Here is a 72,089-nt window from a genome sequence, read left to right on the forward strand (position 1 = left end):
TGTTCTCTCATGTTGCCAAACATTTGTACAGACTGTTCTCATGGCCTAAGATGCAATGTCTTGTATATTCAGTATTCCTTATGTGTCTGATTGCAAAAATGTCCTCTTCCTTCAAGTTCAAATACTATTAAGCCTTCCCTGACTTCCCCAGGCAGATGGTATATTCTTTTCCTTTTGATTCTTCTGCATTTTGCAAATACTATCATTTTCATAATTGCCTTGTTTCCTTTTTATCTCTTTGTTTATCTGTGTCTTCCACTAGACTGGGAAATCTATATCAGCAGAACTTTACCTTCTTTTTTCCCCCTTTTTTACCATGGTATCCTTGGAAACTAGGACATGCCCGAACTATTAGAGTTCAATTAACATTTAGAAAAATTAATAAAGAAATGGACACTGGGAATGTAAGTTGAAGTCATGTGCATAAAAATTCTTACACAGAGTGGGATCTCAATTTTTTTTCATTTCCCTGCATTATATTATCCTGAGCTTTAGGACCATATGTGATGTCTTATTTATTTATCGTCACAGAATGTAGAAGAGGCTCAAAAAGTGCTGTATGAGTGAACAAACAAATAAATCTTGAGCCTTAGTTGCTTTATCTGTTACATAAAATGGTTGGACGAGAGCATAGTCATTGAACCAGTGTTTTCTGTTTGTCTACCATGTACCAGGCACAGAGACTGTATCCTTCATGGTCAGTGCTCTTAAGAAGCCTACAGACAAATAGAATTGAGCCAGAGACTATAATTCAAAGTAGAAAATAACAGGCCACGTCTCAGAATGTAGCTGAGACCAATAGGGAGTGAATGAGACTTCAACCTGGACCTGTCCTGTAGGATAGGGCAGGTTCTCATGGGTGGACTGGGCCATGGGGCTCCCTGACATTTGGTCAGACATTATTCTGAGTATGCGTGTAGGGGGGTTTCTGGAATGAGGTTCATATTTTTGAATAGGTAGGCTGAGTAAAGCAGATGGCCCTCCTTAATGTGGGTAGGTCTCATCCAGCCAACTGAACAAAAAGTCTGAGTAGGAGGGAACTCCTCCTGCCTGACTGCTGAGCTGAGGCATAAGTCTTTACCTGCCTTCAGACACAAACTGAAAAATCAATTCTTCTTGGGTCTGGAGCCTCCTGGCTTTTGGACTGGACCCAAGCCATCAGCTCTCCTGGTTGTCAGGTCTTCAACTTGGACTGGAAACACACAGTGGGGCTCTTCCAGGTTTCCAGCTGACCAACTGCAGATCTTGAGACTTCTCAGACTCTGTAATTGCCTGAGTCAGTTCCTTGTCATCAATCCCTTTATCTATCATCTCCTATTGGTTCTGTTTTTCTGAAGAACTTTGAGTAGTGCAGAGTGTTAGAAGAAAACTACTCTTTCCTGAGCCTGTAGATAACAGGAACTGGGCTGGATGCTCTATATTCATTACTCATCCATCTCACGTAACTGCCCTCTGAGGGGGGGTGTAATTTCCAGTTTGCAGATGAGAACACCGAAGGTGAGAGAGCTGAAGCAACAGAACCAGGTCACCTGACTAGCAAACAGCAAAACTGGGCTAAAATCTCAGTCCCTTTAGCTCCACAGCCCACGCTATTTCTCTTCTAGTCAGCCACATATTTCTCTGCATGTTTTTTCTCTCTTAGATAGTAAGTTCTTCACGAGCAGAAATCAGGTGCAATTATTTTCTGCTACTTGTTCACCTTGAAATCTTATACCTGATGCAATATCAGGTACATGCATGGTGGTGAGGGTGGAGGGTGGCCTTCAGTCACCTGGGTCATGGGACATCTCTGCAGGAAAGAACTTTGAGACCACTTAGCCTTACCTGTGTCTTCTTCTACCCCTGTTTCTAGTCCAATTCGCTTCTACATGCTGTTGTTAATGACTATATGCTATACATTCCTCATGGGAATTCTAGGGTGTCCTGAATTTTCACCTAAAGCCGAGGAGCACAGCTCATAGGGAAAAGCTCCCCCCAAGCCCCTTTCTGCACTCTGACTCAGTTGTGCCACCTGGGCCTGGAGCCAGGTCTGCAGCTGGGTGGGGGCAGGGAGGGGAGAATGTGAGCTCCAGAGGACCCTGACAGGCCTGTGGGGCCCCTACTGGTTGAACTCTGACTATAAATAGAAGGAATACTAAGCAGAATGTCTTTTTAATATGCACATGGAATTCATTTATTTTAATGAAGAATTTTCCTGGAAGAAAGCTGAGCTGTCAGAGCTGAGCTATTTTTAAGTAGGATGTGAAAGAAAAACTCGAGAGAATGATTTGCTTTGGGGATATATGTTTTTAAAAGAGGTCACAATAAAAAGCAGCACTATAGGTTCAGAAATAGGATGAGTATTTGTAGGGGCTGGACGTAGGGACAAGTGGTTGTCTGGAAAGGGGCATGATGGAACTTTTAGGGGTGGTGGCTCCATTCTATACCTCATTGTGGTAATAGTTACATGGCAACATATGTTGTCAAACTCACAGAAGTCTTCACCTCAAATGTATAACTTTTACTTGACTTGTAAACATGTCACAATGTTCCTTTTGAGGGAGAAAGGGAAACAGTGGGGAATGAACATTTTCAAACATCTACTTTGGGTGGGGTTCTCTGTAGTTTCTTTAAATAATTTACCTAATTTAATTCTTGGAAAAACACAGTGAGTTAGAGGTATTGTCCACATTTCACACCCAAGGTTGAAATGCCCAAGGTTGAGAGAGTTGACATTGGTTACTCAAAGTCACATTAAACTCGTCTTGGGCTTCATGAGGATGTTTCAGAATTCCAAAGTGTCCTCTCTCCACCTACCTGGGTGTGCAGAAAGATGAAGACTCAAGTCCTTGGGAAAGGCAGAACTCAGCTTTTCTCCTTGTGTGAAATGCATCAGATTCATGCATTCATGCTTTCTCTCCAAGCCGTTTCTCCATTCTGTATTCTTTGGCTGTTTCTGGCTGCATCTGGGAAAAGGTCTTAATAAGGTGCTAATGGTCTCTAAGAGCTTTATTTAGTACCTTTAGACCTCCCTTTTTATCAAGTGTGTTTGACTTTGGGCAGACTTTGAGATCTGAAAGGGGGTGAGGTACAGTCTGTAGGGCCGGCCATCATTCCTGGATCCCATTCCCATGGTTGATGTCATTAATCAATCATGATTTTCTATGAGCCCTGATTTGCTCTTGCATTCCTTCAGAACAGGGTCCTCTGGACAGGGCTAATTACTAACTCCTGTCAATCAACACTCAAGATCAGAAACTTGTCATTCTACCTGTGTTGTTAGGTCTAATTTGTTGTTTAGTTGCTAAGTCATGTCTGACCCTTTTGCAACCCTATAGAATCCATCAGGCTCCTCTGTCCATGGCCTTCTCCAAGCAAGAATATGTGGAGTGGGTTGCCATTTCCTCCCCCAGGGGATCTTCCTGACCCAGGGACCAAACCTGCATCTCCTACCTGGCAGGTGGATTCTTTAACACTGAGCCACAAGGGAAGCCAGTCTATATGTTACTTTTGTTCAAATTAAGGAAAAGTGCCCACTCTGGGCAGATGAATCACAAAAGTCACTTCCTTTGGAAAGACACAGCTGTACAGGATGCAAAGCTGAGAGTGATTGGATGAAAAAAAAATTGAGTTCCTTCCTTTGGACAGAGGAATTAATATAGGGGTAGAGTCTCAGCAAATGTTCTATCACTTGACTGGTATCTTTGTGTAGTACATAACCTGTGCAACAATATAAAGTGGTCTGTATCTTGACAAATGGGAGAGGCATAGTCTCGGGGGACTTGGGAACAGGTGAAAGATGAATGTCAGATAAATAATTTTGTCAGGCAGTTCATATCATTGGCCTGAGTGAGCACTGGGATCCAGATCTGAATGATTCCAAAGCCAGTGTCACTTAGGGTGTGAGTTAGGAGTCAATTCTTGATAAAAGGCAGATTACTAGGCCTTTCCTCTGATCACTCCAACTCAATAAATCTAGAGTGGATAATTCTTGTGATTAGAAAAATTGAGGAAATAGTGCTTTTTCTCCTGCTCATCACACTGTATTGCAGTTGTCTCTATTAGCAGCCATGGGGACCACCTGGCCTTGAGGATGGGGGGCATGTCTGATTCAAGTTTATATCCAACATAGCATATAGAGTAAGGTGTGGCACATAAATGAATTAAAAAGTAAGAACCAACAGAGAAACAGTCCATCAAGTGAATGACTTCATTGCCCATCAAAGAATTCAGGCTTACTTAGCACGCTATTACTCTCTCTGCCAAGGTAACTGATGTGTTCCTTTCCTGCTTCTTCACTCCATCCTGACCCCCTGCCACCACCTGTTCCTCAACCTCCCCCACAGGAGACGCCACCATCCTGGGAGCTCCCTTAAGACTCATCTAGAGTGTGACGTGTCTCCTGATATATCTATGTCTACTTTGGGCCTGGGCTGTGCTTCCAACTCATTGCCTGTGATTGGGCATGTTTAGGCTTTGTTTCCTTCTCTATCCAATGCAATGGTTTTATAATATTAATAAGACTTCTGAGGTCTCTTGCAGCTCAAACATGCTAAAATTCTCCAACTGGAATCTACAATTTCTGGTAAATTCTATAAGATGAGCTGGCCTTTCTTGTTGGCCTTCATGTTGGCGTCATATAGCCTGTTGATTGGAGCATGGGTGATGAGCAGCTGTAGTCAGGGATTTTCCTGAGGTCTGCTTTGCTGGTGGAAGCCTTTTTTAAATGGGCATGCTCTAGCAGGTGCTGGCTACTTCCATGGGTAACTCGATAAATTCTGGCTGCTTGATGGATGTACTGGATGGGAAGCCAATTGGAGGAGGGATATGTGAGGAGCCCAGGAAAACATTGCAGTTCAAAGGCAGAGGGCTGTGCTGAGTAGGCTTCCAAACACATTCACCCTCCTAGGCTTCAAATGCAAGCTCCATCGGAAAAACATGAGTGTCTGATTCCAAGGGAATGGCTTCTAGTAAAAATAATAATAAAAAGGGGCTTTGAAGGTTTCTTGGAAATCAGCTTCTATAAAATAGTGTTTGAGAAATTGAATGCAAGTCAAGCAGAAACATGGACTGAAATACTCCCTTTGCATACTCACTTTTTAAAAATATTTTATTTTAAAATATGAAAATAATATGTGCATATGGTTAAAGAATCCAAACAGTACAGAAAATTACAAAATACAAAGCAAAAATCTCCCATCTTCCCTCTCCTGATCTTCTAATCTCCTGTTCCATGAGGTAACAATTTATTTCTTTTTCTGGTCTGTGATTACTATGTGAGTTTATAAAAGATAAAAAAAAAATACTGTGGTAAAATATGCATAACAAAATTTACCATTTTAACCATTTTAAAGTGTATAGTTCAGTGGCATAAAGCATATTCACATTGTTATGCAGCCATCACCACCTTCTATTTTTTTTAAAAATTGAAGTATTGTTCATTTACAATATTATATTAGTTTCAGGTGTGCAGTATTACTGATTCAGTATTTTTATAGATTATACTCCTTTTAAAATTATTACAAAACAATGGCTATATCCTATTTCCCTGTGCTTTACAATATATTCTTGTTGCTTATTTATTTTATAATAGTAGCTTATGTCTTTTAATCACATATCCCTATTTCACCCCTCCCCCATTCCCTCTCCTTGCTGGAAACCACTAGTTTGTTCTCTGTATCTATCTGTTCTGTTATATACATTCATTCGTTTTAGTTTTTAGAGTACACATGTGATAAAAGAGTATTTGTCTTTCTCTGATTTATTTCACTAAGTTTAATACTTTCCAGGTCTATCCACACTGTTGCAAATGGCAGAATTCCATTCTTTTTTATGGCTGAATAGTATTCCACACCTTCATTATACATTCATCTATTGATGGGTGCTTAGGTTGCTTCTGTATCTTGGCTATCATATATAATGCTACTATGAGCATTGAAGTGCATGTATCTTTTCAAATTAGTATTTTCATTTTCTTTGGATTATATTCCCAAGAGTAGAATATATATATGTGTACTAGGGTTCCCTTCAGAGAAGGCAATGGCACCCCACTCCAGTACTCTTGCCTGTAAAATCCCATGGACGGAGGAACCTGGTAGGCTGCAGTCCATGGGGTCATGAAGAGTCAGACACAACTGAGCAACTTCACATTCACCTTTCACTTTCATGCATTGGAGAAGGAAATGGCAACCCACTCCAGTGTTCTTGCCTGGAGAATCCCAGGGATGGGGGAGCTTGGTGGGCTGCCATCCCCGGGGTCACACAGAGTCGGACACGACTGAAGTGACTTAGCAGCAGCAGCAGCAGCAGCAGGGTGCCCTTTTCTCCACATCTTCACCAAAGTTTGTCATTTGTAGACTTCTTGATGACAGCCATTTTGACAGCCATCTTACAGTGGTTTTGATTTGTGTTTCTCTGATGATTAGCTATGCGGAGCATTTTTTCATGTGTCTGTTGGCCATCTGTATACCTTCTTTGGAAAAAATGTCTACTTAGGTCTTCTGCACATTTTTAAATTGGGTTCTTTATTTTTTGGATACAGTTGTATAAACTGTTTATATATTTTGGAAATTAACCCCTGTCACCTTCTATCTTCACAACTTTTTTCATCTTCCCAGAAAAAAAACTCTGTACCCACTAAACAGTAAGTCCTCATCCTCACTCCATCATCATCCAAATCCTATAAATTTGACTACCTTAGGTTCCTCATGTAAGTGGAATCATACAATCTTTGTTCTTTTGTGACTGGCTTATTTCACTTAGTATAAACATTTTTTTCTTTCTTTTTTTTTTTACTATTTTTAATCTTAGGTTACTACCATAATTCTAATTTATATATGTATATGATATTACTTAATCTCTCAAATTTAAACAGTATTTATTGATTCCTTGCAATGAAAGATTTAACATCATTGCTCCACTTCCAAAATTCCTTCATGCAATCCATCTCTCATGTCACTATTTTTATTTCTTCAAGCTATTTTTAGTTCTTTAAGTAGGTGGTTTTCTTTACCAAACTCTAGACTCATACTCAAGTGCCTACTTGATCTCTCCACTTGGGTGTTGAAAAAACATCTCAAATGTAAAACCTCCTTGGCCCTATCCCACTCTGCCTTCTCAAATCTGCCCCCATTGCCCATGGTCTTCCTTACTCAGTAAAGGCCAACTTTTTCTTTGCAGTTGTTTGGATCACATATCTTGTAATCATACCCCATTACTTTTTGTCCCCATCATGCCTCACTGCAATGCAAACTGAGAGAAAATCTTGCTGACTTTACACAAAATATATTCAGATTCTGACCACTTTGCATTACTTTCCCTTGTCCCAACCATTGTCATTGCTTACTTAAATTATTAAAATATTGTAACTTGTCTCCCTGCTTCCTTCTTTGTGCTCCTATGGTCTAATTACAAAATAGTAGGTAAGAGGTGGTTCTCTTTTCTGAAGTATAGTTGATTTACAATATTGTGTTAGTTTCAGCCAAGTTTCTTTTTTTTTTTTTTGTAATGAAGGTCAGATCACGTCACTCCTCTGCTCAAAATTAGCCAATGGCTTTCTCTCTCATTCTGAATAAAAGCCAAAGTCTTTGTGATGGCCCAGGAGGATTCTCACCAGTGCTTTACAAAGCACTGGGGTTTGTTAACCTGGCACCTTGTTAAAGTGCAGATTATGATCATAGATGATTTGATGCTGTTGATTCATGAACCACACCTCTATGACCAGACTTCATGATCTCTACAACCTGCATACATATCCTTCCTTGACTCTTGGGCTGGTCTCTTACTACCCTCCTACTCCAGCCTCATGTACACTCCCACCTCAGTCTTTGCTCTTGCTGTTCTCTCTGCCTAGGATAGCCTTCTCCCAGATATTTGTAAGGCTCATTCTCGCCCCTTCCTGCAGATTGTTTCCCAAATAACAGTTTCTGAAGCCTTCTCTCATCTCCTTATCACAAATGGCAACCCTTCTCTCTGTGGTTCTTCCTAGCCACTGTCCCTGCTCCAGTTTTCTTTAGAGCAAGGGTGTGCAAACTATGTCCTGTGGGTTCAAATCTGGCTGTCTGCTTGTTTTGTCAATAAAGTTTTATTAGAACAAAGCTGCATGCATGTGTTTATGTTTTGTTCATGGCTGATTTCCTTCTATAATGTTAAGGTTAAGATGTTAGGCTCTGCAAAGTCTAAGATACTTACTCTCTATCTGACTTTCTACAGAAAAAGTTTGCTGACCTCTGCTTTGTATCATTGATCACCATCTGACTTGATAAGTCACTCATTTATTTGCTTATGATCCATCTTGTCTCACTAGAATGTAAACTCTGTGACGAAAAGTGCTCTGTCTGTTTTGTCCATTGTTACATTCCTAATACCTAGAAATGTTCCTACCATAGGGAGTCATTCAGTAAATATCTGTGAAATGAACAATTGATTACTGATGTTGGGAGGGATTGGGGGCAGGAGGAGACGGGGATGACAGAGGATGAGATGGCTGGAATGGCATCACTGGCTGGATGGCATCACGGACTCAATGGATGAGAGTCTGAGTGAACTCCAGGAGTTAGTGATGGACAGGGAGGCCTGGCGTGCTGCAGTTCATGGGGTAGCAAAGAGTCAGACATGACTGAGTGACTGAACTGAACTGAACTGAAGTTAAAGTATATTGTGAAGTAATGTTGGTTGCTCAGTCATGTCTGACTCTTTGTGACCCCATGGACTGTAGCCCAACCAGGTTCCTCTGTCCATGGAATTCTCCAGGCAAAAATGCTGGAGTGTGTAGCCATTCTCTTCTCCAGGGGATCTTCCTGACCCAAGGATCAAACCTTATTTAATTTTTTACTTTGTCTGCCATTTTAGACAGCCTCTACTGACTCATTGGAAATAGATGGGGAAACAGTGGAAACAGTGTCAGACTTTATTTTTCTGGGCTCCAAAATCACTGCAGATGGTGACTGCAGCCACGAAATTAAAAGATGCTTACTCCTTGGAAGGAAAGTTATGACCAACCTAGATAGCATATTGAAAAGCAGAGACATTACTTTGCCAACAAAGGTCCATCTAGTCAAGGCTATGGTTTTTCCCATGGTCATGTATGGATGTGACAGTTGGACTGTGAAGAAGGCTGAGCACTGAAGAATTGATGCTTTTGAACTGTGGTGTTGGAGAAGACTCTTGAGAGTCCCTTGGACTGCAAGGAGATCCAACCAGTCCATTCTGAAGGAGATCAGCTCTGGGATTTCTTTGGAAGGAATGATGCTAAAGCTGAAACTCCAGTACTTTGGCCACCTCATGCAAAGAGTTGACTCATTGGAAAAGACTCTGACGCTGGGAAGGATTGGGGGCAGGAGGAGAAGGGGATAACAAAGGATGAGATGGCTGGATGGCATCACTGACTCGATGGACGTGAGTCTGAGTGAACTCTGGGAGTTGGTTATGGACAGGGAGGCCTGGTGTGCTGCGATTCATGGGGTCGCAAAGAGTTGGACACGACTGAGCGACTGAATTGAACTGAACTGAACTGACTTCTCATCAGGTGAAATGATGACACTGTTTGACCTTACCCTTGATGGCTAACATTTTTTTCATATTAGATTTTGTACCATAATTACAACTAGACCTTACTTGCTTTAGCTGTAGGTTGATTCTCAAAACACTTGACCAAAAAATGGCATTTCAAATACATATTATAAATGGGTAAACTACAGAATCTAGAATTATTATTGAACCCACAAAGAAATGATAATTCTAAGTTATTTGTGCCTGAAGAGAAATGTTTGTGCTATCAAGGGTTACTGGATGATCTTATTAAACTCTCTGTGAATTGTTTAAAATCAGGTATATTGACAGAGAAGGTGATGGCACCCCACTCCAGTACTCTTACCTGGAAATCCCATGGATGGAGGAGCCTGGTAGGCTGCAGTCCATGGGGTCGCTAAGAGTTGGACACGACTGAGTGACTTCACTATCACTCTTCACTTTCATGCACTGGAGAAGGAAATGACAACCCACTCCACTGTTCTTGCCTGGAGAATCCCAGGGACGGGGGAGCCTGTTGGGCTGCTGTCTATGGGGTTGCACAGAGTTGGACATGACTGAAGTGACTTAGCAGCAGCAGCAGCAGCAACAGGTATATTTGAAGCATGACTTTCATATACAACTTTTGACTTTTCCACAAAAATTCATAAAATATACAAACATTTTCATCATATATTTAAGGCCATTGGGCTTCTTTGTCTTATAATTTTGCAATGGAAGTCACTTTTTCTTTTAAGATGTTTTTTCCCCATAAAACCTTCTGGCTTTCTATTTTAATTTTTCTAGAATGGTTGCTGGATTTCCTGTACAGCTCTAAATCTGGTCTTTACATTTTGCTTCTGAATTAGTTCCATTGTTTCTTGCATCACATATATTTCTCTTACTTAGCTTCTTCTTCTTTTTTTTTTTTTCTGCTAGAGTACACCCTCAAGTAATTTTCAGAAGAGAAAAGTGAAAGGTAACTGTAAAGTTTCCAGTTGTTACTATAACATATCACCACAAACTTAGTGGCTTAAAATAATACAAATGTGTTACTGCAACAGTCTCATAGGTTATATGTGTAAAATCAGAACGTCAGCAGGGTTGGATTCCTATCTGCAGACACTCAGACACTGTTTGTCTTTTCCAGCTTCCAGTGGTCACTTGCATCCTTTGGCTCATGGTTTCTGTTCCTCCCTTTTCAAAGCCAGCCATGTGACATCTCTCTGACCATTATTCTGTGGCCACATTTCCCACTGACCAAGAAGAAAAGGTTTCCCACTTTTAATGACCCATGTCAAGGTCCTTAATTTGATCACATTTCCAAGACTCTCTTGGCATGTAAGGTAATGTATTCACAAGTTTCTGGATATAGGACATGGACAGTTTTGTGGGAGAGGTCATTCTTCTGCTTATCACATGAACTTTTGGTGTCCTCCCAAGTCTTAAAATTTCTTACATTAGCCTCAGACTGCTTATAGAGTTATAGGTTCAAAAATATGTGTCTTTATAACTTTGGAGACATTATTCCACATCATCTGGGGTCAATGATTATTGACACAAGATCTGAGCACAGTCTGATTCATTTTTTATAAGGCACATTACTGCCACATCCTCTGGCATCTTTTAGGATTCTCTCTTTAAAACTTCACCAGATAATGACTGGGGATGGGTTTTTGTTTTCTGCATTTGCTTTGTTTACATCCATCAGATTTTACACTGAAAAGATTCTTTCTTCCTAAGAACTTGAATCTCTATTTCAGGACAAGAATATATATATATTTTAACTTCAATATATGCACCCTCCTCCTCCCCATGGCCATCACTAATATTGACATCTATTCTCTCCAAGTCTGAATTCCCACAGGACTGGAAAAGGTCAGTTTTCATTCCAATCCCAAAGAAAGGCAATGCCAAAGAATGCTTAAACTACTGCACAATTGCACTCATCTCACATGCTAGTAAAGTAATGCTCAAAATTCTCCAAGCCAGGCTGCAGCAATACGTGAACCATGAACTTCCTGATGTTCAAGCTGGATTTAGAAAAGGCAGAGGAACCAGAGATCAAATTGCCAACATCTGCTGGATCATGGAAAAAGCAAGAGAGTTCCAGAAAAACATCTATTTCTGCTTTATTGACTATGCCGAAACCTTTGACTGTGTGGATCACAATAAACTGTGGAAAATTCTTCAAGAGATGGGAATGGCAGGCCAACTGATCTGACTCTTGAGAAACCTATATGCAGGTCAGGAAGCAACAGTTAGAACTGGACATGGAACAACAGACTGGTTCCAAATAGGAAAAGGAGTACGTCAAGGCTGTATATTGTCACCCTGCTTATTTAACTTATATGCAGAGTACATTATGAGAAACGCTGGACTGGAAGAAACACAAGCTGGAATCAAGATTGCTGGGAGAAATATCAATAACCTCAGATATGCAGATGACACCACCCTTATGGCAGAAAGTGAAGAGGAACTCTAAAGCCTCTTGATGAAAGTGAAAGAGGAGAGTGAAAAAGTTGGCTTAAAGCTCAACATTCAGAAAACTAAGATCATGGCATCTGGTCCCATCACTTCATGGGAAATAGATGGGGAAACAGTGGAAACAGTGTCAGACTTTATTTTTCTGGGCTCCAAAATCACTGCAGATGGTGACTGCAGCCACGAAATTAAAAGATGCTTACTCCTTGGAAGGAAAGTTATGACCAACCTAGATAGCATATTGAAAAGCAGAGACATTACTTTGCCAACAAAGGTCCGTCTAGTCAAGGCTATGGTTTTTCCAGTGGTCATGTATGGATGTGAGAGTTGGACTGTGAAGAAGGCTGAGCACCGAAGAATTGATGCTTTTGAACTGTGGTGTTGGAGAAGACTCTTGAGAGTCCCTTGGACTGCAAGGAGATCCAACCAGTCCATTCTGAAGGAGATCAGCCCTGGGATTTCTTTGGAAGGAATGATGCTAAAGCTGAAACTCCAGTACTTTGGCCACCTCATGCGAAGAGTTGACTCATTGGAAAAGACTCTGATGCTGGGAGGGATTAGGGGCAGGAGGAGAAGGGGACGACAGAGGATGAGATGGCTGGATGGCATCACTGACTCGATGGATGTGAGTCTGTGTGAACTCCGGGAGTTGGTGATGGACAGGGAGGCCTGGTGTGCTGCAATTCATGGGGTCGCACAGAGTCAGACACGACTGAGTGACTGAACTGAACTGAACTGAGCCTTCTGGATCTATTCTCTGTTTACTTTAACTTTTAGTTTTCTTTGCAAAATCTCATATTTTCCTTCTCCTCACTTTTGTTACATGTTCCATGAGATTTCCTTGACTTCATCTTCCAGATTACTAATGTGGTCTTTAACCATGACAAATCCATAACATTTAAAAAATATGGACAAAATAGTGCACACTTCCAAGAACGCTTGGCTGCCTGTCTCTCATAGTAACAATAACTTTTCAAGTTTCTCTGAGATTCCTTATTAAATTTATTTCAAAAATCTTCTTCTAGTTCTTGCTTATTTCTATTTCCTTCAGGGTCTGCTATTTGCATTTTTTAATCTTGGGCTTTGTCTTTCTCATCAGTTTTCCTCAAATGTTGATCAAAATTGATTTACTTTTATTTACAAATCTCTTATTTGGCAGCATAGTAGCTGGCATTGTTTCTCTCAGTAATCCAGTGGGTCCATTTGCACCAAAGACCTTTTTCTCCACACTGGAAGGCAGATGGAGAACTCTGTGTGGATGAGCAGCTTTTGATGAATAGCAGACTTGTCTTTATTGTCCATAAAGACTGGTTATGCTTGAACATCTACAGTTCCTACAATGAAAGAGTTCACTGCAGTACTTTCATTTTTTCCCTCTGAGTAGAAGCATTTTTCCTCCTTTTCTTCTGGTCAAGGTGGAAGTATGAATTTACTTTGAACTCTTCTTTGCCTCCATCCCCTGCCACCATCCAGATTATAGGCCCTCCCCAGGCTAGTCTTGATTGCCTCATTATGGTTATCCCATAGCCCTCTCTTTTGTCCCCAAACCTGCTCCATCAGGTTATATCAGGTCACACACTCACTGTAGTCTTCTCTCTGGGTTTTGGACTGACCCTTTATGCTTCAATTCATGCTTCGGTGACCCCATTTGCTTTCCATCTTTCAGAAATTGGTGTGTCAATCGCACTGTCTCTTTTTTTAAAAAAATGTGAGCCATCAAAATATGTATTCCACCTTGTATTTATTTTATCTGTTTGATGGGGTCTTATCTAGGATCAAATTGCCAACATCCGCTGGATCATCAAAAAAGCAAGAGAGTTCCAGAAAAACATATACTTCTGCTTTATTGACTATGCCGAAGCCTTTGACTATGTGGATCACAATAAACTGTGGAAAATTTTGAAAGAGATGGGAATACCAGAACCCCTGACCTAGCTCTTGAGAAATCTGTATGCAGGTCAGGAAGCAACAGTTAGAACTGGACATGGAACAACAGACTGGTTCCAAATAGGAAAAGGAGTATGTCAAGGTTGTATATTGTCACCCTGCTTATTTAACTTATATACAGAGTACATCATGAGAAACACTGGGCTGGATGAAACACAAGCTGGAATCAAGATTGCTGGGAGAAATATCAGTAACCTCAGATATGCAGATGACACCACCCTTATGGCAGAAAGTGAAGAGGAACTCAAAAGCCTCTTGATGAAAGTGAAAGTGGAGAGTGAAAAAGTTGGCTTAAAGCCCAACATTCAGAAAATGAAGATCATGGCATCTGGTCCCATCACTTCATGGCAAATAGATGGGGAAACAGTGGAAACAGTGTCAGACTTTATTTTTCTGGGCTCCAAAATCAATGCAGATAGTGACTGCAGCCATGAAATTAAAAGATGCTTACTCCTTGGAAGGAAAGTTATGACCAACCTAGATAGCATATTGAAAAGCAGAGACATTACTTTGCCAACAAAGGTCCGTCTAGTCAAGGCTATGGTTTTTCCAGTGGTCATGTATGGATGTGAGAGTCGGACTGTGAAGAAGGCTGAGCACTGAAGAATTGATGCTTTTGAACTGTGGTGTTGGAGAAGACTCTTGAGAGTCCCTTGGACTGCAAGGAGATCCAACCAGTCCATTCTGAAGGAGATCAGCCCTGGGTTTTCTTTGGAAGAAATGATGCTAAAGCTGAAACTCCAGGACTTTGGCCACCTCATGCGAAGAGTTGACTCATTGGAAAAGACTCTGATGCTTGGAGGGATTGAGGGCAGGAGGAGAAGGGGACAACAGAGGATGAGATAGCTGGAGGGCATCACTGACTTGATGGACGTGAGTCTGGGTGAACTCCAGGAGTTGGTGATGGACAGGGAGGCCTGGCGTGTTTTGATTCATGGGGTGGCAAAGAGTCGGACATGACTCAGCGACTGAACTGAACTGAACTGAACTGGACTGCAAGGAGATCCAATCAGTCAATCCTAAAGGAAATCAGTTCTGAGTATTCATTGGAAAAACTGAGGTTGAAGCTCAAACTCCAATATTTTGGCCACCTGATGCGAAGAACTGACTCATTTGCAAAGACCCTGATGCTGGGAAAGATTGAGGGTGGGAGGAGAAGGGGATGACAGAGGATGAAATGGTTGGATGGCATCACTGACTCAATGGCTGTGAGTTTGAGTAAACTCCAGGAGGTGGTGATGGACAGGGAGGCCTGGTCATGAAGAATTGGACATGACTGAGCAGCTGAACTGAACTGAACTGAACTGATTTAGGAGGGATGCCCAGTCTGCCATTTTTTTTTTTTTTAAACTGCAGTTCTGGAAGTCTAAACACAGTTCAGATTTAAAGGAAGTAACTTGTATCATCTCCTTTCAGAAGCATTTTTCTCCTTTCTCATCCCTCTCCATCCACCGATTGTTCAGTGCCCTCCTTTGGACTCCTATAAATGTATCTTGTGCTTCATTCTACTGTGTCACACCGTATTATTATTTGTCTCTGTGTATTGGCTATGTCTTCATAGATATGTATGTATTTATGTGTTGGCTATGCCTTCAGGCTGTAGTGTCTCTGAGTGTAGGACTCATGTTCATCTCTGGGTTCACAGTGATATACACATAGTGGATGTTCATGTGGCATTAATACTTTCCAGAAACAAAAGATAAGTTCAAAGTCACTCATGGCTGGGTTAAAGTATAAAGAGGGTAGTGGCAGAAGAAGGCATCTGAGCAGATAGACAGCCGCCAGATTGTGCCGAGTGTCAATGACCAAACCAGCATTTTGCACTGAGCCACTGGAGGATTTTAAGCAAGCAGTAGTATGAGCCTGTTGACATATTAAAGATTTTGACCCCAATATGGAGGATAAACTGGCAGAGTCCTGATGATTTGGGACATCATTGCAATAGTCTAGGTGAGAAGTGACGAGGGCTCAACTGAGGGAATAAAAGCTGGGATCAAATTAAAGAGATACGTTTGGGAAATGGCAAGAGGATAGAACTGGTGGGATTTGATGACTGTTGTATGTGCTGATGGAGACAGAAGATGCAAGCTTTTTGAAGGCTGCTCTAGTGCTGGGTTTCCAAGATCTAATTATTATAGGAAAATACATGAGCTCTTTCATATTTTTGGTAAATCTCAAGGGTAAGGCAAAAAGGCTGTGACAGGAGTAATTTATGAGACAACTGGGCTGTTTAAATCCTTTCTGAAATTGCCCATTCCAGCTGAAATGAGGAAAAGGCGTGTCTTCAGTTCTGTTTCGGACAATCAAGCTACCCATTTCCTTCCCAAGAAATCAGCTGGGGGTGGGATGTTCTGGTAAGATACATGAGATCAGCTTCTTGTCAAGTTTGGATTAATTTTTTAAAATTGGATTAGCATCCAACTGAAATAGATGTCAACTGCTTGGAATGCATCTTTGGATCTGAGTGATTTTGATATGAACCAAATGTGATCGCCTAGTAAAGTTTTTATTTATGGAAAACCATCTTGATGTCTCAACTACTTACTTACATCCAAGTTTAACTCCTAAGAGTTAAAGGAACCCGTCAAAGGAAGGAATACATTTCATCTGTTTTGCAGTTGTGCATTTTTACTTTTCTTTTTTTAACATCAGGCTCCTTACCTCTTCTTAATCACGATAGCACAACTCAGAAACATTCAGTAAAAGGGAAGGAGTAGGTTTTATCACATAGCAAGAACCTTCTCTGGGGTATGTGGTACCTTCTCTTCCACTAATGGTATTACTAGACCTTAACACCCACACCGAGCATAAGAATTGCTATCCCCATTTGATAGATGTGGAAGTTAGACCTTAAAGAGATATCTTAAGTTAGTAAAAAGGAGAAGGGATTCAAATACTGACCCATCTGATGCAGCAAGTCCCTATCATAGCCTGACATACTTGCCTTACTCCATTTAACCCTCACAGCAATGTAAAAGTATGGACCTATGCGCTTGCGTGCTCAGGCGTGTCTGACTCTTGCTGACACCATGTACTATAGCCTGCCAGACTCCCCTGACCACGGAATTTTCCAGGCAAGAATACTGGAGTGGGTGGCCATTTCCTTCTCCAGGGGATCTTCCCGATTCAGGGATTGAACCCGTGTCTCTTGCGTCTCCTGCACTGGCAGGCAGCTTTACAGCTGAGCCACTGGGAAAGCCCTATAGAGACTTAGAGAGGCTTAATAAAAAGAGGCTTAGCAAGACTAAATAACCCCTCCACGGTCACTCATACACATTATATGCCTAAGAGTGTAAAAAAGTATATGGATAGTTTTATATACCATTGCTAGGAAAACACCCCACAGTGCTATTCAGACAGTGAGACATCTGTTTGGGAAGTTCTGTTTGCTTGATGGCCATTCTCACAGCCTTTAGAGATGGGAAACAGGGAGGAGAGTGACTGATTTCTGATCCTGCATTGGAGTGCTCCCCATACCACGCCCGATTCTAATACTCCAAATAATCCTTGGGGGTGGCATCATAGTTCCTCTTCCCCAGATGAAGAAACTTAAGCTCAGAAAGGTTAAGTAAAGGTTAAATAACTTGCCCAAGTTCACACTCATGTCCGGCTGACCCCAAACCACAGGTGTTCATGATAGTGCTAACCCAATTTGAGGTCAGATATTTAGAGAAATATGGAAGAAGGAAGAGGGCCATCAAAATGTGAGCTCTGCCTTTGGTATTTCACTTGGCCCACGAAGTTTCCCTGGGTAGGTGGTGGGTGAATAAACACCCTTTGATGAAATTTGCAGATGATTCTAAATCGGGCCCTCTGTAAACAGGAGCAATACAAAAAAGCGATATAAGTGATCCCAAATGAGGGAGGTTAGAAGTGCAGGCAGGAAATAACAAGATAAGACTGATTACCACATGGTAAATTCTGAATTAAAACATCTGGGCAGGCCCATGTAAGTAACATAAGCACCTTTCAGTAGCTCAGAACTCTGCAACTGGAAGGGCATGAGTGGTCACCATATCCAGTCTCTTCATCTACAGATGAGGAAGCTCAGACTCAGACAGGGGAAGGAAATTATCCAAGGCTTCGGTCAAATTAATGGCAAAGCTGGAATAAACCCCAGGTCTCCTGTCTCAAAATGAACTTTGCCCTCCATTATCACCATGGGTTTTGAAATCAAAGGTACTTAAGTGTAATGCTACCATGTACATGTTATGTGTCTTCAGGCATGTTACTTAACCTGCTTGAAACTGAGTTTTCTTATCTGGAAAAGTGGTAAAGTAATAGATATTCCTTAGGGTTATTTTGGAAAATAAGCGAAATAAGGACTGGTATTTGACATACAGGGGTTCCAGAAAGATTAATTTTCTCTATTATTTATAGCAGGGAAATGCCTTAAGGGCAATAGCTATGGTGCAGGGTATGTAACATCCATGGCACCATGCTTGAACGCATGCTGAAGGCACTTTTAGGAAGACTGGCAATGGAAATGCTGGGAGTAAGTAATATGATACAGCTGCAGCCCATGGTCTCTTCAGATCAATCATAGAGGGCCCTTGACAAGCTAGATAGACTTTGTGCCACCTCGTGGCTCAGACAGTGAGGGATGCAGTGACGTCACTGTCCACTGAGGCCATCAGTGAAGACAGCTTGAGGGAGGTGGGACTAGAGCTGATAGGAACGGTTTTCAGAGGGAAGGTTCCATGCAAGGGGTGATTTGGGAATGAGTTCTACATTGTATACTGGCTAACACGGTAAGTGGGGCACACTGAAAGTGTGTGTGATAGGCAGTTTGGGGGGAAGTTGGCCATGGCACCACAAGATACCTTAGAAGCTGCATTCACCAGGAGTGGAATTTACAAAGGAGAGAGCCCCAAATCCAGTCTGTGGCTCAGAATCCTTGGATTCTGTATCCACATTAAGGGCATAAAATACTGGCGTAAGTGAAGAAATTGAGAATTAATAGAGGATTTGAGAGGAAAATGTCTTTGACATGAGTTGTGCTTTGAATTCCACACTCCCAGGGAAAGGATGAGGTAAGAGCTCATCCCTCTTTCTTCAAAACAAGAGTGTGGGCCTCCTCAGGGCCACTTGGGGAAGCTGGTGAAGGTCCTCAGCAGCGAGGGTGACTCAGTGGGCTGGCTCTGCCTGCTGCCAGGAGAGCTGGCCCAGAGGCAGCCTGGAGAGCTGCCGATGGCTGGAAGGATGGAGAGGTGGAGGCACTGGATTAGCCAGCCTCCCAGAGTCTGTCAGGTCAAAGATTTGTGGATTTCCTGAAGAACAGATATGGACCATGTGGGAGAGAGCAGGCCTGGAGCCACTGAAATTCTACCCAAGCCACTTACTGGGGAAAGAAAGTGCAAGTGTTTGTTGCTCAGTCATGTCTGACTCTTTGCAACGCTATGGACTATAGCCCACTAGGCTCTTCTATCCAAGGAACTCCCCAGGCAAGAATACTGGAGTGGGTTGCCATTTCCCTCTCCAGGGTATCTTCCCAACCCAGAGATCGAACCCTGGTCTCCAGTATTACAGGTTGATTCTTTACTGTCTGCGCCACCAGGGAAGCCAAACTACTGGGGAGGGATAACTAAATAGAGAGGCTATGTGAGCCAAACTGCTGGGAAAGGGGTCTGGGCCTGGGGAGGGGAGAGCCAGCTTAAGCCAGCCCCATTTAATGACACACCCATCACTTATTCCCTATAGTGTAATTAAATGCTTTCAGTAAGGATCCTTGTAAAGGCCATAAATCCTGTCCCCTCTTCCAGCTTTAATTATCTTTTTTAAAAATTGGAGTATAGTTGATGTACAATACTATGTATGTTACAGATGCAGTACTTACAATTGTTAAAGCTTATACCCCAATATTATAAAATATCGACGATGAACATCAGGGTGCATGTATCTTTTCAAGCTAATCATCTTTTATCAGGCACCAGGACTGATAGTTGATGACAATTCATGTGAAGTAAAAGTTCTCCCACTCTGTCTGTTACCATTTTATCTTCTCTCTTTGTCCCTCTACCAATCCAGCTCCAGAATGTGCTCACAGACCAGAGTAAGCAAGTTGTGAGAGGAAGAGCTGGGGCACTAAATTAAGAAGACATTGTCTGTAATCCTCCCCTGGCCTGCAATAAGCCAGAGATGGAGGAGGAATAATTACTCATCTTAAATGAACTTGGAGACTTTTACATTGACTCTACTGAACTGAGACTATACTTAAGCATTTTAAATGACTACCAAACTTAACGATTATCTAAGACTAAATAAGGAACTCAGAGGGCCTACCTCAACTTTCATCCAGGAATATAGGAAGGACTACCCCCATTGAGAGGATAGGAGGACAGTGCTGCTGCTGCTGCTGCGTCACTTCAGTCGTGTCCGACTCTGTGTGACCCCATAGAAGGCAGGCCACCAGGCTCCCCCGTCCCTGGGATTCTCCAGGCAAGAACACTGGAGTGGGTTGCCATTTCCTTCTCCAATGCATGAAAGTGAAAAGTGAAAGTAAAGTCACTCAGTCGTGTCTGACTCTTAGCAACCCCATGGACTGCAGCCTACCAGGCTCCTCCATCCCTGGGATTCTCCAGGCAAGAGGACTGCAGTGGGGTGCCGTTGCCTTCTCCAGGAGGGCAGTGAGAGACATATAAAGTTGCTTTTTCAATCGCAGCCCATGCGGCCCACATGAGTACTGGTCTAATTTGCATATTTGATTTATTGGAATGTACTCTTTGTGTTGGCTTGTTTGGATTCTTACTTTATGCTGAGTTTTTGATGCAATCAGATTTATGGTTGTAAAGCTTGTGCCAAGCACACAGTAGGTCCTCAATACATGTTGTGGACTGAGATGTGTAGAGGAAAAAGAACACATGTGGTTAGTAGAGCAAAGACTACCCTCCAGATGCTGGCCTTTCCAAGTGGTCATCCAGATTTCATACCTTTAATCTGTTTACTTATTAAGTGTGTTTTATGTCATTCCCCAAATTGTCTTTTCTCTTGTGTCACAGTGAGTGAGTATGACACCATCCTAACCAACTCAGCTTCAGGACTTATGATGAATGCATTTTTCTCTTCTCATCTTCTACCATTATTTATCTTTGTATAGTTCTCTCTGAGGGCCAGGACAGGATTGTACATATCTCTGAACCGCCCCCACCCCAACACAGCGTCCAGCACATAGAAACTGTTTAATCAACACAGAAAAAAGGACTGAACACAGCAAATCTGAAATCCCTATGAAACTGGACATCAGGCCCACAGAACCAGAAAAAAGATAACTCCAATACTGCCCTGATATTTTTTGAATGTAGTTTATGCAATGGTTAAGATTAGGAGCTGCAATTTGGAGGGTTGACTGAATCCCAGATCCACCAGCTATTTGGAAAATGTATGCTGTTTTGTAAGACTTAGTTTTGGCCATAATAACAAGAGCGATAATGCTCATTGCAAATGAGACATGAAAGTCTAGTAAAAGTGTCTCTAATTTGGTATCTGATAAATGACAGGTTTTCTCTCTGTCTCTCTGTTTGGCTCTGTCTCTATGTCTGTCTATCTGTCGGTCTCTCTCTCTCTCTCTATATATATATATATATATTATATATATGTTATAATTATAATGATAAATATATTATATATATATATGTTAGGCTGGGCAAAGTTTGTTTGTGTTTTTTCCATAATATTTAACAGAAAAACCCAGATGAACTTTTTGGCCAACCTAATAAATAAATGGGCTTCCCTGGTAGCTCAGCTGGTAAAGAATCTGCCTGCAATGTGGGAGATCCGGGTTTGATTCCTCGATTGGGAAGATTCCCTGGAGAAGGGAAGGGAATGGCTACCTGCTCCAGTATTCTGGCTTGGAGAAGTCCATGGACAGAGGAGCCTGGAGGGCTACAGTCCATGGGGTCGAAAAGAGTCGAACGTGACTTTCATTTTCTTTCTTTCAATAAACAAATATAGAAATATATGTGTATGTGTATATATATATATATACACACACACACAAATTTTTAACACCTTCTTCCTCCTTATCCCCTGTACTTGAAACCCAAGCTGTATCTGGTGGTAGGAATCATAGGAAAAGGTGATAGTAATGGTCAAGATCAAAGATATGATCATGCTGGAGGACAGTAGATTAAAAGCATTATCTGATGACTTGGTATAAAGAACACAGGAATTAGAGGGAGAAGATTTGGGTTTGGGTTTGAGCCTTGATCCTGTCACATATCAACTGATGACCTTGGCAAGTCAATGAATTTTCTGGGCCTCTTTTCATTCACTATTAAATAAGGTCAGGAAGATTCCTCTGTGCTTCTTGAGGGCAGAATTTGTGTCTTATTGATCTCTGTGTCCTTAGCACCTATCAAAGCATCTGGGTTACTATGATAATTGTAACAACATAAATCATAATAAATTACTCTTTTCTAAATATTTGAATATGTTCATTCTTAGAGCAGCACAATGAGGTCACTGCTCTTAAATTTTAATGAATACTCGAGGAATGAAATTTTACCAATATATCAGTAAATTTAAAAAAAAGCAACAATGTCAAACAAAAGTACTGTGTCGGTCTCGAGTGCTACAAAAATAGGACAACATTTTCATTCTTCTATTTCTCTTTGATTCAGAAGACTTGCTTCCAGGATTATCATAAAAAGAAGGAGGGAAGTCATTTATAGAGATTTTACAAACAGTGCCTGCCCTTTATATATGCTATTCCATTTAATCTTTGCTACAGCTCTTTGAGGAAGATATAATTAGAGATTTGGAAACTGAAGCTAAAGTAAATTAAGTAACTTAGAGAATTGCTCAACCAACTGTTCATTGGCAGAGTTATGATCCAAATCGAAGTTGGCTATCTCCAGAACCCAGGCACTTCTAGTGAGGGCTAGGGAAAGGAATGGAGGGGAAAGGAAGCTGCGGATGAGTTTGCAGTGGGTTTAAACAGTGCTTTAAAACATCAAAGGGAGAGCTGAAGCCTTGCAACCCCCCTGCCTCCAGCCCCACTTCAAATGTTTTCCTTATTCTGACAGTGAGAAGTCAATGTCCCTGTGTGCCTCTGCTCCCAGGAACAGAGGCCAGTGATAACTCTACCGGGAACTGCAAAAGATAAGGTGACTGTTATTTCCAGAGAAATCTGAGAGCACAGGAGGAGGTCAGACCGTGGATATGTGTGGCTGTGAGCTTCTTTACTTGTAAACATTTTTGTTCTGGTTGGGTTATACTTTTAACTCTTTCTCCAAGGGCTCAGGAGGCAACCCGGCAGGGATTAGGGTGAAGAACACTGTGGTAGAACTTAGGTGAGACCCCCAGTTGGGAACATCACTTGAACTTGCTTTGGTTCCTCCTCCAGTCCTCCCCCTGCACCTCGTTTTCCTCAACTGAGTTAAGAGTGGACTGGGGCAGCTGACATTAAAGGCCCTTCCTGTTCTATATTCTGTGGTCTGAATTTACTGTTTTTTATTCTAACTTCCCACGCCGTAGGGAGGGTGATGAAGGCCTAGTTTTGGGAGAGGAGAGGCATTAGAGACTGATATTTCTAAAGTGCAAATGTAATCATGTCACTTCCCTGTGGTAGCCCTCACGCAGGTTTCCCAGGTGGCGCTAGTGGTAAAGAATCCATCTTCCAGCATGTGAGACGCAAGAGACGTGTGTTCCATCCCTGGGTCAGGAAGATCCCCTGGAATAGGAAATGGCCACCCTCTCCTGTATTCTTGCCTGGAAAATTCTGTGGACAGAGGAGCCTGGAGGGCTATAGTCCATGAGGAAAAGACCCTCGAAAAGTTTAAGTGACTTGCTCAGTCCCACAATATGCTAGGAAGAGCAGTGAGAGCTTTAGGATTCCCAGGTGGCGCTAGCGGTATGAAGAATCTGCCTGCCAATGCCAGAGACACAGAAGACGTGGGTTCAATCCCTGGGCTGGGGAGATTCCCTGGAGCAGAAAATGGCAACCACTCCAGTATTCTTGTCTAGAAAATTTCATGGATAGAGGAGGCTGGCGGGCTATAGTCCATGGGGCTGCAAAGACTCGGACACAGCTGAGCAACTGGGCACACAACACACACAGGACTGTATTTGCATGTGGGACCCAGAAACACCTGGGATATGCCCAGTTATATAACCAAAACTGTGGTTAGTTTCTACCCTGAGGCCGGTGGGCAGTGGAGGCAGAGCATGTGGGGGCAAGCCCCGAAGGCACAGTTCCCAAGAACAGTGCGCTCCATGGCTAGCCTGGGGCCTGACCTCAGACAACGATTCTTCCCAGGAGTCAGGAAACTGAGGCGCAGAAACTCGGGAAGGGGGTGCTTTTTTAAACAGCAGTTGTAATTTAGCTGCACCTTAGTTATGTTCAAGGCCATTCATAAACTATTCACATCCTCACCTTTCAATCTCATCTACAAGCTGTTTTATTTCAGCCTTATCTGGATGCTCTGTATCCTGGGTCCTTTAAATGCCAGGCTGTTCCAGGAAACAGGATGGCTTGACCTCCTCCCCCAAACTTAATCCTTCCTGTTGTGACAAAGAAAAGACTTGATTAAAAATTTCCATCTTATTTTTAATTTGGATTCAGTTCAGTTCAGTTCAGTCACTCAGTCATGTCCGACTCTTTGCGACCCTATGAATCGCAGCACGCCAGGCCTCCCTGTCCATCACCAACTCCCAGAGTTCACTCAGACTCATGTCCATTGAGTCAGTGATGCCATCCAGCCATCTCATTCTCTGTCATCCCCTTCTCCTCCTGCCCCCAATCCCTCCCAGCATCAGAGTGTTTTCCAATGAGTCAACTCTTTGCATGAGGTGGCCAAAGTACTGGAGTTTCAGCTTTAGCATCATTCCTTCCAAAGAAATCCCAGGGCTGATCTCCTTCAGAATGGACTGGTTGGATCTCCTTGCAGTCCAAGGGACTCTCAAGAGTCTTCTCCAACACCACAGTTCAAAAGCATCAATTCTTCCACGCTCAGCTTTCTTCACAGTCCAACTGTCACATCCATACATGACCACTGGAAAAACCATGGCCTTGACTAGATGGACCTTTGTTGGCAAAGTAATGTCTCTGCTTTTGAATATGCTATCTAGGTTGGTTATAACTTTTCTTCCAAGGAATAAGCGTCTTTTAATTTCATGGCTTCAGTCACCATCTGCAGTGATTTTGGAGCCCAGAAAATGAAGTCTGACACTGTTTCCACTGTTTCCCCATCTAGTTCCCATGAAATGATGGGACCAGATGCCATGGTCTTTGTTTTCTGAATGTTGAGTTTTAAGCCAACTTTTTCACTCTCCTCTTTCACCTTCATCAAGAGGCTTTTTAGTTCCTCTTCACTTTCTGCCATAAGAGTGGTGTCATCTGCATATCTGAGGTTATTGATATTTCTCTCGGCAATCCCAAAGCCTCACAATATGTTAGTATCATCTAAAACTGCAAAATCTTTCCCAGGGCACATTGAATTTAGATGAAGCAGTCACCACAAAATAAAATTGACAGTGACTCAAATGGCACAGGCTAATCTTTATTACTGAACCAAGAAAGAAAATAAAAGTGTTTGTCTAAATTAGATCTATATTCTTTGATGGGAGCAATTAGATTTATTGGAAATAATAGAAAATAATTATTTTCCATGATTTGCAATGACAGAAGCTACAATTAATAAATTAAGATAGAAAAAATGAAGTGAATCAGTGAACCAAATCTATTACAATTGAAATGAAGATTTTGAAGAACATAGAAGTGGAGATCGAGGAATTAAGTGCATTTTACCTATAGTACAATAATGATTTAAGTGTCCGAATCCATAAGTAACATGCATCCTTAGGGTAGGTAGGGTTAGAATACTTGATGAGTCAAAAGTCAACATCTGAAGAGTCAAATAAATTTCACTTTGCCCAGCAAAGTGGTTAAAATGTTTGATGACACATTTCTCTAGAAGCTGAGGCGATCCTGGTTGGATGTACTGTTTTACAACCTCATAAAATGGTCACGCAGCTCTTAATGAACTTACCCTCTGTTGGCTGGGATGACCTGTATTTTCTGAAATGAAAAGATCTTTTCAGCACCATGAGCACCAGTGAATAGAATGCAAACACAGTGTGAACGCAGGCTGTGCTCTGTGCTCCAGCTCCCGAAATGTGCTGGTCAAGTCATTCTCCTGGGCAGTTTTGCTTTAGAGGCCAAAGAAAGTAGCTTCAACAACTGGTGCTAAAAGTACCTAAATCTCATATATATATTTGGTCCACAAAAAATTTGTTCTAGAAAAAATCTCTTTTGTGTGTATGTGCATGTATGTCTTTTCATTTTTTTAAAAATTATTTTATATTAGAGGATTGTTGGTTAACCATGTTGTGTTAGTTTCAGATGTACAGCACAGTGATTCAGTTATACATTTACATAAATCTATTCTTTTTCAAATTCTTTTCCCATTTAGGTTGTTACATAATTTTGAGCAGAATTCCCTGTGCTGTACAGTAGGTCCTTATTGGTTATCTATTCTAAATATAGAACGTGTACATGTCAATCCCAAACTCCCAGTCTATCCCTCCCCTTCCCCCCTGGTAACCATAAGTTTGTTCTCTAAATCTGGGAGTCTGAAAACACTTACTTTGAATGTCCTTTTGTGAGTGTAGTTATTCACCAATCATTGAGCTAGAACTCCAGGTGTTAGATGTGATGCATGCCTCCAAAGAAGGCAACACACAGTCATTCACACACATGTAGTACAATGTGTTAAGTTTCATAACAGACTCTATCTAGTTGCAGAGGCTGTGGTAATTAACCTTGCCAGATAAGTGTGAGAAGGGGGTGATACTTATGTAGAATTTCCAGTCAAAGGGATGAATGCATCCAATTGAACGCATAGCATGGATGGCATGGTGAGGAAAGGACTTTGAGTAGCTGGGGGCATGGCAGATGGAGAACAGGCTCTGGAGATAAGAGCTTATGGGAATTATGGTGGTGACCATATTCCCTTCCCAGATCACAGTGAGCTTATGGGCTCCAATCTAACCCTGAGGCACAGGCAGGAGTCCTCTTCCCCGTTGGGTATGCAATGGTTCCCTGAGGGCTAATGGGTGTTTTGAGATGTTGAAAAGTCTCTGAATAGCCTCTTGGGATTGATAAGTGATTTGGGGTTTGAACTTGAGGCACAAGTGGAAACAGATAATATTCCCCCCATGACCATCACACATCTCGACAACTGGTGGTAAAGGGTCCAGGCTCAGGAAGGCATAGCCTTAACTCAGACCTCAGGCTGGCGGTCTTCAAACTGAGGTTAATACCCCCTTGGAGGTGCCTGCAGACTTTTCAAGAAATGTGCAGGCATAGATAGTTCTAGAGGAATCAGTGTCCAACTCTGCAATTTTAATATTCATTCTTTCTCAGCATTGATCACAACAGCTTTCCATTGGCAAAGATTCTCCCCTCTCTCCTACCTCCCCTTTCATAATCTCCCTTCCCCACACCCTTATATTGTTTTACTTTATTTTTTTTTATTCATTTTTAATTGGAGGTTAACTGCTTTACAATGTTGTGTTAGTTTTTGCTGTACAACAATGTGAACCAGCTGTAAGTGTACATGTATCTCTTCTGTCTTGAGCCTCTCTCGATCCTCTCCCCTATCCCAGCCCTCTAGGTCACCACAGAGCACAGAGCTGGGCTCCCTGTGCTATACTCCACTCCCTTTCAAACACCTATTGCTCTACGGTTTCAGGAAACTAAACTAAAAATTTGACACACACACACTCGACACAAGTATCAGATGGTCGATAGGAGACTCAGTTCTAGCGTGAAAACCTCATACATTGGGATAAAATTCTGTGGGAGTAGTGAAACAGAAGCAAACAGGAGTTTGAGTTCTTCAAAAAGAAAAAAAAAGAGCAATGTAAAATTTCCAACTGTTAAAGGAGAGCATGTTTATACATTTTTCAAATGGATTGTGGTGAGTTTTAAGTCACTATGGTATTTAGACTAAATTGGGTACATGCAAAAACTGTAAAGTAACAGTTTTATTTTAAAATCTCAATATTTACAACATGTTGTTTAAAGTTCTGATGAAAAATTTCAGATGTCAACTTAAAATGTGTGAGGGGATACAAAGCTTTTACAAAATTGTTTTAAGGATACAGTAGGAAAAAGTTTGCAGGCCACTGATCCACTGAGACTGCCTGGTAAGGGATTCCTGGCCTGGGGACTGGACACTGTCCTCTGGGCCAATGCTGTTTCACTCATTCATCATTGTCCTCAGGGGTGGGATCCAAAAGCTGGGACATAGAGCCTCACTTAGGGTCCCTTCCCCAGTTTTCTACCTGGAGATTGGGTCCCACATTTCTAGGAAACTACACACAGAGGCCTTCATTCTGCATATTTTTTCCCATTAATATGATGCTGAAGCTGAAGCTCTAATGCTTTGGCCACCTGATGTGAAGAGCCAACTCATTGGAAAAGACCTTAATGTTGGCAAAGATTGAGGGTGGGAATAGAAGGGGGAGACAGAGGATGAGCTGGTTAGAGAGCAACACCAACTCAATGGACTTGTAGTAGAGCAAACTCCAGGAGACACTGAAGGACAAGAAAGCCTGGCATGCTGCAGTCCATGGGGTCACAAAGAGTAAGATATGACTTGGCGACTGAACAACAAAAAATTATGTTCAATAGCCCATTCAAAAGAGATTAGTGTTTCCTTGACTAGATCCCAAATCCCTAGCAATAAGGTAAAGAAAGCTACATCTTTTTGTCTTTAGGGATAAAACATAACAGTGGCCTTGATTATCCCCTTGAATAGAGAAAATAATGCTTTTATTTATTTTTTTTTAACAACGTGTTACCCTCTTTCCTCTCCACCCAGGTTGGATATAAGGGTTCTAGCTAAGTGCAAATAGCCCAGATGCGACAGGAAGTTCCCTGCAAATCTTTGCTGGGCAGAGGAAGAGCGAGAATACTCTTTTACCCTGATGCCACCCACCATTTCAGGGCTGTGTGATCTCGAGCAGCTGTCTCACCCTTTCTGAGTCATAGTTTCACATCTATAAGGTGAGATTATAAAGCGATTTTCCTATGATTTTTGTAAAGTTAGATGAGATATTTTTGAAAGTGCCTGGCCTAGGGTGTGAAATGTAGTAGGTGGCTAATAAATAGCTATTTTGGGCTTTGACTCTAAGTTCTATTTCTTGTACTGTGTATGGGAAAATGAAGGGGAAGAGGATAAAAGTATATTCTCAAGAAGTTTTCAATCTAATGAGTCAAGCAAGCCTAGCAGGCAGTTAAAGCAGAGCAGTACACGATGCTTACAAGGGCAGAGATGCACGTGGGCTATAAGGGCAGAATATGAGGAGGACCACTGATCTGGTGTTGGGATAGGAGATGGTTTCTTAAAGACCCTGACATCTCAGTGAAGAGCTGAAGGCCAAGAAGGAGCTGGCCAGGCACAGAAGGAGAAATGTCAGTGTGGGCATAGGGGAAGTCCTGGGCAAAGGCCTAGAGGCAGAAATCTGGTGTGGGTTGGGATGGAGTTATGGTGATCAGGCTGGAGAGGTAGGTAGGGTCCATGTGCCATGCTAAAACACTGAGACTTACCTTCTCTTTATAAAAAGGAGCCATTACAGAGTTTAATCTGGCCTGTTTTCTGGTTTAGAAACCGCCAGCTCTAGGGAGGAATAGATAATAGGGTGTCAGCCTGGCGATCAGGAGACCAGTAGTTCTCCTCCATCCACAAGCCTTTCGAATGCACAGAGAATTATTTCCATCCTTTGCAAATTCAGGGCCTTGGACAGTGCCTGTTAGAAATTAGAGTTTGTTGAAGGAACTAGTCAATAACTCTGCAAATTAATTTCCCCCAATTTTATATTCACCAGGGCAAAAAGTACTGCTGAATATAATATCTCATCAACGTCCACTTTGATTGTTCCCTCAAAGCTCTCAGCAGATTCAGGCCTGTAAACATGGCAACAGATAAAACTGATCAAGCTGCCTGCTAGTTAGCTTAGAAATTGCCCTAATACACACCATGCCCACTTGAATATTGAACCAGCACTGCCCCCAATCTCTGAATTCTTTGTCCTCATATCTATCTATCTGTATATATCTTTTTTTTTTCTTTTTTGCTGAGCTCTATTTGTTTTGATGGCCACTAGTCATGATCTGATTTACCTGCCTCCATTCTGGTACACACAGAAGGTGTGTTTCTCTTTTCCCAGTGGCATTCCCACTTACCCATGGAAGATAATCAGACAATCAGCATGCATAAAATGCCAGCCAACAGTTCACTTAGCGTGGCGACCCTATTATGGCTACAATATGATTTCTTTGAAGCTTTGTGCAATTTTGAGAGTTAAGATGCCCTGAACTACTCTACATTGGGGAACTTTATCTCCAACTTCCTTCATGAGGCTAGACCTCGGGGCTTGTAATTATACAGCAGGACAGCAGGAAAGCAGTTGAGGAGGAAAAATCAATGAAAAGGATTCTTATCATAAGCTCCTTCTCTAATTTGGGGAAACAGAAATCTCTGCGTGTTTTCTCAATAAGCACTCCATCAGAAGCCTTCTTATCCTGACAGGCTTCGCTCTTTCATAAACACAGCAAGAATAACCTTTGCACGCTGGCCTACTATAGTCAAGTATGAAAATGTGAATTCCACGGGTCACTGTTTTTGCAGCCGCCAGATGTGGATGAAAGGAGAAGGGTGTTTTATTGTGTTTTCTCAAGAAACAGAGAAAGGTCTGTCCTGAGATGGGTATGCTTTCCTCCCACACAAGTGGCCACCATGTGGCCAGAGGACAGCTAGCTAATTTGCAAGATTAAGCTTTTCCAAATATTTGGAATTGGTCTATTCTGTCTTCAGCTAATAAAATGGATTTCTGCTCCAAAATGGATTTAGGAAGCAGACACAAGAACTCCTAAGGGCTTGTTGGCAAGTTACCTGTTAACAGGGTCCATCTGTCAAATGGATGTATAATGGATAGGCCTTATATGGATTGTCTCCTATTTGCCCTCGAAAGGATGCCTACCTTTACACAGAGGTTCTACCAAGGGAAGCCAGTGCCAGCTGATAATAAGAGATGTCCAGGACGTGAGCTTCTGTCGCACACACACCCTGTGTGTGTTGTGCTGAGCTAAGTTGCTTCAGTTGTGTCTGACTCTTTGCGATGCTATAGACTATAGCCCGCCAGGCTCCTCTCTGTCCATGGGATTCTCCAGGCAAGAATGCTGGAGTGAGTTGCCATGCCCTCCTCTAGGGGATCTTCCTAACCCAGAGACCAAAGCTGGGTTTCCTGCATTGCAGGCAGATTCTTTACCATCTGAGCCACCAAGGCAGCCCCAGAAGTGCATAAACAGCAAGCATACATTAAAAACAAACAAACAAAATGAAACACAAAATACCCCCACCAAATGAGAAATCTACATTAACTGCAAGTATCTTTATTTGATGCAATGATTCATTCATTCATTTAATATTGAATGTCTACAGTGTGCCAGAGACTCTGTTAGGTACCAGGAAAATAGATGAGTAGGACACAGTCCCTGCCTTAAGGGAGGTGGTAGTTTATTTGGGGAGATATGGTGATAAACATCTATAATATAAAGTGCTATACAATATAAACTGTTCAAGTAGTCTTTGGAGGCTCCCAGAGTGTGCTGGGGAGGCAGGGAGTTTCACCAGGTAAATAGCCCTTGAGTTTGTGTTAAAGAATGAGGAGATTTCCAGGGGGGAAAGCATGTTCAGAGCCAGAATACAGACTCTTTAGAAAGGATGCTGTGTTTGGTAAGTAACATAGTCACAATCCACATGGTGGATTGTGAAGTAGGAGGAAGGGAGAGGTGGCCTTAAGGAAGTGAGAAAGGCCAGCGCCCTGTCACCAGGGACATTAGTCATGCTGATGCACTTACAGTTGGCTCTGCAGGCAATGGGACAGGGGCACAGTGGGGCATTGGCGAGTGCTGAGTTGGGGAGCACGTTGGCCCTACAACAAGGTAGGAGATGGTTTGGAGTTGAGTTAGTCTAAAAAGGGAAGCATACCTTCTGACAGTGAACAGTGATAAAGGATAATGAACTTTCATATAGTGACATGGGGCTCTTTCCTTTACCTCTTAGATCTATTCTCCATCCTTCTCCACCATGCTCTTTGTCTCAAGAGTCTGACCTATATCAGTGACTATATTAGTGGTTTCCTAGTTCCCTGAGTCTATTGGAGAAGGAAATGACAACCCACTCCAGTGTTCTTGCCTGGAGAATCCCAGGGATGGGGGAGCCTGGTAGGCTGCCGTCTGTGGGGTCACACAGAGTCGGACACAACTGAAGTGACTTAGCAGCAGCAGCAGCGGCCCCCTGAGTCTAATTAGTTTTTTCCTAATGGAAGCCCAGGCAAGAGATGGAAAGGAAAGAGGGAAGTGGAGTCAAGCAAGGGATTTATTCTCCTAGGTCCCTCTCTTTGGGACTTCTTTGGACTGATTTGTCCCTTGATTTGTCCTTCCCTTCTTGAGAAGTCACAGATATTCTCAACATGACCCTTTCCTGCAAGATTCAGTAACCTCTCCTTGTCCTCACTACTTCAGGTGAACAGATGTTAAAACCTGTTGACCCATGGGTATGTGTTAGTCCTTATACTTTCTTCACATCCTGCTCACATCTTCTTAAATAATTCCTTTATTAATTCCTTCTTGAATTACCTAAAACTGAGCGAGTCATTTGTTTTGTGGTGGGACTTTAACTGCTACTATTGTGCGAAGCATAGCAGAAGGATGGATAGAGCAACTAGTTCTCCCCAGGGCAGGGAAAAGGGAACCAAGAAGGCTTCAGAGAAGTAGTATATGAGTCCTGTCTTGAAAGAGGAACTTGAGTTTCCCAGGCATCAAGAGTGTGAAAGGCATCTGGACTGAAGTAATAAAATAAACAAATGATGGCAGAAAGAATGAGTAGGGCGTACAAAGGGAGCCATGGTTGATTGGAGGGGCGGGTGCCTGGGAAATGAGATGAGATGCAGCAGATGAAGAGGGTCAGAGTGGATGAGCCTCGAAACCAGCTTAGAAGTGTGGGCTTCTAAGAGGGCCTAGAGAAAAAGGACAAGAATGGAGGCAGCACTGGAAACTGACCTGGATAAAGAGTGGCAGAAGGACCTGAGAGTGTTTAACTCAGAGAAAACACTTAGAAGTAGGATCACTGTCTTCAGATACGTGAAGGGTCTGGATAGCAATATACCAATACGGAATATGAGTTCATGTGTTTTGGCCCAGAAATTCTTTATCTAGGATTTTAGCTGAAGGAAAGAATACAAAGTTTTACTGCATTATTCATACTAATTGAAAGTTGGAAACAATCTACATGCTCAGTAAAAAGAGGGTTGGTAAATAAATTATGGTGGATCTTTATAATAGACTAGTATGCGATTGTTAAAGTGTCTAAAAAATTAAAACCATGGGAACATACTTTTAATATCATGCTAAGTAGAAAAACAGAGTATGAAATATATAGAATGATCTCAAGGACATAAAAATATATGGACAAAGTAAAGATGCAAAAATCTTATCCAGAATACTGCTGTTGATGAGTTTGTGGGTGACAGATATTCTTAGGTTGTTCCACAGATCATATCTAAACAGGAGTTGGTAATAACACTGAGAATAACTGTTTGAGAATAAAGGTACTATTAGGAACTTAAGCAAGAAAAGAATAGGCAAACTTCTGTCCCTGAGAAGGTGAAAAGAATTTGCTTTTTGCTCTAGAGAAAGAGAAGGGGGAGCGGAGATTTTGTTTATAAAAACTATCCTTTACTTTTCCATTTTGTGTTGCTTTGAATACTTAGTGAGACACAGCACCTTCCCATGTATTAAATGACAATTTGCCTCTACCTTCATAAATTGTCTTTTCATTCCTTTCCCTTTTGGTTTTGGATTTGACTCCTATTCAAATGTAAAATAGTTCTCTCATAACATGAAGAGAGGTGATTATCCAAATATCTTAACATCTCACCTATATGATAACAGTCTTTGACCCCTTCATCAAAAAAGATGAGGAGAGTGGAGAGTAATCATGACAGTGAGCAGTGTTTGCCAAACTGTGTTTTCTGGAAAAATAATTCTTGGAGAAGTTAATGGATGTGGTGGGGAAAAGGGTTCAAATGAGTTGGAAAATGCTGCATTAAATAAAGTAAAAGTAATGGTTTCTAAATTGCAGCTAAGCTACAGGATTTACTATAGCTTGTGTGTGTGTGTGAATAGGAATTAAGACTTCTCTAGAAAGGGGGAGAGGGAGATAGATAAGGTTTCCCAAATACCCGGGACCCCATGCTCTTTGGGCAACCCTGGCGTGGATAACGGGGTACAGGCCAGGATGGCTGGAGGCCTGTCTTTTAGTTTGCCACTTAGTGTGTTTTGTGACCTTGGGCAAATTCCAACCATCCTCCGTTGGTAAAATAAACAAGGATATGTTTGAGATGGGGGTTGAAGGGTATTTAGGGTTTTGATGGGAGCAAAGACTTGCTAGGTGGAGGTAATTGAATGGGCCAAGTATAAGGCGCTTTCCTGCCCAAGGATAGGAAACCAAGTAATTCTGGGCCCCGTTTTGTAACAAGTCGACCATGTAAGGAGGAAAGGTGACAGATGTGTTTACTTCTGAGAAATGGACTTTCACCAACTTCTTTTTATTTCTGTTTCAAAGCCCAGAAACCCACCTGCCTTTTCCTAAGTGCTCCTGCCCACATAGGTAGACCACATCATAAAAATTCATATTTGAAATAAGAAACCCCACTACTTCAGTCACTTTGACAGCCAGACTTTGGGCTTATGGAGAAATTACAGATGAATGTCTTTAAAATCCAGTGAAGGAATTTTATGATCCGTTACTTGAATGGCAAGTCTAGAGTTTTCATACATGGCTTATTTTTACTAATTATATAATATATCCAGGGAAGCTTATTAGAAAATAATTTGTTTTATTAAGAAAAACTAGCCTGAATCAGAACATTATTTAGATTGCTAATTGTGAAATGAGTTACCCTGTTAAAAAAATGCCTTGAATTTGCAGCCAATCTACATTTTCAACTAACTCCAGTTTCATGTCATTTGTATCTGGCACAGCATTGGTGCTGCAGAAATGGGTAATGTAGGCCTACATTACTTCTGCTTCATTGATTACACCGAACCCTTTGACTGTGTGAATCACAACAAACTGGAAAATTCTTAAAGAGATGGGAATACCAGTCCCCCTTACCTGTTTCCTGAGAAACCTGTATGCAGGTCAAGAAACAACAGTTAGAACCAACCAGACATGGAACAATGGATGGTTCCAAATTGGGAAGGGAGCACGACAAGACTGTATATTGTCACCCTGCTTATTTAACTTATATACAGAGCACATCATGCAAAATGCCAGGCTGGGTGAATTACAAGCTGGAATCAAGGTAATTGGGAGAAATATCAACAACCTCTGCTATGCAGATGATACTTTAATGTCAGAAAGTGAAGAGGAACTAAGAGCCTCCTGATGAAAATGAAAGAGGAGAGTGAAAAAGCTGGCTTAAATCTCAACATAAAAAAAAAAATAAGATCATGGCATCTGGTCCCATTACTTCATGGTAAATAGATGGTGAAAAAGTGGAAACAGTGGCAGATTTTACTTTCTTGGGCTCTACAAACACTGCGGATGGTGACTGCAGCCATGAAATTAAAAGACGTTTGCTCTTTGGAAGAAGAGCTAGGACAAGCCTAGACAGCATATTTTAAAAAACAGAGACATCACTTTGCTGACAAAGGTTTGTATAGTCAAAGCTATGGTTTTTCCAGTCGTCGTGTACAGATGTGAGAGTTGGACTATAAAGAAAGCTGAGCACCAAAGTATTGATGCTTTTGAGCTGTGGTGTTGGAGAAGACCCTTGAGAGTCCCTTGGACAACAAGGAGATCAAACCCATCAATCCTAAAGAAAACCAACCCTAAATATTCATTGGAAGGACTGATACTGAAACGGAAGCTCCAATACTTTGGTCACCTGATGCAAAATGCTGACTCACTGGAAAAGACTGTGATGCTGGGAAAGTTTGAGGGAAAGAGGAGAAGGGGATGACAGAGGATAAGAAGGTTGGATGGCATCACTGACTCAATGAACATGAGTTTGAGCAGACTGTGGGAGGACAGGAAAGCCCTGATCTGCTGCAGCCCATGGGGTCGCTGTCAGATATGACTTAGCTTCTGAACAGAATAGGCCTTGTGCTATCAGTTTGTGAGGAGACAAACTAGAACGGGGGTACAGTGAGTGGTAAAGAATCTGCTTGTTATTGCAGGAGATGTAAGAGATGTGGGTTTGATCCCTGGGTCAGGAAGATCCTTTGGAGGAGGAAATGGCAACCCATTCCAGTATTCTTGCCTGGGAAATCCCATGGACAGAGGAGTCTGGCGGTCCATTGGGTTGCAAAGAATCAGACATGACTGAGCACGTACGTATGTACAAGATGCTGACACAGTGCCCCCAGAGCTCTGTTAGTGTCCTTAACAAAAACCCTACAGATCCTGAAGCAAAGAATGTCTTACTTGGTGAGATGCAGATGACTTTACAGAGGTATCTGAGCTGCCTTGAAAAGCTGAATGGAATTTTCTCCTTAAAAGGAAGGGCATAAAGGCATTACTGAGTCCCAGAAATGTCCCTGGGAGGACAGTCCTGTCCCTGTCCTCCATAACTAAATCAATTTCTTCTATGGCTCTCATAGACAATATTCTGCCCCAGAGTAGCACGTACAACTTCTGACATTTCTATTTTGTGCATTTTTAGTTTGTGTCTATCTGGTTAATCTAGTTCATGTTAGACTACACGCCTATGAAAGTAGGGGCCATGTCTTTTCTTTTTTTTTCACTGTTCAGAACCCTGGCCAGAGAGGCTCCTATTCAGTAGTGTTTGTTGAATGAATGAACAACATGAACAAAGACCAAACAATAGAAGATGAGAACATTTTAGGAGAATACAAAGTGGTTTATTCAACATGGCTGGAGTAGGATGCAGAGGGAAACAGGAGACTGGAAAAAACTTCAGCAAAAATTTATGAGCTTTTACTTAGCTACCAATTTGGAACTAAAGTAACCGAGTGAAAGTGAAAGTTAGTCCACCAGCATTTCTAAATAAATGTATAAATCTCCCCCAACCCTGCTGCTGCTAAGTCGCTTCAGTCGTGTCCGACTCTGTGCGACCCCATAGACGTCAGCCCACCAAGCTCCCCCGTCCCTGGGATTCTCCAGGCAAGAACACTGGAGTGGGCTGCCATTTCCTTCTCCAATGCATGAAAGTGAAAAGTGAAAGTGAAGTCGCTCAGTCGTCCAACTCTTAGCGACCCCATGGACTGTAGCCTGTCAGGCTCCTCTATCCAGGCATGAATACTGGAGTTGGTTGCCATTTCCTTCTCCAATGCATAAAAGTGAAAAGTGAAAGTGAAGTCCCTCAGTCGTGTCTGACTCTTAGTGACCCCATGGACTGCAGCCTACCAGGCTCCTCTGCCCACGGGATTTTCCAAGTAAGAGTACTGGAGTGGAGTGCCATTGCCTTCTCCAACCCTAGCCCCGTTAATCTAGCATTCTGTACGTCCTGTGTTTGAAAGTCTTTGTCCACTCTAAAGTCAGGTGAATAGGCCTCTGAACTTTTTTTTATCGTTAAACTCCTTCTGGTTCAAAGACATCTCATCTGGTGGGCTACTCACTCAAAGTGAAAAGGAGCAGTGGAGTAACAAAATCCTTTTAAACCTACAAAGTGAAGTTCACGTACTGCCTCATGGCATCCTTGAACCTCAGAGCTCTAGAAGGGACATGAGCGGAAGAAACGGAGGCTTGGGTTGAGGAAGTGATTTGTCAGAGGCCACTCAGCCAGGAAGGAACCGTGCTGAGACTGGAACCCAGATTTGTCTGACTGGACACCATCTCATCAGTCCCAAATTTTCCAAAGCCACTTGCCTTTCATTCAGCAAACTTCTGCACTTTCAGGCTTCCTGCCCCAGAAGAGTTTCCTGTTTCACCTCCAAAGCCATCAGCAGCCCTTAGGGCCCTGCCAAACATCTGGCACTTGACAGGGATGTTCCTCTGTTTCCCTCTCTCTGCAGGGTGCTGAAGGGGTGGGTCATGAATTATGCCTTGATTCCCTCCAGCCTCGAAGAGTGTAAATAAACAGGAGCAGGGAAAGCACATGTGTAGATGGATGGTGAACCTTCTGTGTCCCTCTCTGAGTGGCTATCTGCAGGAAAACCTAGGCAGCTCTTGTCTGTAGGAGCCTCAAACATGGCTCTGTCCTTGGTGGGGGTTCCTGGAGCCTCTGCCGCTCTCCATGCCCTCAGTTTCTACCCTCATACACCCTATCTTAACCCTCCTGTGATACAGAACTGCTACATATCCCATAACATGCCACGTTGTCATATGCCACATTTTCCTTTCCGCTATGTACCTTGTTGGGAATTTTCTCTTTTGATTATGGGTTTTTAGAAAGCTTTGTTTAAGAGAAATTTCCTCTGTGAAGGATCCTTGATTCCTCCAAATGTAAGGCTCCTTTGCTTGTTCTCATTCTGCCCTCTCAGCTACTTTATACTTTATAGCATTTGTTTTTATTGGATTATACCTATCTTCCCTACCTAGAAGAGAATTTGTTGCTAGTCACTCAGTCATGTCTGACTTTTTGTGACCCTGTGAACTGTATCCCACCAGGATGCTCGGTCCTTAGAATTTTCCAGGCAAGAATCCTGGGGTGGGTTGTCATTCCCTTCTCCAGGGAATCTTCCCAACCCAGGGACTGAATCCTTGTTTCCTCACTGGCAGGAAGTAGTTCTAAGTAAATGTAGAACTAGGTATTTTGGGAGCATAGAGAGGGAGCTCACCTAGTTTATGGGTCAGGAAGGCCTTGGGAGGAATTCAAATTTAAGCTAATACTCTAAGAATAAGTACATTATGGGGGAGGTGGGTAGGAGGAGGAAGAGCACATAAATTCCTGGAAGCATGGCGGGATTGAGGAACCAAGAGAAGACGGTATAGCTGTAGTTGTAATAACCAAGGCTGGAGAAGTTGATGCGGTTGGATTGTGGGAGGTTACTTTGTAAGCCAAATTAGGAAAGACCATTCTGGTTATGATAAGAAAAAGTGATTGGAGGAAAGCAAGATCAGAAACGGGAAGACCAGGTATGGGGCTGTTGCAGATTTCCAGTGGAAAGATGATAGTAGTTGAGTCTAGTGACACAGGGATGGTAGGCTTGGTGAAGTGGATGGATTATGGAGATATGTACAGTAATCTCTTGGTATCTGTGGGGGACTGGTTCCAGGAGCCCCTTGGACACCAAAATCTGCAGATGCCCAAGTCCCTTATATAAAATGGAATAGTACAATGAGTACAGCTGGTCTTCTGTACCTATGGGTTTTGCATCTGTGGATGTGAAGGGCTGATTGTACTAAGTTGAATGGTTAGGACTTGGTGATTGTCTGGAGGGAGGTGAAGAGAAGCTGACATCAAGGAATGTTTCCCGGATTCTGTCCTGAGTAACCAGATATTGGTAGCAGGATGTAGTAAAACAGGGAGTGTAGGAGGACAAGGTTGGGGAAGGGTGGGTGATAGAATCTATCTTAATCATACTGGAAGGTAAGAAGGTGAAGAAATATCGTGGTAGATCAATCACAGGCTGGAAGGTCAAGGGTCCAGGCTAGGGTTAGGGAGGAAAATTTAAGGAGGTACTCACTCTCAGTGTTCAACAAGTGAGGGTTGAACTTGAGAATGAATATTTCCTTAAATTTTTCACCGTGGGCTCCTTTCCTGCCTCACTCTAGTCCTGGCCCTGTCTGAGTCACAGGAGAGAGGTTGGGCTAGAATTACAAGTTTGGATGATATCAGTATATAGGTGATGGAATGGACATTTACCATTGTTTAGCTTCCCAGAATTGATTTCCACTTCCTTACAGCACTTAATTTCATTTTGGGGAATTAGTTTCCTCTCTTGTGTGTCTTGGACATTGTTCGAAATAGGTGCTTGCCTCCCACAATAGAAACCCACAAGGTCTCTGAAGAAGCACAGTCTGAATATTAGAGCTGGATTCTAAAGTCTATTGTACTTGGTGTAAGTCCTAAGCTAATGGCTCTAGCTAAACAGTTAAGCAAGATTTCAAAGGAGAAAACGAATAACTGTAGGCCATTTAAGTTTGCTGGCTTATCTTTCTGTCCTTTAGCCTCCTTCCTGCCACTTTGTGATGACAAGGGAAGAAAATATCCCTCTTCTCTGCAGTGTGTTGTGTGAGGATTTGAGGGCTGTATGGACTTCCCTGGTGGCTCAGATGGTAAAGAATCTGTCTGTGATGCAGGAGACCTGGGTTCGATCCCTGAGTTGTGAAGATCCCAATATTCTTGTGTAGAGAATCCCTTTGGACAAAGGAGCTTGGAGGGCTACAGTCCATGGGGTCACAAAGAGCTGGACATGATGAGTGACTAAGCACACACTGGCTGCAGAAATTTCTGTTAGTATCCAGGAAGACCCTGGAGCTGTTTTGGGGTTGGGGGAGTAGTGGCCAGTTATGGGAGAGGATCACACAGAGTCTGAAAATTAGATAAACACAAATGGAAACAGAACAGAGTCAGTGAAAGAGACTGGGTCCTCAGTGACATTGTTGGAAATCTCTGAATCAAGTCTCACCTGAAATTGTTAGTAAGTTGGCAGCCAGATTGCTATTACACAGACTCCTCAGCAACAGGACTTCAGTAATATACAAATTAAGGTCTCTTTCACATAACATCCCAGAGGCAAGTGGTCTAGGCTGCCAGAGTAGGTCTGCCATTCTCAACATGTGGCTTCCATCTGTAGGTCCCAAGTGATTGCTTCAGTGGACTCTTTTCTCAACCCAGGAGAAGAGCAAACAAAGATATGGAGAGCAATATCTTTTTTAAGAAAGTGACCTGAGAACATACTTACCTCCTTCATTTACATTCCACTATACAGCCACGTCTAGATGCAAGGAAGGCCAGGTGAAGAGGTCTCTGGAATGTGTGGGAGAGTTGGTCACAACCTTTGGATCACAGAGGCAGGGAGTCCTATTACTAAAGGGAAGGATGGGAGAATGGATCTTGGGAGTATTTATCTGTTTTGCCAAAGCAATAAACTCTTTTTTTCCCCTCCCTCAAGCCATTTTGAGTTGGAGTTTCTGTTCTTTGCAAAAATAATTTATCTTCTATGACAGTGGTCTCCAGCCTTTTTGGCACCAGGGATTGTCTTCATTGGAAGACAATTTTTCCATGGACTGGGGGTGGGGGAGTGGGTGGGATGGTTTTGGATTTACCCTCTGATTACCTCCTGCTGGGTGGCCCAGTTCCAACAGGCTGTACTGGTCCATGACTTGGGGGTTGGGGACCTCTATTCTATGAGACAGAATCTGTCTCTGAGCCTTTGTCTGTCCCATCATAATGCTTCTCTGTGACCTTGAAGGAACAGTCTGGTGCTGTGTGTTTGAATGCAATTGAGTTTAATTTGTTAAGGGAGGTAGAGGAGAGGAAATCATCTGGGATTATACTCTGAGTTCTTGGTTATTTTCACACTTGGTATCCTTTAGTCCTTTCATTTTCTTTACCTCCAGGTTGCATGTAAGGAAACTGAAGTTGAGGAAGGTTTATATATGGTACAGACACCAGATAGGTACTAGGGTTACAATACAGCCCCTGTCTGTAGGATTTAAAGCCGGTGTCCTCACTACTTCATCCTCACTGTATCCTGTGGTATTGAGATGCATGGTGCTGTAAGAATTAGTGGGGATGTGAGGGGTCAGGAAAGTTGGTGGTAGAGGTCAGTAATGGGGGTGAGTATAGCGAATAAGGGGCTTCCCAGGTGGCTCAGTGGTAAAGGTTCTACCTGCCAAGGCAGGAGACGCAGAAGATGTGGGTTCAATCCCTGAGTCAGGGAAGATCTCATGGAGAAGGGAATGGCAACTCACTCCAGTATTCTTGCCTAGAGAATTCCATGGACAGAGGAGCCTGGCGGGCTACAGCTCATGGGGTCGCAAAGAGTTGGACACGATCGAGTGACTGAGCATGTACACATGCGCAGGGAATGAGGATGGCTGCAGTCGTGTGTGTGTGTACATGCATACATATGTGTGCTTAGACCCACAGAGATAGAAGGCAGGTAGGAAGGAGGCAGGTGTTCAAAAGACTGGTGGGGGACCAGTCCAAACATCCCTCATTTTCCCAAGACCTCTTCTTGTCGACCACACTCCTGATTCCTCTTTGACATGATGCTTGCTTGTTGACTGGGTGTTTATTTGAATGGGGTATCTTGTAGACTCAGAGCTTTCCTTTCTCTGACAAGCTTGGGAAGGCTGGTGGAAAAACAGTTGCATCAAGGAGTCTGGAATTTAATGGAGAAAGTCACTTACGCCCATCCTGACTGCAAGGGCTGCTGCGTTAGCAGAGGAAGGGGGCTGGAAGGGCAGGGCCGCCAGCAGGGTTGGGAGAAGGGTGGGGAGGCAATTCACTAATAAGCTGGACTTCCAGGAAGGAAAGCCCAGCCTCCACTCCCCCACCACCAAGGCTGAATGAAGGCTGCCTTTGGACGTCTCCTGCCTGAGAAGGCTCTCTCGGAAGAATTCTATTGTCTGCTCGTCGAGAGGAAACTTGTTCCTTAGAGAGCACAATGAGGACACGGCCTCCAAGGACACAGGGAGGAAGCTGGGAGTCCTTGAGTTCTCCAAGAACCTACTGTAGACAGCCTCTGGGCAAGCGTTCATGGGGTAGCTGGACACTTTACCCTGGTGGAGCAGCCTGGGTCCTGGGAACAGTGGTGAGCTGGAGGAGTCAGCCTTCTGAAGGCTCTGCCCAGCCCAGTCCCTCCGCAGCCTACGGTCACTTTGCCCCTGTGATGGGGAAAGTGAAGCTCCATTTCTGTGACCCGCTCTGTGCCCTCTTCCCAGCCAGTTAGAACTGCTTACTGCTCCTGGATAAACGTCACCCACGCTCTTCATCCCAGGGTCACCGCAGTGTCTTCTCTTCCCCACCTATGTTTTCTCATCTTTTAGGACCGGATCAAATGCCACCTCTTTGGGGAAGCCTTCCTGGTTTGACCCAGGCAGTCATTGATTCCGACTTTCTGTAAGCACATGTTATTTTTACGTGAATATCTTCACAACTAGCTTATTGTCTTGCATTTTGTAGACACTCAGTAAAGGAAAGGAAAGGAAAGTCACTCAGTCGTGTCCGACTCTTTGTGACCCCATGGACTGTAGCCTACCAGGCTCTTCCCTCCATGGGATTCTCCAGGCAAGAGTACTGGAGTGGGTTGCCATTTCCTTCTCCAGGGGATCTTCCCGACCCAGGGATTGAACCCAGGTCTCCCACATTCCAGGCAGATGCTTTAACCTCTGAGCCACCAGACACTCAGTAAGTATGTCTGTAAATGTGTATGTGAGTGTGTCGCTTCAGTCATGTCCTACTCTTTGCAGCTCTGTGGACTGTGGCCCTCCAGTTTCCTCTGTCCATGGGATTCTCCAGGCAAGAATACTAGAGTGTTACCAATTCCTTCTCCAGGAGGCCTTCCTGAACCGGGATCGAATCCCAGTCTCTTAAGTCTCCTGTATGCACAAGCTGGTTCTTTACCATTAGTGTCACCTAGGAAGCACAAAGCATTTCATTTATAAACTTTATCAACAGTAAAAGCATTCAGATCATATCAGTCGCTCAGTTGTGTCCGACTCTGCGACCCCATGAATTGCAGCACGCCAGGCTCCCTGTCCATCACCAACTCCCGGAGTTCACTCAGACTCATGTCCATCGAGTCACTGATGCCATCCAGCCATCTCATCCTCTGTCATCCCCTTCTCCTCCTGCCCCCAATCCCTCCCAGCATCAGGGTCTTTTCCAATGAGTCAACTCTTCGCATGAGGTGGCCAAAGTATTGGAGTTTCAGCCTCAGTATGAGTCCTTCCAATGAACACCCAGGACTGATATCCTTTAGGATGGACTGGTTGGATCTCCTTGCAGTCCAAGGGACTCTCAAGAGTCTTCTCCAACGCCACAGTTCAAAAGCATCAATTCTTCAGTGCTCAGCCTTCTTCACAGTCCAACTCTCACATCCATACATGACCACAGGAAAAACCATAAACTAAGTCAATAAATGTATAGTCCTGACTTAGTTTAAGTTGTTACCATTGATAAAGTTTATAAATGAAATACTTAAGGGATTGTATAAATACTTGTATATGTTCATGGTTGCTATTCAAAGTATTTTTTTGTTGAAACTTGTGTTTTAATTCTTCAGTTCAAGCTGTGTGGTTACTGCCCTTGTCTCTTCAAGGTTCATTCAAGTCACAGCTAACTTCTTAAATGAATGACATGGCACTTGTCTTTGTGTACTCTTCAGTAAGTCACCTCTCTCTCTGATTCCTGTCATTAATATAGGGTGAGAACATTTGGTGCTGAGGCTCCCTTTAAGCTGAACAATGCTATAGTTCTAGCCATGAAATATTTAAAATGTGACCTCCCAGGAATGTTTGTATTTTAAAGGAGTCACTTAACTAGGGGCAAAAAGCATTAACAGTGGGAATTCACTGGAGGATGAAATAGCAGGATTCCAAAGGCAACTATTAGCAGAACTTTCTATAGAGTGACAAAGTATTCAGCTTCCTTTGAGTTGAGTTCAGTTCAGTTCAGTCGCTCAGTCATGTCTGACTCTTTGCGACCCCATGAATCGCAGCGAGCCAGGCCTCCCTGTCCATCACCAACTCCTGGAGTTCACTCAAACTCACGTCCATCGAGTCGGTGATGCCATCCAGCCATCTTAACCTCTGTCGTCCCCTTTTCCTCTTGCCCCCAATCCCTCCCAGCATCAGAGTCTTTTCCAATGAGTCAACTCTTCACATGAGGTGGCCAAAGTACTGGAGTTTCAGCTTTAGCATCATTCCTTCCAAAGAACACCCAGGGCTGATCTCCTTCAGAATGGACTGGTTGGATCTCTTTGCAGTCCAAGGGACTCTCAAGAGTCTTCTCCAACACCACAGTTCAAAAGCATCAATTCTTCGGTGCTCAGCTTTCTTCACAGTCTAACTCTCACATCCATACATGACCACTGGAAAACATAGCCTTGACTAGATGGACCTTTGTTGGCAAAGTAACGTCTCTGCTTTTCAATATGCTATCTAGGTTGGTCATAACTTTCCTTCTAAGGAGTAAGCGTCTTTTAATTTTATGGCTGAAGTCACCACCTGCAGTGATTTTGGAGCCCAGAAAAATAAAGTCTGACACTGATTCCACTGTTTCCCCACCTATTTCCTATGAAGTGATGGGACCAGATGCCATGATCTTCATTTTCTGAATGTTGAGCTTTAAGTCAACTTTTTCACTCTTCTCTTTCACTTTCATCAAGAGGCTTTTTAGTTCCTCTTCACTTTCTGCCATAAGGGTGGTGTCATCTGCATAGCTGAGGTTATTGAGATTTCTCCCGGCAATCTTGATTCCAGCTTGTGCTTCCAGTCCAGCGTTTCTCATGATGTACTCTGCATAGAAGTTAAATAAGCAGGGTGACAATATACAGCCTTGACATATTCCTTTTCCTATTTGGAACCAGTCTGTTGTTCTATGTCCAGTTCTAACTGTTGCTTCCTGACCTGCATATAGGTTTCTTAAGAGGCAGGTCAGGTGGTCTGGTATTCCCATCTCTTTCAGAATTTTCCACAGTTTATTGTGATCCACACAGTCAAAGGCTTTGGCATAGTCAATAAAGCAGAAATAGATGTTTTTCTGGAACTCTCCTGCTTTTTCAATGATCCAGCGGATGTTGGCAATTTGATCTCTGGTTCCTCTGCTTTTCTAAAACCAGCTTGAACATCAGGAAGTTCACTGTTCACATATTGCTGAAGCCTGGCTTGGAGAATTTTGAGCATTACTTTACTAACGTATGAGATGAGTGCAATTGTGTGGTAGTTTGAGCATTCTTTGGCATTGCCTTTCTTTGGGATTGGAATGAAAACTGAACTTTTCCAGTCCTGTGGCCACTGCTGAGTTTTCCAAATTTGCTGGCATATTGAGTGCAGCACTTTCACAACATCATCTTTCAGGATTTGGAATAGCTCCACTGGAATTCCGTCACCTCCACTAGTTTTGTTCATAGCGATGCTTTCTAAGGCCCACTTGACTTCACATTCCAGGATGTCTGGCTCTAGGTTAGTGATCACATCATCATGATTATCTTGGTCATGAAGATCTCTTTTGTACAGTTCTTCTGTGTATTCTTGCCACCTCTTCTTAATATCTTTTGCTTCTGTTAGGTCCATACCATTTCTGTCCTTTATCAAGCCCATCTTTGCATGAAATGTTCCCTTGATATCTCTAATTTTCTTGAAGAGATCTCTAGTCTTTCCCATTCTGTTGTTTTCCTCTATTTCTTTGCATTGATTGCTGAGGAAGGCTTTCTTATCTCTTCTTGCTATTCTTTGGAACTCTGCATTCAACTCTACCAATTGAGTACTGCCATTCAACTTGGTATGCATATACCTCCTCCTTACAAGAACTTAATCAGGGAATAGACACAATGAAAACTTAAATGCATATTGCTATGTGAAAGAAATCAGTTTGAAAAGGTCATGTACTATCTGGTTCTAATCATCTCACATTCCAGAAAAGGTAAAATTATGGAGATAGGAAAAAAACAAAAAACAAAACAGTGGTTCCCAGGGAATAGGGAATCGGGCTGGTAAAGGGAGAGATAGAATCCAGAGGATTTCAGGGGAGCGAAACTATTCCGTGTGATGTTCACTCTATACATCTAAAACTGCTTAAAAATAAAGTCTATTAATTAAAAAAACCTTAATCACACGTCTCCTTAATCATAGCTAACATTTATAGAGCACTTACCAGGTGCTGCTCTAAGTAATTTGTATATATTGACTCTTTTCAGAGATTTCCACATCAAACTTGAGTTGCTGTTCAGTCTCTCAGTGATGTTCTGCTCTTTGCGACCCCATGGACTGCAGTACGCCAGGCCACCCTGTCCTTCACCATCCCCTGGAGCTTGCTCAAACTCATGTCCATTGGTGATGCCATTCAACCATCTTATCATCTGTCACCCTTTTCTTCCACCTTCAATCTTTCCCAGCATCAGGGTCTTTTCTAATAAGTCAGCTGTTCGCATCAGGTGGCCAAAGTATTGCAGTTTCAACTTTAGCATCAGTCCTTTCAATGAATATTCAGGATCCATTGCCTTTAGGATTGACTGGTTTGATGTCCTTGAAGTCCAAGGGACTCTCAACAGTCTTCTCCAACACCACAGTTCAAAGCATCAATTCTTCAGTGCTCAGACTTCTTTATGAGCTAAGTGCTATTATCAGTTTCATCTTACAGATGAGGAAACTGAGGCACAGTGAGGTTGGGGGAACTTGCCCAGGGTTGCACAGCTAGTAGTCAGTAGGGCCCTCTTTGATCCCAGGCAGGCTGGCTACAGAGTTCACACCATGCTGTACCACCTGCTTCTAGCCTCTACCCTATCATGGGCCAGAGATGTGGGATTTCTCTGCTCAGGTAAGCCTCCAGCCTCCCTCTGGAAGCCTTTCAGACCTGCCGCAGGCCGGGTAGGTGACTGTTCCATGCTCTCATACACTCTGGCCTTGACTCTGCAGACATACTGTAATTAGAGCACATTTGTTGAATGTATCCTAAGGATTGCCAAGGAGTGTTTGGCATGTATTTTGTTGAATCCCAGAGAAACCATGGACTTTCACTAAACTGCTTACTCTATCTGTTCACAAAAAGGCAGCCAGCTGAGTGAGCTTGCTCCCGTGCTCACTGCTGCTGCCTTCTCCAATGTCCTGGATATTCCTTCTCCAATGACTTTGATCGTGTGTCTCCATCCTCGCTTGGTCTCAGTGTCAAGGACACCAGTGACATTTCCTGTGCCTACTTTTTTCTCACTGTGAAAGGTAAACACAATGTTGGCCACACTCCTGTCCTTTAACTCTGCCCTTGTTCTTCATATTTCCTTAAAGTTTTATCTGTAGCATTGCTCATTTCTTGGGCAGAGTCTAATTCAAGCCAGGATGTGAGCAGGTGAGAACTCATTTAGGGAGGCAAATGGTTCACTTTTGTGCCCTCCTCTCCTAAAGGTTATTTCTTTGCCAGCAAAGACAAAGAAAAAGAGCTGGGAAATTGAGCTTGCTCTGTCCTAAACACTGCATCACAGGTACTACTTGGTGGACAAATTATGCCTCCCCAGTTCACACTGATTCTTCCAATCATGAGAATAAGACCCTGGAGATGTGAGTGGAGGTGGTCTGGATTCCCTTCCCTGACAAGTGGCCCCTGGGAAGCTGGGCCTTGCCTGGGACTCTGGGGGCTGGGCTCTCACTAAGGACTGTAGGTTGAAAAGCTGAAGCAGGTCTAGAGACTACATGCAGATTGGGAAGCTGGAGTAAGTGGAACAAGTAGCCCTCCCCTCTATCTGTTGGCTCTGCTTCAGCCACACCTCCTCCTTTCCCCTCCCTACTCCCTAAAGCCCAGGGAGAGCGCCCTCCTTTTAGCTCCCTTATTTCTTGCTCCCCTTCCCTCAACTAACTCTTAGCCTACTGTCCATGCCTGGCTGAAATGTCAATTTCCCCAAACATCTTCAAATTCCCCTTACTTCCTCCCCTGATAGAGGGCCTGCTCTATGTTCGCAGGGGGTCTGAACTTCCCCAAGCTTTACACTCACGTCACCTACTTGTAATAAATAAAGCCATGGATTGACTATCCAGTTAGTTAGTAACTTCCCCATGTAAGGGGAAGCTCTGTCATGTTGGCCATTTTATCGCTTACTACAGTGCCTGGAAGAAGAAAAGCACACATTAAGTATTCATCATATAAAGGGATGAAACTCTAAAGTACCAGGTCATAGGCCAGAAACCACCCTGAGGAGGGTAGCAGAAATAGCCTGTGTGTTCGTTTTACTCTGTGCCCCATTAATGTGTATTTAATAAATGAAAGAACATTGATTTAACTGTGCTTGGAACCCCCCACCAGCAAGTAAACTAAGTCTTGAATGGAGCAAAGCACCTTTTCCCCCAAGAATCAGAATGGCCCGTGCTAATGTATTCTGGGGGAGTTTTGGACCACAGATTAAAAAATAGGTTACCCCTTCCAAACCACTTCCTTGAGGATGCACTGAATCACAGTGAATGGCCAATTGAGCTGCCAGTAGGCCCATTAGAAAGTGGGTTGTCAGAGACTTGTATTACGTAGGATTAACATTAGGCATCTCTGTCTCAACCCAGTGAAAGGCTTCAAGTGTCCTTGGAATTTCAGTGACCTTTCCCCATCAATGACGATATTGTTCTCCCGCCTGATGGCTTAATTCATAGGAAATGCAACCCCACTCCTCATCATCGCTGCCCACCACATCTGGGATGGGGCCGAGGGCCTGAGAGCGCTGAGCATGTTACATTCACTTGCACCAAACCTCCCGGGGTGCAGGAGCTCCTGAGAGTTGTTTTCTGAGACTTTTTACAGTTTTTCTCAATGGTCTTAGCTGAGAATTAGGAGGCAATGGCAAAGGTTCTAGGAGTCTAGCAGGTCTTAAACCTGTCATTAGCAGAGCTCCTCTGATGCAGTAGGGTAAAGCTGCTGATCTGAAGCCACCTAGAACTCAGGTAATGGTGTGAGATCTGAAGCCCAGAGAGACCACATTCATTTAGGGAAAGCACAAGGGAATAATGGTTGTTGACATGTTTGTTTTTGAATCCTCTCTGTGGCCTGAAGACTTTTCTGCCTCTGTTTTCCTCCTGATGAGAGGGCAATGGCTCAGAGGACACAGTGACTGGATGGACTGTTAGAATTCAGACATCAGGTGGGTGGTGGGGATATCTACTGAACACCTTCTTGGGTTACACAGGATACTAGGGATTTAAGATTCTTTTCCTCCTGGTTCTCATTGTAGCCTTAAAATGTCAAAACTGAAGCCAAGGTAGAGCTGGTTAATTCCTTTCTAGTGCAATTCAGCATCGTTAGGCAAACTTCTCCAGCAGCTTGGCAGCCAAAGCAGAGAATATGGGTGGCTGGGTGGAGCAGAATGAAGGGTCTATAGGAAGGTGAGGGGAAAGTTTGGGCAGGGGAGGAATTGAGGCTGGTGGAAAAGCAGGGACGGATCTCATTCAAGGTGACTCCTTCGTGTTGAGAGTATGATTGGTCCTCAGAACATGTCTTCTGAACAGGTGTTTGAATGCTAGCAGGGAGTTGATGGGCAGGTGAGCTAAGTTCCTGTAGGGTTTAGGGATGCATGCTTCAGTGCAGTAGTTATAAAAGTGAGCTGCTAGAAGTTGGGGTTACCAGGGGAGGGTAGTGGCCTTTAAGAGCTTCAGAGGAGGAGACATCGGGAGTTAGGAAGTGATGGCCACCATGGGACCATTACTGGGCAGCTGCAGAAGCATGTGGCAATGGCCACTGGCATTGAGGAGCAGGAGGCCGATGAGAAACAGCCCGGGGAAACTCCTTCCATGCATCCCTGGGTTTTTCACACTATTCTGTGTGGAGATGGATGAAAATCTCTGATAACTTTGAAGAGTCAAGTGTTAGGCTTTTCCAAAGCTCTATTTCCAAAGGATAGAAAAGACCATAAACAAAGATTGTGCATGCTCAGGTTGCTCAGTCATGTCCGACTCTGTGACCCCATGGACTGTAGCCCTCCAGACTGCTCTGTCCATGGAATTTTCCAGCAAGGATACTGAAGTGGGTTGCCATTTCCTATTCCAGGGGATCTTTCTGACTCAAGGATCAAACCTGTGCCTCTTGCATTGGCAGGCGGACTTTTTATCACTGCACCATCTGGGAAGCCCAAACAAAGACCACTGAGTGCTAAGACACTTCAGTCGTGTCCAACTCTGTGTGACCCTATAGACTGTAGCCTGCCAGGCTCCTCTGCCCATGGAATTCTCCAGGCAAGAATACTGGAGTGGGTTGCCATGTCCTCCTACAGGGGGCATCTTCCTGACCCCGGGATTGATCCTGGGTCTCCTGCATTGGCAGGCAAATTCTTCACCACTAGTGCCACTTGGGAAGCCCAATAAAGACTACAAACATCTCTGCATCAAGGTCCACTTAGTTCTTGGGACATGAATGTCACCCGCAGTGTATAACCAGGAAGCTCAGATGTGGGCTAGAGTGCCTCCCACTGTGTCTTTCTCTGAATTTGGTTGGTGGAAGACAAAGTCGGTGCTAATCTATGGATATATTTCTTTTTCACACAGGCACTGCCTTTACTCAGCCTTGGCGTCCTGCAGCAGAGGTCTGGGCTGTAATAGAGTGGGTCTTATTTTTTACGAAGTTCATGAACTTTGAAGGAAGGAACTTGGAAAAAAAAGGTCTCATTACCTCAGGAATGAAGGTTCATGCTTCTTTTAATGCCAGACATTGGTGTGGCCTTACTTGTTAGAGACACAAATAATCTGGGTGGAAAATTGCAACAAAGTGGCAAGCAGAAAACAGGATGGCTTCTTGAGGTAAAGCAGGTTGGGTGAGGGAGAAAAGGTCAGGGAAAGGTCAACCTAAAGTGGAGAGAAGCTGAGGAAAGGAATGCAGATTTAAATTATGGTTAGACATTTGTATAGACTGACTTTGTGACAATACTCTGCCATAGACCCTTCCAGAATCTGGGATAATGGGAAGAACATGATTCTGGATTCAGATGGATTTGGCTTTAAATTTCAATTTGGCTACTTACTATAAGCTGCATGACCCATACCTTCCCCAAATCTCTTGAGTTTCAGTTTCCAAATCTGTACAATGTAAAAAAAAAAATCTACCTGGCAGGATTGTTAGGGGATTGGATGAGACACTGCAGGATAAGTGTCAGGCACTGTGTTCATAAAGAGAAATGTGGTACAAAGCTTCTGAATTCACACTACTACTATTATTATTGTTAATTTTTGCTGCAAAAAGCTTTATTGTTTGCATTTAGTCCAAATCTTCGGATAGGGCTCCAAGATAGTTAAAAAGCAGCCTACTGGCTGCAGAGTGTCAGGTGGCTGCACTGATATCAGAGGGGGCTTCTCAAAGGCTGCTGGGCTCCAGAGCCTCCTGGTGCTGCTTGAGGGCGAGCCTTTGGCAGATATAATTACCCAGCCCTACCTGGGGGTCAGCCAATTCACAGAAGTGGCCCATGCCCTCCAAAGTCGTATCGTTGTGGTGGAAATAGAAGCCCAGAGAGAGGTAGGTGTAGGAGGCTTGCAGATGCAGGTTGACCAGGAGGTCAATGGCAGCTTCCTCCTGATGGCAATAATTTTGATGAATGTGGGATCATGTGGTTGATCAGCAATAAGAAATTAATATCAAAAAGTGGTGTGAGCTGGTCCCAGAGTCTGAGGCTAGCTGAGTGGTTGGTTCTGAAGGTTTGATAGGAAAAATATTTGCAAGTGGTTAGAGGCTGGAGGAGGGAACTTCCCTGGGTCTTTTCTGTCCAAACACCATTGAAGCAAGAGACAGATCCACAGGATCATCAAGCATAGTGCTCACAGTCACATTTTTTAATGAAATATATCTTTAAATTATACAGGGCAGTGGTTCACACGAGTTAATCATTAATGGACCAGGAGGCTCACTGCTGTGCTGAAGTTTACCTCCTCTGCAAAGAGTCCTTGGAGGAGTGCTGGACATCAGGGCCCATGATAGCTCAGGGTTTGCCAAACTTCTCTGTTGATGGGAATCTCCTGTGCGTACTTGTTAAACTTTAAAAGTTCTTGGCTTCATCCTAGACCCATTGAGTAAGAAGCTCCAGGGGTCCAGGAAGCTGGGTCACCTGTTGTTTGCTTTTTATGACTGGACTGGGTCTTTGTTGCTGTTCTTGAATTTTCTCTAGTTGTGGCCAGTGGGGGTGACTCTCTAATTTCAGTGCATAGTTCAGTTCAGTTCAGTCACTCAGTTGTGTCTGACTCTTTGTGACCCCGTGGACTACAGCATGTAAGGCCTCCTTGTCCATCACGAACTCCTGGAATTTACTCAAACTCACGTCCATTGAGTCGGTGATGCCATCCAACCATCTCATCCTCTGATGCCCCCTTTTCCTCCTGTCCTCAATCTTTCCCAGCATCAGGGTCTTTTCAAATGAGTCAATTCTGATACAATGAGTATCAGGTGGCCAAAGTATTGGAGTTTCAGCTTCAGCATCATTCCTTCCAGTGAATATTCAGGACTGATTTCCTTCAGAATGGACTGGTTAGATCTGCTTGCAGTCCAAGGGACTCTCAAGAGTCTTCTCCAACACCACAGTTCAAAAGCATCCATTCTTCAGTGCTCAGTTTTCTTTATAGTCCAACTCTCACATCCATACACGACCACTGGAAAAACCATAGTTTTAACTAGATGAACCTTTGTTGGCAAAGTAATGTCTCTGTTTTTAATATGCTGTCTAGGTTGGTCATAACCTTTCTTCTAAGGAGCAAGTGTCTTTTAATTTCATGGCTGCAATTACCATCTTCATGATTTTGGAGCCCCAAAAAATAAACTCTGTCTGTCACTGTTTCCATTGTTTCCCCATCTATTTATCACGAAGTGATGGGACCAGATGCCATGATGTTAGTTTTCTGAATGTTGAGCTTTAAGCCAACTTTTTCACTCTCCTCTTTCACTTTCATTAAGAGGCTATTTAGTTCTTCACTTTATGCCCTAAGGGTGGTGTCATCTGCATATCTGAGGTTATTGATATTTCTCCTGGCAATCTTGATTTCAACATGTGCTTCATCCAACCGAGCATTTCTCATGATGTACTCTGCATGTAAGTTAAATAAGCAGGATGACAATATACAACCTTGATGTACTCCTTTCCCGATTTGGAACCAGTCTGTTGTTCCATATCCAGTTCTAACTGTTGCTTCTTGACCTGCATACAGATTTCTCAAGAGGCAGGTCAGGTGGTCTGGTATTCCCATATTTTGATGAATTGTCCACAGTTTGTTGTGATCCACACAGTCAAAGGCTTTGGCATAGTCAATAAAGCAGATGTAGATGTTTTTCTGGAACTCTCTTGCTTTTTCCATGATCCAACGATTGTTGGGAATTTGATCTCTGGTTCCTCTGCCTTTTCTAAATCCACCTTGAACATCTAGAAGTTCACGGTTCACATGCTGCTGAAGCCTGGCTTGGAGAATTTTGAGCATTACTTTACTAGCCTGTGCGCAGTTCAGTCACTCAGTCGTGTCTGACTCTTTGTGACCCCATGAACCGCAGCACGCCAGGCATCCCTGTCCATCACCAACTCCTGGAATCCACGCAAACCCATGTCCATTGAGTTGGTGATGCCATCCAACTATCTCATCCTCTGTTGTCCCCTACTCCTCCTGCCCTCAATCTTTCCCAGCATCAGGGTCTTTCCCAATGAGTCAACTCTTTGCATGAGGTGGCCAAAATATTGGAGTTTCAGCTTTAGCATCAGTCCTTCCAGTGAACACCCAGGACTGATCTCCTTTAGGATGGACTGGTTGGATCTCCTTGTAGTCCAAGGGACTCTCAAGAGTCTTCTCCAACACCACATTCAAAAGTATTAATTCTTCGGTGCTCAGCTTTCTTTATAATCCAACTGTCACATCCATACATGACCACTGGAAAAACCATAGCCTTGACTAGATGGACCTTTGTTGACAAAATAATGTCTCTGCTTTTCAATATGCTGTCTAGGTTGGACATAACTTTCCTTCCAAGGAGTAAGCGTCTTTTAATTTCATGGCTGCAATCATCATCTGCAGTGATTTGGGAGCCCAGAAAAACAAAGTCTGACACTGTTTCCACTGTTTTCCCATCTATTTGCCATGAAGTGATGGGACCGGATACCACGATCTTAGTTTTCTGAATGTTGAGCTTTAAGCCAACTTTTTCACTCTGCTCTTTCACTTTCATCAAGAGGCTCTTTAGTTCTTCTTCACTCTCTGCCATAAGTGTGGTGTCATCTGCATATCTGAGGTGATTAATATTTCTCCCAGCTTTCTTTATTCCAGCTTGTGCTTCCTCCAACCCAGCATTTCTCATGATGTACTCTGCATATAAGTTAAATAAGCAGGGTGACAATATACAGCCTTGACGTACTCCTTTTCCTATTTGGAACCAGTCTGTTGTTCCATGTCCAGTTCTATCTGTTGCATCCTGACCTGCATACAGGTTTCTCAAGAGGCAGGTCAGGTGGATGACTGCAATTGTGCAGTAGTTGAACATTCTTTGGCATTGTCTTTCTTTGGAATTGGAATGAAAACTGACCTTTTCCAGGCCTGTGTCCACTGCTGAGTTTTCCGAATTTGCTGGCATACTGAGTGCAGCACTTTCAGAACATCATCTTTTAGGATTTGAAATAGCTCAACTGGAATTCCATTACCTCCACTAGCTTTTTCATAGTGGTGGTTCCTAAGGCCCACTTGACTTTCCATTCCAGGATGTCTGGCTCTAGGTGAGTGATTATCTGGGTCTTGAAGATCTTTTTTGTATAGTACTTCTGTGTATTCTTGCCACCTCTTCTTAATATTTTCTGCTTCTGTTAGGTCCATACCATTTCTGTCCTTTATCGAGCCCATCTTTGCATGAAATGTTCCCTTGGTATCTCTAATTTTCTTGAAGAAATCTCTAGTCTTTCCCATTCTATTGATTTCCTCTATTTCTTTGCATTGATTGCTGAGGAAGGCTTTCTTATCTCTCCTTTCTATTCTTTGGAACTCTGCATTCAGATGTTTATATCTTTCCCTTTCTCCTTTGCTTTTCACTTCTCTTCTATTCTCAGCTATTTGTAAAGCCTCCTCAGACAACTACTTTTCCTTTTTCCATTTCTTTTTCTTGGGGATGGTCTTGGTCACTGCCTCCTGTACAATGTCATGAACCTCCATCCATAGTTCTTCAGGTACTCTGTCTATCAGATCTAATCCCTTGAATCTATTTGTCACGTCCACTGTATAATCATAAGGGATTTGATTTAGGTCATACCTGAATGGTCTAGTGGTTTTCTCTACTTTCTTCAATTTACATCTGAATTTGGCAATAAGGAGTTCATGATCTGAGCCACAATGAGCTCCCAGTCTTGTTTTTGCTTACTGTATAGAGCTTCTCCATCTTTGGCTGCAAAGAATATAATCAATCTGATTTCTCTGTTGACCATGTGTTGATGACCATGTGTAGAGTCTTCTCTTGTGTTGTTGGAAGAGCGTGTTTGCTATGACCAGTGCATTCTCTTGGCAAAACTCTGTTAGCCTTTGCCCTGCTTCATTCTGTACTCCAAGGCCAAATTTACCTGTTACTCCAGGTGTTTCTTGACTTCCTACTTTTGCATTCCACTCCCCTATAATGAAAAGGACATCTTTTTCAGGTGTTAGTTATAGAAGGCCTTGTAGGTCTTCATAGAACAATTCAACTTCAGCTTCTTCAGCGTTACTGTTTGGGGCATGGTGATGGTTTAGTCACTCAGTTGTGTCTGACTGTTTGCAACCCCATGGACTGTAGCCCACCAGGCTCCTCTTCCATGGGATTCTCCAGGCAAAAATACTGGAGTGAGTTGCCATTTCCTTCTCCAGGGGATCTTTCTGACCCAGGAATTGAACCCAGGTCTCCTGCTTTGCACACGGATAACCTTTACTGACTGAGCTATGAGGGAAGCAAGAATACTGGAGTGGGTTGCCATGTCCTCCTCCAGGGGATCTTCCCAACCCAGGGGTTGAACCCTTGTCTCCTGTGTCTCCTGCATTTGCAGGCATATTCTTTACCACTGAGCAACCAGGGAAGCATAGTCAGGACATAGACTTAGATTACTATTGAATGGTTTGCCTTGGAAATGAACAGAGATTATTTTGTTTGTTTTTGAGATTGCATCCAAGTACTGCATTTCGGACTCTTTTGTTGACCATGATGGCTACTCCATTTCTTCCAAGGGATTCTTGCCCACAGTAGTAGATACAATGGTCATCTGAGTTATATTCACCCATTCCAGTCCTTTTTAGTTCACTGATTCCTAAAATGTCGACATTCACTCTTGCCATCACCTGTTTGAACACTCCCAATTAGCCTTGATTCATGGACCTAAGATGCAGTGTGTAAGCTTCTCATTATGGTGGATTCTCGTTGTGGAGCATGGGGCTCTAGGACACGCAGACTTCCATAGTTACACCACATGGGCTCAGTAGTTGCGGCACATGGGCTCAGTTGCCTTGTGGCATGTGGGATCTTCTTGGACGAGGGATTGAACCCATGTCCCCTGAATTGGCAGGCAGATTCTTATCCACTAGACCACCAGGGAAACCCAGACAAGTCTTGTTATCAGAGAATTTGGGGAAACACCAGCAACCCTAGTCATACCATTCATTGATTAGTGATAACAAGGTAGTTTTAGAGTACATTTAAAAAATTTAAAGTAAAAATTTACTACAAAGATGATCTCCAAGATTCAGAGTTATTTAAAAAGGATCTTCTTGTATCATTATTCTTTTAGGAGAAAGATGCTCTTTCATTCCTCCCTGCTTTGGCTGTTGTAGTTCTCTCTGAAATTCTCTCTACCTTGTCTACCTGCCAAATCCTGCTCCTTCTTTAAGGTTCAATTCAACAATCACACTCTCTAAAAAGCTCCCACGATTCTCTCAGTTGAGTCAGATGCTTCGTCCTCTCTGTGCCCTTTGTGCCTTGGTGTTACATCATTTATAAGGTGAATCACATTGTTTCATGGGTTTGTTTTTGTTTCTTTCCACACTAACTTTTGCATATAAAAATCAAGACGGTGGGTTCTGATATCAAAAATGTCTCGGTTTGGATCTCTCTGAAGGATTCCAGCAGACAAAACAGAGGGAATCACCTTGAATTGGGTGTTGGAAGATGAGCAGGAATTGCCCAGGTGGAGAAAAGATATTTCCAGTGAACAGCAAGTGCAAAAGTATGGAGGTCACAGAAAAGCACACTTTCCCCATCTTGAACCATTTTTAATGAGAAACTCAGTTTTTGCAATAATACATTTTAAGATCTTGAAATTTTTCCATTAGGTCACTTTTGGTGTCTTTTCATTAGACTTTATTTACAAAGGCCATAAAAAGAACTATTGTAATTCTGAAAATAGTTTTAAATTGTCAAGTCAAAGAGAGTCTGGGTTAGTCCTCAGATACCCCATACACTGTATGATTTTGCAAAACACATATAACACTGTGTGTGAAAGGCTTTGGTTTCAAATATGCCTGGTTCAGATCATGTGTCTTCCACTTATCACTGGGTGGCTTTGAGCAAGTTATTTACCTTCTCTGAGTTTCTCAAGTATAAAATAGAAATTTAATTCTCTTTCTCTCTACTCTCTCAGAGTAGAAAGGATCAGTTAATAAATAGACAATACTTAGATAGATTTTAAAATAATCTTGATAGACCAGCGCAGTGGGCTATCTACTTACAAGAAATTAAAAAAAAAAAAGTCAAGTCCAGAATTGAAGATTATATACATAATGGAACTACTGGCTTGAGGAAAATTAGTGCAGTAGCAGCTCACATCAGAAACACTAGGAAAAATTTCTAGAAGTCAAGTTCAGTTGGTTCCAACAGGTGCTGGGGCACTAAAAATGTGCCTTTTACTTTGGCATCATAACTAGGTTGGCAAACAATTTTTAGCTGTGTAATACCAAGTGTTGTTGGGGAAGAGGGGATCAGGACGCCTCATGCACTGTTGGTGGGAGGGTAGACTTATATAATCATTCTATAGAACAATCTGGCACAACTTGAGCAAATTAAGTTTGTATATGCCCATGATCCAACAGGCCCACTCTTGGTTTCTGGCAAATTCTCTAGACTGGTTCACCCAACTTCCTTCTGCCTCACTTAGAAGTTGATTTCCTAGGGGAAAGAAATGCAAAAATCTGTGTCTTCCAGATGCCCTTATTGTTCAGGTTCCCTTAATGACCTAGCTTCCTCCAAGGAAAGCATGTATGTGATATTTTTATTATATGTATGTATCTGATATTATATATACTATTTGGAAGGTGAGAGTGATCATCACAAGACAGAGGTCTTGTTTCTGCTGTGTCTGTTATTTTTGTTGGTATGTGTGATCACAAAAACTTTTAAATAGCTGCAGTTCACTTTTCAGTTCATTTTTCAGTAGAGGGTCTGATATCTGGTCCTAATATGTGAATGTCAAGAAACTGGGCAATGGAAATCCCTAGTTTCAGAGAGGTTGTGTTGGTTTCTAGGTCCTTTGGCTCCATTGCTCCCTGGTGGGCCAGTTCTGCTGTGTAGTTTCAGGTGTCAATCTTGGAAGCTCAGCATAAATCTTTCTTTTTTCCAATTATTTAATGATAAGAATTCTCTCTGTTTTATATATATATAAATATATAATAGTTATTTTTATAAATATATAATATTTATGTATATAATAGTTATATATATACTAGTTATATATAAAATATTTATAAATTTTATATATAACAATATATACAATTTATATGATATAAATATATTTATTTATATAAATATAATATAATATTATATTATATATATATATATACATACATACACATTTGGCTTTATGGGAATTAGATGGAAAAACAGTGGAAACAGTGTCAGACTTTATTTTTTGGGGCTCCAAAATCACTGCAGATGGTGATTGCAGCCATGAAATTAAAAGACGCTTACTCCTTGGAAGGAAAGTTATGACCAACCTAGATACCATACTGAAAAGCAGAGACATTACTTTGTCAACAAAGGTCCGTCTAGTCAAGGCTATGGTTTTTCCAGTAGTCATGTATGGATGTAAGAGTTGGACTGTGAAGAAAGCTGGGTGCTGAAGAATTGATGCTTTTGAACTGTGGTGTTGGAGAAGACCCTTGAGAGTCCCTTGGACTGTAAGAAGATCCAACCAGTCCATTCTGAAGGAGGTCAGTCCTGGGTGTTCTTTGGAAGGACTGATGCTAAAGCTGAAACTCCAATACTTTGGCCACCTCATGCGAAGCGTTGACTCATTGGAAAAGACTCTGATGCTGGGAGGGATTGGGAGCAGGAGGAGAAGGGGACGACAGAGGATGAGATGGCTGGATGGCATCACTGACTTGATGGACCTGAGTTTGAGTGAACTCTGGGAGTTGGTGATGGACAGGGAGATCTGGCGTGCTACAATTCATGGGGTCGCAAAGAGTCGGACACAACTGAACAACTGAACTGAACTGAACTGAAACAAGTTCAAGGAGATTCTGGTAATTAAAACTGATCATGTCCCATTTCTCTTAAATGGGACTTGAATGAAGTGGTCATCACAATATTATATATTTATTATCATTGAGGAGATGGATTTAGAAAATGAGTTGGATATACACTCAGGAATACTATACAGCAATTATAGTCAAGAAAATAATTGTCTACGTGGTAATGTAGACAGATCTTAATAATAACCTTTACTTAAAAAAAAAAAAGAAAATGAAGTCTCTAGCATAATACCATATAGGCAAATTGAAAGATACATGCATAAAAAGCAACTACATGGTTGACAGTGGCATAAATCTTCATCTCATCTTTCTCACATTAGAATGAGTGCCTAATCAGGAAAGAGACATAAATGTCAGGAATGCCAACAATGAGGATAAAGAAACAGGGAGTCTTGCATGTAGTGACCCATGAATTTAGAATGATGTTTGCACCTGAGATGGGGAAAAGAAAAGAACCAATGTCATGTATCACAAGAGAAAATCTACCACATCTATGCTGCTGCTACTAAGTCACTTCAGTTGTGTCCAACTCTGTGCGACCCCATAGACGGCAGCCCACCAGGCTCCCCTATCCCTGGGATTCTTCAGGCAAGAACATTGGAGTGGGTTGCCATTTCCTTCTCCAATGCATGAAAGTGAAAAGTGAAAGTGAAGTCACCACATCTATACTGCAGTATAAATGTTTCTGTGCTATACATGAAGAAGGACAATGATAAAGACAAATGCCTATAAGGTGGGAGAGAGGATGGTAAGAGATCACATATGGGTTGCAAGAGCGATAATTGAAGATCATGGGGTTATTTACCCTGGAGGAGAACAGAGAGGGAGATAGGGTGACCAACCAACTTGGTTTAGCTGGAAGTTTCCCACTTTTAGCACTGGAAGTCCCGTATCCCAGGAAACCCTTGAGTCGTGGGTGAACTAGAATGGCTGGTCACCCTAAGGAGACATCACTGGTGTCCCCAGCTATCTGAAGCACTTTCCTAGAGAAATAGAGGAAGTAAAGGTATGATTCTCTACCGTCAGAGGGCAGACTTCAGACCACTGGTAAGAACAAAGTTAGAGTAAGGAAATTCCTGGCTCAATTCATGGAGAACTTTCTAACAGCCAACTGTAAACCAATGAGCAGTTACTGCTCCTGACCACTACCATTCAGTGGATTCATGATGTTACCGTGCCCAAGCTTGTTCTACTCACGACACAACAGGCCAAAAAATCAGGAGGCTGAGGTGTCAGGGCAAGAAATAATGACTTTATTTGGAAAACTGGGAGTCAGAGAAGATGACAGAACCATCTCACCCAAGTCAGAATCAAGGTTTTTTTTTTTTTTTTTTAACACTGATTGGGAAGGGGGTGTCACTGGTTATTTCAAACTTCTTGGTGTTGGAATCCTTTGTTCTTGCAGCTGTCCATGTAGGGCAGATGATGATGTTTCTGTAAACCTCCAACAAGACAAATGTTATTCTCTGTTCTGCAACTTTCAATCTTTATACGAATGGAAAAGTGTTGTATCCTTAAATGTCAGAAACTTGACAATAAACTGTCCTGTATATTTTGGGCTATAGACAACATTCTTAATTTGACACAAAAGTTAAAGAATACAAAGATTACAGTAAAGAAACAGATCCAATATGGAGTAAGATCTTTTCTTCCCTATTACACTTGGAGGTACATAATAATGTCATTCAATCTTCAAAGTACTGCACTGAACTAATGATGAAATAAAATAACATTCCCAAGGTCAGACAATTCAGGTTTTAAACTTAGGGCTGTCTGACACCAAGAAGCCCAGGCTCTTAACTAATACCTTTTAAGATAATCTTAAGCATTTTTTTTCTATTCCAAGATAGTAAAATTAAGTCTTCCATGGTGTGTTACAGACTAACAATTCTTAGGAGTTCAAAGGTGAACTCCTAAGAAAGCTGGTCTAGTCTGGGACTCATTGTGACTTGGTATGGAAAACACTTAGTTGCCCTAACAAGTCTAGCAGTGGACACCATCCTGCGAGTCTGCCTCTGCCTGGAGCTCTCAAGGACACTTGATAAGGAAAGAGTTCTAAAGAGGTTTACCATGTGCTAACTTTCTCAGCCCAGCACAATCCCTCCTGTTGTTGAAACTAAAGACAAAACAAAACAAAAAAAACCCAGGTGCAGTTTCTGTTTCTACTTGCAGGGTGGCTAACCAGGATCATTCTAAGTGGGCTTAATAATAATAGTAACAGGTACCATTTTTTGGTACAGATACTATGTGCCTACCATGGTACAAAGCACTTTACACATACCCAGAGCTTATCACCAAAATATGGTAGTGAGTCAATAAATATTTTATGAGCAAATTAATTTTCTTGTTTAATTTTCTCCCATACAACTATACCTGGAGACTCCACAAGTCCTCACGGTAGCTCCTATTATTAGCCCCACTAAATATATGAGGACCCTGAGACTCAAGAAATCATATTGCTATGATTATATTCTTTTATCTACTACTGTAGTAAAGATAGTAAGTTAGAGATATGTGGATTTAACAGACTCAGCAAACCAGGTCACACACATTATTTTCTTGTATAATTGGTAAAGCCCAGTTTTTGCATGTTTTAATGTTATTAATCATTACATTTCTCCTTTAGTTTTCAACACATTGTTCTTGTCAGTGGAGGTATTTCGAAGTTTTGCTCTCATTTTTTTCCTTAATTTTATTAATTCAGTTTTGGCTAGAGATACTTTAAAATTGATTGTATCATCTGACATAATTTTCTAGATCCTTGTCCGAATTCAAGGAAAACCTGGAGCTCTTATTAACAACTGTGATTTCCAGGTCCCTCTCTTGAGATTCTGCTTCAAAATCTGTGATAGCATCTGTCACATTGTATAATTTGTCACATTGTATAATCTGTCACATAGTATAATTAGCTATTTACTCTGCGATGAGCTTCTCAAGGGAAAGCATACAGAAAGGGCTCAACAGTTATTTATTGAATGGATGGATGTATTTAATGAGCTTATCTTATGAATCTTTATCAAGTAATTTGTATAACTGTTAATCAGGAAAGCAAAGAAGTGATGACAACCTTCTCCCTGCAGACTAATCTTGATATATTCATTAACACATAAATTTAACCAACTAAAATTTGTCTAAATAGCATTATCTTTCTGCTAATGTTTTTCTCTTTTCATATGGACCTTATACACAGTTTGTTAAATACTTGAATGGGAGAGAGAGTTTGGGAGGATTGATGATTTGAAAAACTATGCATTACTATAACCCAATGATCACTTCTTTGCTTTAAAATGCTCCTAAATTTTGCTAATAATCAGTTATAAGTTAATTTGCTGATGGTCTTAAATTCACCTTCAGCTGCCTTTTGGAAAACTAACACTTGTATCTATCTCCTGTCTGTGGCATTTCTCTAACTCTCCAGTATTTTAGAAATTCCTCAAAATACTTCTAGTATTTAAACTCAGGAGCATACTTCTCTTGAATTGGATTGGCTGTAACTTAGATGTGTTGGTTAAGCATTCATTCATTTATTCCTTCAGTTTTACTGCCTTTGTTGAGTATTTGCAGTCTGCCAAATTTGTGCAAGACACCTGGGATGTGGCAATGAGTGAGACAGCATTCTCTCAGTTGAGGCAAGGCTAACAAAATTTAAAAGGCAATTATACTATGATGGAGGTAATCTCAGACTACTTACAGGAGAACAGAGAAGAGCTTCTACATCAGGGGGATGTCAGAAGAATCTTCTGGAAAAGCAGATTCTTAAGCTGGGGCTCAATGGACCTGGTCAGGCAGGGATGTAAGGGAGGAGCATTTTAGGCAGAGGCAGAGCATTTTCCAAGCTTGGAGACAGGGAGAAATGAAGGGGCAACCGAGGACTGGAATTTGCAGGAATCTGGGACCTTTATTTCCAAGACACAATGTAGAATCTCTTAGACCATGTAATCATTCAATGATCATCCCCCTGTCCTCTACTTGGACACCAGGGGAGGGAAATTCCAGGCTCATGAGGCAACTAACTCCCTACCCCTAACAATAGATTGGCATGATATTGGGAATTGTGTGGAAACAATATTATTCTGACCAATGAGCTGGCAGATGTAAACAGATGCCCACGGGGCTGATGGGAGAAAATGAGAAATTTTATAGATTGGACTCTGAGGAAGCCCCTATTCGTTTAAGCCTTATTGCAAGCTCGTGCCTTATTGCAAGCTCGTGCCTTATATAATCACACTCATTAGTGTCGTGTGCTCCTTATCCCTCTCACAAAGCCTTCTGGAAAGCTAGGATTTATATTCATCCATGGCTGCTCTGTCTGTAATCAAGAAGCTTTGCTTTTGACTCCTGCAGATGTTTCCATTTAAATAAAAATGAAATTGAAATCAAATGCTGCATTTGAAGCTGCTCTGCACCCTTTGTATTTGCTAATCAGCCTTCTCATTATTTAACCTCAGAAATCAGAGCCTCTGAAACTGATAACTGCATACGTGCCGTCCATATGCAGTTACTGACTCTGCTTATTCCTAAGCTCCCCTGTGAAACTGTCCCCCGTGACTGTTTAATAGAGAAATAAGAGTTGCTCAGTGTGGACTCCAAATCCTGTGCATAGGAATCATTGGGAAATTTACTAAAAACAAACATTCCCTAGACCCCACACAGACTTTCTGATGCAGCAGTTCTAGAGTTAAGGTTTAGGGATCAGCATTTTTTTATTTATTCATTTTTTTTACTTTACAATATTATATTGGTTTTGCCATACATCAACATGCATCCACCACGGGTGTACACGTGTTCCCCATCCTGAACCCCCCTCCCACCTCCCTCCCCATACCATCCCTCTGGGTCATCCCAGTGCACCAGCCCCAAGCTTCCTGTATCTTATATCGAACCTGGACTGGCGATTCGTTTCTTATATGATATTATACATGTTTTAATGCCATTCTCCCAAATCATTCCCCCTCTCCCTCTCCCACAGAGTCCAAAAGACTGTTTTATACATCTGTGTCTCTTTTGCTGTCTCACATACAGGGTTGTCGTTACCATCTTTCTAAATTCCATATATATGCGTTAGTATACTGTATTGGTGTTTTTCTTTCGGGCTTACTTCACTCTGTATAATAGGCTCCAGTTTCATCCACCTCATTAGAACTGATTCAAATGTATTCTTTTTAATGGCTGAGTAATACTCCATTGTGTATATGTACCACTGCTTTCTTATCCGTTCATCTGCTGATGGACATCTAGGTTGCTTCCATGTCCTGGCTATTATAAACAGTTCTGCGATGAACACTGGGGTACACGTGTCTCTTTCAATTCTGGTTTCCTCGGTGTGTATGCCCAGCAGTGGGATTGTTGGGTCATATGGCAGTTCTATTTCCAGTTTTTTAAGGAATCTCCACACTGTTCTCCATAGTGGCTGTACTAGTTTGCATTCCAACCAACAGTGTAAGAGGGTTCCCTTTTCTCCACACCCTCTCCAGCATTTATTGCTTGTAGACTTTTGGATCGCAACCATTCTGACTGGCGTGAAATGGTACCTCATTGTGGTTTTGATTTGCATTTCTCTGATAATGAGTGATGTTGAGCATCTTTTCATGTGTTTGTTAGCCATCTGTGTGTCTTCTTTGGAGAAATGTCTATTTAGTTCTTTGGCCCATTTTTTGATCGGGTCGTTCATTTTTCTGGAGTTGAGCTGTAGGAGTTGCTTGTATATTTTTGAGACTAGTTGTTTGTCAGTTGCTTCATTTGCTATTATTTTCTCCTATTCTGAAGGCTGTCTTTTCACCTTGCTTATAGTTTCTTTTGTTGTGGAGAAGCTTTTAATTTTAATTAGATCCCATTTGTTTATTTTTGCTTTTATTTCCAATATTCTGGGAGGTGGGTCATAGAGGATCCTGCTGTGATGTATGTTGGAGAGTGTTTTGCCTATGTTCTCCTCTAAGAGTTTTATAGTTTCTGGTCTTATGTTTAGATCTTTAATCCATTTTGAGTTTATTTTTGTGTATGATGTTAGAAAGTGTTCTAGTTTCATTCTTTTACAAGTGGTTGACCAGTTTTCCCAGCACCACTTGTTAAAGAGATTGACTTTTCTCCACTGTATATTCTTGCCTCCTTTGTCAAAGATAAGGTGTCCATAGGTGCATGGGTTTATCTCTGGGCTTTCTATTTTGTTCCATTGATCTATATCAGCATTTTAAACAATCTCTGGTTGATTCCTGTGAATATTCACCTATTATGTGCATTTACTCCCAGCAATGGCTGGGACACATTTCCTGCTACCAAGCTACAGTCTGGTGACTGTGAGACAAATGAACACCCCCATTTCATTCAGACTAATTCAAGGATGGAACACACACAGCATAAGTGGTGACCAAATGTGAGGCCTTGGTTTGGTGGTGGGTGAAAGATGCAACATGGTATTTTTTTGCTATTAGTGAAAAAAATCAAGGATTGCAAATATTTTTTTTTAACAAAATATGTATTAAGTCTGAGTTTAGATTTTCCCATATTATTAAAAAAGTTTTTATTATGAGAACTTTCCTATATACACAAAGTGTATGAAAGTAAAAGTGTTAGTTGATCAGTCATGTCTGACTCTTTGTGACCCCGTGAACTGTAGCCCGACCTGCTCCTCTGTCCATGGGATTCTCCAGACAAAAATATTAGAGTGGATTACCATGCCCTCCTCCAGGGGAATCTTTCCTACTTAGGAATCAAACCCAGGTCTCCTGCAATGCAAGCAGATTCTTTACTGTGTGAGCCACTAGGGAAGTCTGAAGTGGTGAGAAAATAATAGTAATGGTACAAGAATAGTACTGAACCTGGGTCTCCCACACTGCAGGCAGATTCTTTACCATCTGAGCCACCAGGGAAGCCCATAATATGGTACAATAATGTAATAAACTACATATAACATTCATAGTATGCATGTTTGTGTATATATGTATGTATGTGTGTATGTGTATATATATTTGCCTCTCTTGTTTCATCACTTGCCCACCTACCCCAATTCCATCCAATTGTTTGCTTTTTCTAATCCAAAATCTCATGTCATTTCACTTATGAATGGTCCAGGGTATGTCTTAGAGGAATATGGACATTTTCTAGGCTAGCCACAGGGCTATCATCATACCTAAAGAAATTCACTATTATGCATTGGTGTAGTACTTAGATTTCTCTAATTATTTCAAGAATGTGATGCACCGTTGTTCACATCAAGATATAAATAAAATCCACACATATTGCAATCAGTTGTATTTTTCAAGTCTCATCTAAGCTACAACAGCCCTTTTTCCCTGGTGTCTTTCCCTGATTCCTTCCCTTTTATGCTGCTTTTCTTATTGAAGAAACCAGGCCTTATAGAAAATCCTGCATTCTGAATGTGTCTATTTGCATCATTGTAGTGTCATTTAACTGATTTCTGTGTCCTTTCTATTTATAGTAAGCCAGAAGCTAGTTAAGTCTTGCTGAGATTCAAGGCCAAGGTTTTTCCCAAAGAGCATTTCATTGTTGGTGCTTTATACTTCATGCTGTGTTACATTAGGAGGCACAGAAAGTCTGACTGTACCATTTTTATGATGCTAATTTAATCAAAATTTTCAGGTAGCAACAGTCTAATATCTCTATTCCAAGATTTCCTTTAGACTTTCAGCTGATGGTTTCATCGACAGACAATCTTTGCTTAAACCAGTTATTTTGTTAGGAGTTGAAGATGGGCACTTTTTCTAGTTCTCTCTTCCTTTCCTATGTATTGGCTGGAATTCTTCTGTATGGACCCATTGTGCTGACAAATCGTGAACATCTGTTTACTCTGAATTCTTTTTCATTGAGGAAAGGCAGGATAAATGATTTGGTCCCTTTAATAGAGGTGAACACTGAGTGCTGAGGTTATTTATTCTTCTACTGGATATCACATTGAGCACATAGGTTTTATATGCAGCATATTTTAAGACATTTGCCATGGGTCCTTTTATTGTATCTTCAACACTCTTTGATAGCTTCCCTCCATTTTGGTACAAGAAGTCTCTGGAAATTCTTTGGTCCAGATCATCATCCTCTCTTCAGAGGAGTCTGTGTTCCTTTTGGAGAGGAATGGTCTTTAGAAGCCACAATTTGGGTACTAGGGTTTCTCACTGCCATGAAGCTGTAATTGCTTCTAAGCACTTTTAGTGGGCAAAGCTAAAAAAAAAAAAAAAAAAAACTATTTAAAAAACTATATTCAAGCTAATCACTGACAATCCAAAAATAGTAATATAAAGTCTAATATTATTGAATTTACACTTGTTTCTCTTTTCCCGTACACTAAAAATCTTGGTTCCTGAAGAAATTAGCATAAATACTTCTTTGATATATCAGAATATATTTCTTTGTGGACAAGAAAACAAACAAAAAAAACCATTTGATATGATTTCAATCTTCTCAAGTGTATAAAGACTTGTTTTCTCTTTTCACTTTCACCTACTTGCATTCTGCTATAGTACAATTTTTTGAGTGGGAGTCAAAGCAGTGAAGTTTCAGCTGGCAGCATGCTGGCTACCATTTGTTGGGTGCTTATTATGTGGTGGGAAAAGTTTAAATGGCTTGTGTTTAAATGATTAACTCAATTAATCTTTATGCCAGCTCCATGAGATAGGTACTATTATTAGTCCCATGTTACAAGTGGGGAAGCCAAGGAAACAAGGCACTTAATAACTTGCTCAAGATCACACCAATGGTGAGTGGTAGAGCTGGGCTTTGAATTGTTGCTCTTGGGCTGCAGAGTCCCTACTCTTACCCATGAGAAACTGCCTTTCTGAAGCTACTGGCTCTAGGTCATAGTAAACAAAGAGCTTGGGAGGTGTAATTCCCACGGTTCTCCCATCCATACTCACCTTTCTTTCTCCTTCAGTTTCATCTTTAGTGACTGTTTCAGTTTCACTAACACTAGCCCATTCTGTGCTCTCTGCTACACCTTTGGACACAGTAGATATTTCATAAATACTTTCAGATTTGTTTGCAAATCAGTAACTCTGAAGCACAATCTGATTCATATGTAAACAGGAAAGAAAATCTATTTTGGTTGTGATTTTTAGGAAACCAGAGTATTCCAGTTTGAATGTAAGCTTTGTGCTGTTGTTGGGCTTTTTTTTTTGAGAACAAGTACACATTCCAGCACAAAAATATTCTTGTGTCCTACAAATCCCCTATGGCCTTATTAAACCTTAGAATTAAGGTTGGGTGGTACAGTGAAAAGTGCCTGGAAGACTGGGGTTCTCATCTTCACATAAAACAAGCTGGGTGGAGCCCATTAGAGGCACTGACCACAAGGAATGACTTGTGGCTGGAAGCTTCTGGGCCCAAGTTATAGAAAGGGAGAGTGTGCACTCAGTTCATCTTCATGTGCTAGAGCTTAAGTGATAGTGAGGGTCCCAGAATCTTTGCCAAGAAGGAAGAGTGGAGCATTGAGCCATTTTTTTAAGGCAAAGGCAGCGTTGAGAAAATCACAGGCAAAGTCAGGAAAAATTCAGTAGCAGGATAGAGTCAGGTGCAAGTGATGGGCAAGGGGGACCACTCTGGACTAAGGTGGTGGATGAAAGAAGGAAATGTGCTGAAGTCTCATTTATGTGGTGTGTAGTATGGATTTCCAAGGTGGCTCTGGCTGTTTAAAACCTTGATACTCAAAACATAACTCACAGATCCTGATCACTGGCTCAGCTCAGACCTACTGGGTCAGAATCTCCTTCCAAACAAGATTGCCAGGTATGTTAAGGAGCACAGAGTTGGAGGAGCAGAGGTCTGATGGACTTTTGACAATGGCAGCAGTGCAGCGGGGAAGTCCATTTCCCTCTCTGGGCCTCCAAATTTTCATTTTAAAAACAGGTTACATTTAAGCTTTCAAAATATTTTTTAAAATTGAAATCTCACTCACTCCTGCTCTGTATCACTGATGCTGTCTTCTCCCCTACACAGTCAGAGCCTGGCATGAAGATACTGGAGTGCTCTGGTGCCATGGTAGGTGATGGAGCTCCTTGAGCTGTCAAGGGTCACACACATGGCCCACAGGCCAAGTTGGACCACACAGAGGTAACTTTCCACTGGGATAGATAAACTGCTTCCTGATCAGCTTTTGAGGGGCCCCATGATATGACTCAGAGGGGAGGGGAGTTAGCTCCTTATGGAGTAAACCCTGATCAATGGGAAAGGAAGACCAGGAGGGCCAAGGCAGATTCATTTCTCTCTTTCCTCCTGTCTGCTGAGTTGCAGCATCTGCTTGAAAATTCTCTGGAAAGTCATAGTGGCTAAAGGGATAAACATGCCTTTGCAGGATCAGCATCTCTTTGTAGCTCACCCTGAAGAGTGCAATAATGGAGATGTACAAATCACACATTGCTTTCATTTCTGCTTTTCTTCCTCACCTTGGCCTTCCTTGGCTTCCACCTCCAACTAGATGTCCCAGCACTTTAATCCTTGCCTCAGACTGCTTTATAGAAGATAAAGACAAAAACCAAATGTTAAATACATCATGTTGTTTAATTGGGGAAAGTACTGTCATCTCATTTTATAGACTATAGACAAATGATATGCATGAGTTGTCCAAGGCCATGTGACTATGGAGTGCCAGAGCTGGATCTTTATCCTAAGTCTATTGGCCTCAAGTCCGTGTACTTCTTTACTCAGATAATGAACTGAGATTTATGGAACATAACATGCCAGTTTTTCCACTATATTCTTAACAACCGTTCTGGGTAGTAAGGATCATTGCCCTCAATTTACAGATGGGGAAACCAAGGTTTAGAAAGTTATTGGATTTGCCTGAGATCACACAGCAAGTAAGTGGGGGAATTAAGACTTAGTTTGAATTCAGCTTATTTATGGAGCAGCTAAAAAATAATTCCTGGTGCCCGTGTGCCTGTGTGTAAAGGGCTTTGTAGCCACGTTACTGTGAGAGCTAAGGCTGATTAGAAAATGTGAAAATCACTACAACAGACATCTTTTTAAACCCTCAGCAAAAAGACTTAAAATCATTTTTAAACAACTTTTTCTCATGGCTATGACTGTCATTTCACCAAATTGTTTCCAAAAGAGTTCTTTATGGTCATGGAAGACTGAAGTGTGTCCTGCAACCCTGCATAAAAAGACAAACAACTGGATTTCTCAAAATACAACAGTTCAAACCTATGGAATGGATTTTGATGTATAGACTTCAAATCAACACCAATCTATTTGCAGGGTCATCTTTAGCCACCCTGTCCCTTCTCTATGAATGGTGCAGAATTACCCAAACATTCACTTGGCATATCATTTGTGGGGGAAAAAAAATACCCTACCCCAGCTGTAGTGCTTTGAAAAGTGGAAAGTCTTGAAATGTGCCCCAGGCTAGAAGAAAAACAAGAAAAAATGACCTAGATAGGTGAAAATGACCTTAGATCCATAATCATTTTCATCAGGGCAAAGTCTTCTACCATAATGGATCCATGGAATCATTCCTCACACACCAGCTACAAGATGAAACTGAAGCCATAGCAGAATGTAAGAGGCCAGGCTGAGGCCAGGCTGATGCTTCCCTTACTGATTGGGCCACAAAAGTCCCCTTTTACATGCGGTCAAACAAGCCACTGCATTTGGAGGTTGATGGCAAATGGCGTGTATGCCTTTCTATATGTAATTTTCATCTGTCTCAGTACCAGGCCTCACTACCTGGATGTTGCACCAGCCTCCTATTTACTTTTCCTGTTCCCCAGTCTGGCCTATAAGATCTGAATGGTGTCAGAAGACCTGTTAACTATCCTGCAGAATAAAATTCAAATGTCTAAGTGTCTCATGTGAAATGCCGGGCTGGATGAAGCACAAGCTGGAATCAAGACTGCTGGGAGAAATATCAATAACCTCAGATATGCAGATGACACCACCCTTAGGGCAGAAAGAAGAACTAAAGTGCCTCTTGATGAAAGTGAAAGAGGAGAGTGAAAAAGTTGGCTTCAAACTCAAGGTCATGGCATCTGGTCCCATCACTCCATGGCAAATAGATGGGGAAACAGTGGAAACAGTGGCAGACTTTATTTTTTGGGGGGGGCTCCAAAATCATTACTGATGCTGACT

This window comes from Bos taurus, chromosome 3, assembly GCF_002263795.3.
Source record: "Bos taurus isolate L1 Dominette 01449 registration number 42190680 breed Hereford chromosome 3, ARS-UCD2.0, whole genome shotgun sequence".
NCBI lineage: Eukaryota > Metazoa > Chordata > Mammalia > Artiodactyla > Bovidae > Bos > Bos taurus.